Below are 62,197 nucleotides of genomic sequence, written 5' to 3' on the forward strand. Positions count from 1 at the left end.
AAGCTATGGTTCTTATGAATATACCGTCATGTCTTTCGGCCTTGTCAATGCTCCTCCAATGTTCTCTCGCGTGATGAATTTCATCTTCAACCCTTACACAAATGATTTCATCCTGGTGTATCTCGAAGATATATTGGTCTTCTCCAAGAATAAGGAGGATCATGCCAAGCATTTGAGATTGGTGCTCGACAAGCTCATAGAGCATCAATTCTATGCAAAGTTTTCCAAATGTGAGTTTTGGCTTGATGAAGTTCTTTACCTTGGTCATATCATCTCCGCCGAGGGCATCGCGGTTATTCCTGAGAAAGTGTCTACAATTGTGAACTAGGAACCTCCTCAGAATGTCAAGCAGCTCCGCAGTTTTCTTGGACTTGCAAGCTATTGCCGAAGATTCATTGAGAATTTCTCTAAGATTGCAAAGCCTCTTTCCAACCTCCTCCAGGAGCATGTAAAGTATGTCTGGACACCTGAGTGTGATGTTGCTTTCAACACCCTCAAAGAGAAACTCGTCACAGCTCATGTCTTGACTCCTCCTGATGAATCCAAGCCATTCAAAGTTTTCTGTGATGCCTCTTTGCAAGGTCTAGGCGTTGTGTTAATGCAAGAGAAGAAAGTTGTGGCCTATACCTCTCGTCAGTTGAAGCCCAATGAAAGGAACTACCCCACTCGCGATAAGATGATCCCTCACTAAAATTTCAAGGTATAAGTGTTCTCCCTGAGTATGCACCGTTGCGACAGTTCGTCGTGCCGAGACACCATGTGATGATCGGGTGTGATAAGCTCTACGTTCACATGCAACAGGTGCAAGAAAGTTTTGCACATGCAGAATACTCGGGTTAAACTTGACGAGCCTAGCATATGCAGATATGGCCTCGGAACACTGAGACCGAAAGTAAGAGCGTGAATCATATAGCAGATATGATCAACATAGTGATGTTCACCATTGAAACTACTCCATCTCACGTGATGATCGGACATGGTTTAGTTGATATGGATCACGTGATCACTTAGATGATTAGAGGGATATCTATCTAAGTGGGAGTTCTTAAGTAATATGATTAATTGAACTTTAATTTATCATGAACTTAGTCCTGATAGTATTTGCATATCTATGTTGTAGATCAATAGCTTGCGATGTAGCTCCCCATTTATTTTTTATATGTTCCTAGAGAAAAATAAGTTGGAAGATGTTAGTAGCAATGATGCAGACTAGCTCCGTGATCTGAGGGTTATCCTCATTGTTGCACAGAAGTATTATGTCCTTGATGCACTGCTAGGTGATGGACCTATTGCAGGAGCAGATACAGACGTTATGAATGTTTGAAAAAGCTCGGTATGATGACTACTTGATAGTTTAGTGCACCATGCTTTACGGCTTAGAACTGGGACGTCAAAAATGTTTTGAACTCCACGGAGCATATAAGATGTTCCAAGAGTTGAAATTGGTATTTCATACTCATGCCCGTGTCAAGAGGTATGAGACCTCTGATAGTACTTTGCCTACAAGATGGAGGACAATAGCTCAGCTAGTGAGCATGTGCTCAAAATGTCTAAGTACTACAATCACTTAAATCAAGTGGGAGTTAATCTTCCAGATAAGATAGTGATTAACAGAGTTCTCTAGTCACTATCACCAAGTTATTAGAACTTCGTGATGAACTATAATATGCAAGGGATAACGGAAACGATTCCCAAGCTCTTCATGATGCTGAAATCGACGAAGGTAGAAATCAAGAAAAGCATCAAGTGTTGATGGTTGACAAGACCACTAGTTTCAAGAAAAGGCCAAAGGGAAGAAAGGGAACTTCAAGAAGAACGGCAAGAAAGTTGCTGCTCAAGTGAAGAAGCCCAAGTCTGGACCTAAGCCTGAGACTAAGTGCTTCAACTGCAAAGGGACAGGTCACTAGAAGCAGAACTGCCCCAAGTATTTGGCGGATAAGAAGGATGGCAAAGTGAACAAAGGTATATTTGATATACATGTTATTAATGTGTACTTTACTAGTGTTTATAGCAACCCCTCAGTATTTGATACTAGTTCAGTTGCTAAGATTAGTAACTCGAAACGGGAGTTGCGGAATGAACAGAGACTAGTTAAGGGTGAAGTGATGATGTGTGTTGGAAGTGGTTCCAAGATTGATATGATCATCATCGCACACTCCCTATACTTTTGGGATTAGTGTTGAACCTAAATAAATGTTATTTGGTGTTTGCGTTAAGCATGAATACGATTTGATCACGTTTATTGCAATATGGTTATTCATTTAAGTTAGAGAATAATTGTTATTCTGTTTACATGAATAAAACCTTCTATGGTCATACACCCAATGAAAATGGTTTGTTGGATCTCGATAGTAGTGATACACATATTCATAATATTGAAGCCAAAAGATGCAAAGTTAATAATGATAGTGCAACTTATTTGTGGCACTGCCGTTTAGGTCATATTGGTGTAAAGTGCATGAAGAAACTCCATGCTGATGGGATTTTGGAATCACTTGATTAATGATCACTTGATGCTTGTGAACCATGCCTTATGGGCAAGATGACTAAGACTCCATTCTCCGGAACAATGGAGCGAGCAACTGACTTATTGGAAATAATACACACTGATGTATGCGATTCGATGAGTGTTGAGGCTCGAGGCGGGTATCGTTATTTTCTGACCTTCACAGATGATTTGAGCAGATATGGGTATATCTACTTGATGAAACATAAGTCTGAAACATTTGAAAAGTTCATATAATTTTAGAGTGAAGTGGAAAATCATCGTAACAAGAAAATAAAGTTTCTACGATCTGATTGTGGAGGAGAATATTTGAGTTACGAGTTTGGTCTTCATTTGAGACAATGCGGAATAGTTTCACAACTCACGCCACCTGGAACACCACAGCGTAATGGTGTGTATGAACATCGTAACCATACTTTATTAGATATGGTGCAATCTATGATGTCTCTTACTGATTTACCACTATCGTTTTGGGGTTATGCATTAGAGACAGCTGCATTCTTGTTATATTGGGCACCATCTAAATCCGTTGAGATGGCACCATATGAACTGTGGTTTGGCAAGAAACCAAAGTTGTCGTTTCTTAAAGTTTGGGGTTGCGATGCTTATGTGAAAAAGTTTCATCCTGATAAGCTCAAACCCAAATCAGAGAAATGTGTCTTCATAGGATACCCTAAGGAGACAGTTGGGTACACCTTCTATCACATATCCGAAGGCAAGACATTCGTTGCTAAGAATGGATACTTTCTAGAGAAGGAGTTTCTCTCGAAAGAAGTGAGTGGGAGGAAAGTAGAACTTGATGAGGTAATTGTACCTGCTCCCTTATTGAAAAGTAGTTCATCACAGAAATCTGTTCCTGTGACTCCTACACCAATTAGTGAGGAAGCTAATGATGATGATCATGTAACTTCAGATCAAGTTACTACCAAACCTCGTAGGTTAACCAGAGTGAGATCCGCACCTGAGTGGTACGGTAATCCTGTTCTGGATGTCATGTTACTTGACCATGACGAACCTACGTACTATGAGGAAGCGATGATGAGCCCAAATTCCGCGAAATGGCTTGAGGCCATGAAATCTGAGATGGGATCCATGTATGAGACAAAGTATGGACTTTGATTGACCTGCCCAATGATCGGTGAGTCATTAAGAATAAATGGATCTTCAAGAGAAAGACGGACGCTGATAGTAGTGTTACTGTCTACAAAGCTCGAATTGTCACAAAATGTTTTCGACAAGTTCAAGGTGTTGACTACGATGAGATTTTCTCACTCGTATCGATGCTTAAAAGTCCGTCCGAATCATGTTAGCAGTTGTCGCATTTTATAAAATCTGGCAAATGGATGTCAAAATTGTATTCCTTCATGGATTTCTTAAAAGAAGAGTTGTATATGATGCAACCAGAAGGTTTTGTCGATCCTAAAGGTGCTAACAAAGTGAGCAAGCTCCAGCGATCCATCTATGGACTGGCGCAAGCATCTCGGAGTTGGAATATATGCTTTGATAAAGTGATCAAAGCATATGGTCTTATACAGACTTGCGGTGAAGCCTGTATTTACAAAAAAGTGAGTGGGAGCACTATAGCATTTCTGATAAGTATATGTGAATGACATATTGTTGATCGGAAATAATGTAGAATTTTCTGGAAAGCATAAAGGAGTGTTTGAAAAGAGTTTTTCGAAGAAAGACCTCGATGAAGTTGCTTACACATTGAGCATCAAGATCTACAGAGATATATCAAGACGCTTGATAAGTTTTTTCAATGAGTACATACCTTGACAAGATTTCAATGTAGTTCAAAATGGAACAGTCAAAGAAGGAGTTCTTACCTATGTTGCAAGGTGTGAAGTTGAGTAAAGACTCAAAACCCGGCCACAGCAGAAAATAGAAAGAGAATGAAAAGTCATTCCCTATGCCTCAGTCATAGGTTCTATAAAGTATGTTATGTTGTTTACCAGTCCTATTGTATACCTTAGCATCTTTCTGGCAAGGGAGTACAATAGTGATCTAGGAGTAGATCACTGGACAGCATCAAAATTATCCTTAGAGGACTAAGGAAATATTTCTCGGTTATGGAGGTGATAAAAGAGTTCGTCATAAAGAGTTACGTCGATGCAAGCTTTTTACATCGATCTAGATGACCCTAAGTCTCGATCTGAATACATATTGGAAGTGGGAGCAATTAGCTAGAGTAGCTCCGTGCAGAGCATTGTAGACATAGAAATTTGCGAAATACATACGGATCTGAATGTTGCAGACCCGTAGGCTAAACTTCTTTCACAAGCAAAACATGATCACTCTTTGGGTGTAAATCACATAGCGACGTGAACTAGATTATTGACTCTAGTAAACCCTTTGGGTATTAGTCACATGGAGATGTGAACTAATCACATAAAGATGTGAACTAGATTATTGACTCTAGTGCAAGTGGGAGACTGAAGGAAATATGCCCTAGAGGCAATAATAAAGTTATTATTTATTTCCTTATATCATGATAAATGTTTATTATTCATGCTAGAATTGTATTAACCAGAAACTTAGTACATGTGTGAATACATAGACAAACAGAGTGTCACTAGTATGCCTCTACTTGACTAGCTCGTTGAATCAAAGATTGTTAAGTTTCCTAGCCATAGACATGAGTTGTCATTTGATTAACGGGATCACATCATTAGAGGATTATGTGATTGACTTGACCCATTCCGTTAGCTTAGCACGATGACCCATTCCGGTTAATACAATTCTAGCATGAATAATAAACATTTATCATGATCTAAGGAAATATAAATAACAACTTTACTATTGTCTCTAGGGCATATTTTCTTCAGTCTCCCACTTGCACTAGAGTCAATAATCTAGTTCACATCGCCATGTGATTTAACACCAATAGTTCACATCACCATGTGATTAACACCCATAGTTCACATCGCTATGTGACCAACACCTAAAGGGTTTACTGGAGTCAGTAATCTAGTTCACATCGCCATGTGATTAACACCCAAAGAGTACTAAGGCGTGATCATGTTTTGCTTCTGAGAGAGGTTTAGTCAACGGGTCTGCCACATTCAGATCCGTATGTATTTTGCAAATTTCTATGTCTACAATGCTCTGCACGGAGCTACTCTAGCTAATAGCTCCCACTTTAAATATATATCTAGATCGAGACTTAGAGTCATATGGATTAGTGTCAAAGCTTGCATCAACGTAACTCTTTATGATGAACTCTTTATGACCTCCATAACCGAGAAAATTTTCCTTAGTCCTCTTAGGTAACTAAGGATAACTTTGACCGATGTCCAGTGATCCGCTCCTAGGTCACTATTGTACCCCCTTGCCAAACTCTTGGTAAGGTACAAATAGGTCTGGTACACAGCATAGCATAATTTATAGAACCTATGGCTGAGGCATAGGGAATGACTTTCTTTCTCTCTATATATTCTGTCGTGGTCGGGTTTTGAGTCTTACTCAACTTCACACCTTGTAGCATAGGTAAGAACCCTTTCTTTGACTGGTCCATTTGAACTCCTTCAAATCTTGTCAAGGTATGTGCTTTGTGAAAGTCCTATCAAGCGTCTTGATCTATCTCTATAGATCTTGATGCCCAATATATAAGCAGCTTCACCGAGGTCGTTCATTGAAAAATTCTTATTCAAGTATCTTTTTATGCTATCCAGAAATTCTATATCATTTCCAATCAACAATATGTCATCCACATATAATATTAGAAATGCTATAGAGCTCCCACTCACTTTCTTGTAAATACTGGCTTCTCTGAAAGTCTGTATAAAACCATATGCTTTGATCACACTATCAAAGAGTATATTCCAACTCCGAGATGCTTGCACCAGTCCATAAATGGATCGCTGGAGCTTGCATACTTTGTTAGCACCTTTAGGATTGACAAAACCTTCTGGTTGCATCATATACAACTCTTCTTTGAGAAATCCATTAAGGAATGCAGTTTTGACGTCCATTTTACAGATTTCATAATCATAAAATGCGGCAATTGCTAACATGATTCAGACAGACTTAAGCATCCCTACGAGTGAGAAGGTCTCATCATAGTCAACTCCTTGAACTTGTGGAAAACCTTTCGCAACAAGTCGAGCTTTGTAGACAGTAACATTACCATCAGCGTTAGTCTTCTTCTTGAAGATCCATTTATTCTCTATGGCTTGCCGATCATCGAGCAAGTCAACCAAAGTCCGCACTGTGTTCTCATACATGGATCCCATCTCAGATTTCATGGCCTCAAGCCATTTCGTGGAATCTGGGCTCATCATCGCTTCCTCATAGTTCGTAGGTTCGTCATGGTCTAGTAACATGACTTCCAAAATGGGATTTCTGTACCACTCTGGTGCGGAACGTACTCTGGTTGACCTACAAGGTTCGGTAGTAACTTGATCTGAAGTTTCATGATCATCATCATTAGCTTCCTCACTAATTGGTGTAGGTATCACGGGAACAGTTTTCTGTGATGAACTACTTTCCAATTCAAGAGAAGGTACAATTAGCTCATCAAGTTCTACTTTCCTCCCACTCACTTCTTTCGAGACAAACTCCTTCTCTAGAAAGGATCCATTCTTAGCAACAAATATTTTGCCTTTGGATCTGTGACAGAATGTGTGCCCAACAGTTTCTTTCGGGTATCCTATGAACACGCACTTCTCCGATTTGGGTTCGAGCTTATCAGGCTGAAGCTTTTTCATATAAGCATCGCAACCCCAAACCTTAAGAAACGACAGCTTAGGTTTCTTGCCAAACCACAGTTCATATGGTGTCATCTCAATGGATTTAGATGGTGCCCTATTTAACGTGAATGCAGCTATCTCCAATGCATAACCCCAAAACGATAGTGGTAAATCGGTAAGAGACATCATAGATCGCACCATATCTAATAAAGTATAGTTACGACGTTCGGACACACCATTACGCTGTCGTGTTCCAGGTGGCGTGAGTTGCGAAACTATTCCACATTGTTTTAAATGAAGACCAAACTCGTAACTCAAATATTCACCTCCGCGATCTGATTGTAGAAACTTTATTTTCTTGTTACGATGATTTTGCACTTCATTCTGAAATTCTTTGAACTTTTCAAATGTTTTAGACTTGTGTTTCATCAAGTAGATATACCCATATCTGCTCAAATCATCTGTGAAGGTCAGAAAATAACGATACCCACCACGAGCCTCAACACTCATCGGACCGCATACATCGGTATGTATTACTTCCAATAAGTCAGTGGCTCGCTCCATTGTTCTGGAGAACGGAGTTTTAGTCATCTTTCCCATGAGGCATGGTTTGCAAGCATCAAATGATTCATAATCAAGTGATTCCACAATCCCATCTGCATTGAATTTCTTCATGTGTTTTACACCAATATGACCTAAACGGCAGTGCCACAAATATGTTGCACTATCATTATCAACTTTGCATGTTTTGGCATCAATATTATGAATATGTGTATCACTACGATCGAGATTCAATAAACCATTTATATTGAGTGTATGACCATAGAAGGTTTATTCATGTAAATAGAACAACAATTATTCTCTGACTTACATGAATAATCGTATCGCAATAAACATGATCCAAAAATATTCATGCTCAACGCAAACACCAAATAACATTTATTTAGGTCCAACACTAATCCCGAAGGTAGAGGGAGTGTGCGATGGTGATCTTATCAACCTTGGAATCACTTCCAACACACTTCGTCACCTCGCCCTTAACTAGTATCTGTTCATTTTGCAACTCTTGTTTCGAGTTACAAATCTTAGCAACTAAACCGGTATAAAATACCCAATGGCTACTATGAACACTAGTAAAGTACACATCAATAACATGTGTATCAAATATACCTTTGTTCACTTCGCCATCCTTCTTATTCGCCAAGTTTTTGGGGAAGTTCCACTTCCAGTGACCATTTCCTTTGCAGTAGAAGCACTCGGTTTCAGGTTTGGGTATAGCTTTGGGCTTCTTCACGGGAGTGGCAACTTGCTTACCATTCTTCCTGAAGTTCCCTTTCTATCCCTTGCCCTTTTTCTTGAAACTAGTGATCTTTTTAATCATCAACACTTGATGTTATTTCTTGATTTCTACCTTCACCGATCGCGAGGAGCTTGGGAATCATTTTCGTTACCCCTTGCATATTATAGTTCAGCACGAAGTTCTAGTAACTTGGTGATAGTGACTAGAGAACTCTAGCAATCACTATCTTATCTGGAAGATTAACTCCCACTTGATTCATGCGATTGTAGTACCCAGACATTCTGAGCACATGCTCATTAGCTGAGCTATTCTCCTCCATCTTGTAGGAAAATAATTGTCAGAGGTCTCATACCTCTCGACACGGGCATGAGTCTGAAATACCAATTTCAACTCTTGGAACATCTTATATGCTCTGTGGCGTTCAAACCATTTTTGAAGTCCTGGTTCTAAACCGTAAAGCATGGTGCACTAAATTATCAAGTAGTCATCATACCGAGCATGTCAAACGTTCATAACGTCTGCATCTGCTCCTGCAATAGGTCTGTCACCTAGCGGTGCATCAAGGACATAATTCTTTTGTGCAGCAACGAGGATAATCCTCAGATCACGGACCCAGTCCGCATCATTGCTACTATCATCTTTCAACTTAGTTTTCTCTAGGAACATATCAAAATTCAAAGGAACAGTAGCACGGGCCATTGATCTACAACATAGATATGCAAAAATATCAGGACTAAGTTCATGATACATTAAGTTCAATTAATCATATTGCTTAAGAACTCCCACTTAGATAGACATCCCTCGAGTCATCTAAATGATCACGTGATCCATATCAACTAAACCATGTCCGATCATCACGTGAGATGGAGTAGTTTTCAATGGTGAACATCTCTATGATTCACGTTCGAGCTTTCGGTCTCCAGTGTTTCGAGGCCATGTCTGTACATGCTAGGCTCATCAAGTTTAACCCGAGTATTCTGCATGTGCAAAACTTTCTTGCACCTGTTGTATGTGAACGTAGAGCTTATCACACCCGATCATCACATGGTGTCTCGGCACGACGAACTGTCGCAACGGTGCATATTCAGGGAGAACACTTATACCTTGAAATTTTAGTGAGGGATCATCTTATAATGCTACCGTCGTACTAAGAAAAATAAGATGCATAAAAGATAAACATCGCATGCAATCAAAATATGTGACATGATATGGCCATCATCATCTTGTGCCTTTGATCTCCATCTCTAAAGCACCGTCATGATCTCCATCATCACCAGCTTGACACCTTGATCTCCATCGTAGCGTCGTGGTCGTCTCGCCAACTATTCCTTCTACAACTATCACTAACGCATAGTGATAAAGTAAAGCAATTACATGGTGTTTGCATTTCATACAATAAAGCGACAACCATAAGGCTCCTGCCAGTTGCCGATAACTTTTACAAAACATGATCATCTCATACAATAACGTATATCACATCATGTCTTGACCATATCACATCACAACATGCCCTGCAAAACCAAATTAGACGTCCTCTACTTTGTTGTTGCAAGTTTTATATGGCTGCTACGGGCTTATAGCAAGAACCGTTCTTACCTACGTATTAAAACCACAATAGTGGTTTATCAAGTTTGTTGTTTTAACCTTCAACAAGGACTGGCTGCGGTCAAATTCAATTCAACTAAAGTTGGAGAAACAGACACCCGCCAGCCACCTTTCTGCAAAACTAGTTGCATGTCTGTCGGTGGAACCGGTCTCATGAACGTCGCCATGTAAGGTTGGTCTGGACCGCTTTATCCAACAATATCGTCGAATCAAAATAAGACATTGGTGGTAAGCAGTATGATGACCACCGCCCACAACTCTTTGTGTTCTACTCGTGCATATCATCTACGCATAGACCTGGCTCGGATGCCACTGTTGGGGAACATAGCATGAAATTTCAAAAAAAATCCTACTACCACGCAAGATCTATATAGGAGATGCATAGAAACGATAGGGGGAGAGTGTGTCCACGTACCCTCGTAGACCGAGAGCAAAAGCGTTAGCTTAACGCAGTTGATATAGTCGAACGTCTTCCCGATTCAACCGATCAAGCGCCGAACGTGCAGCACCTCTGAGTTCTGCACATGTTTAGCTTGATGACGTCCCTCGAACTCTTGATCTGGCAAAGTGTCGAGGGAGAGTTTCGTCAGCACGACGGCTTGGTGACGGTGATGGTGAAGTGATCGGCGCAGGGCTTCACCTAAGCACTACGACAATATCACTAGAGGAGTAAACTATGGAGGGGGGCACCGTACAGAGCTAACAATCTTTGTTGTTATGTTCTAGGCGCCCCCTCCCCACATATATATAGGTGGGAGGGGGACAACCATGGGGCGCCCCAAGTAGGAGGAATCCTACTTGGGGGCCTTGTCCAATTCGCCCCCCCCCCTTACCTTCTTTTCCGGAGAGGGAAGGAAAGGAGAGAGGGGGGGGATGGAAGGGGGACACCGAATTGCCTCCCCTTCATTATCTGTTCCCCGTTTCCTTTCCCCTTCCTATTCGGACTATATGGGAGTGCACCAGCCCACTAGGGGCTGGTCTGTCCCGCCCTTGGCCTAATAAGGCCCATATCTTTGTCGGGGGTGCCAAGAACCCCTTCCAGTGACCCGATACGTACCCGGTACCCCCGGAACACTTCCGGTGTCCGAATTCTATTGTCCTATATATGAATATTTACCTCTCAACCATTTTGAGACTCCTTGTCATGTTCGTGATCTCATCTGGGACAATGAACAACATTCGGTCACCAAATCACATAACTCATATAATACAAAATCGCCATCGAACGTTAAGCGTGCGCACCCTACGGGTTCGAGAACTATGTAGACATGACCGAGACACGTCTCCGGTCAATAACCAACAGCGGAACCTGGATGCTCATATTGGTTCCCACATATTGTACGAAGATCTTTATCGGTCGTACTGTAATGACAACATACGTTATTCCCTTTGTCATCGGTATGTTACTTGCCCGAGATTCGATCGTCGGTATCTTCATACCTAGTTCAATCTCGTTACCGGTAGGTCTCTTTACTCATTACGTAATGCATCATCCCGCAACTAACACATTAGTCACATTGCTTGCAAGTCTTATTATGATGTGCATTACCGAGAGGGCCCAAGGATACCTCTCCGATACTCGGGGTGACAAATTCTAATCTCGATCTATGCCAACCCAACAAACACCTTCGGAGATACCTATGGAGCATCTTTATAATCACCCAGTTATGTTGTGATGTTTGATAGCACACAAGGTATTCCTCCGGTATCCGGGAGTTGCGTAATCTCATAGTCAAAGGAATATGTATAAGTCATGAAGAAAGCAATAGCAATAAAACTTAACGATCATTATGCTAAGCTAATGGATGGATCTTGTCAATCACATCATTGTAGCGACCTGACCCAAATGGATCGAAGTCTCTGTGCTTAAGTGTCATCCCTGGATCGGTATGCTGACACACATAGTAATCGATGAATTGTAACAAAGTTCAATCACACACTTTATTACATCGAGGTCCTCAAAAGAGTATTTATTACAATGACATGGCCAAGGGCCATCTAAATAAAAATAACTTCGAACGCATCGAAGGTAGAGTCCATCAAACTCCACGACAAACTGAGTGTAGAACAACGACCTATCGCGCCTTTAATCCTCATCGGAAAAGTCTGCGACATGATATGTTGCAGTCGTGTAGGTCAGCACATGGAATATGCTCGCAATTTCACACCATAGAATAATAATGAAAAAGACTATCTCTATATGCAAATTTAGCTGGTGGAGGCTCTAAGTTTAATTTTTGCATAAAGCAAATTTTACCCTACAACAAAGGAATGCATTTTTTAATTACTATTAAATTAAAATGCCATTATTGAGAAGGTACCTCCAACTCAATCCCAAAATTCCCAAGTTATTAGCATCCCAATAATTTCATTAAAAAGAGTGATGAGATCAACCAATATACTCAAATTTGTCCATAACCGGGGACACGGCTAATCATGATTAGTTTGTACACTCTACAAAGGTTTGCGTACTTTTCCCCACAAGACTCGACCACCCCCATGATCGAAAGATCAAAACATAGCCTTTCAGAAGTGTTTCCCCTTAACCCTGGGTAGACCGGTATACCTACTTCCCCCTACATCAGCTAGTCTACCACGGAAAGAGGTCACACAACTTACTCAACTATGCCAGAGCCCGCAATGGCTTGTGGCTGCACATGGAAGTTTCTAGTCATGAAGTGTTGTATGATCCCTTTGAGCCTGGGTGGCAGACCTAGGGTAATCACACGGGTACTCCGGGATCCCCTTGGGAAAGCACTGGTTTCTCCAGGTGCCCCAAACAATCCACCTAGATGTGTATTAAAGTTGCCACCTTAAGTTGTCCCAAAATTATTATCTCTCGCAACTTGCATGGATGACACATACCAATCCCCGTCTACGAGCATGGCTAAGCAATATATGATATAACGAATAATCCTGGGGTGATCAGAAGTTATAGGTTCCTATCACATGGACTACATAGCATAACCACATCTTCTCAATACTATTCATGCAATCTTTGAGGGTGAAACTAACGCATAGTAAAAACTGGGTATTGAAAATTATGATCAAAGTGTGAACTTGCCTTGCTGACGTTCGTTGAACCCTAAAGATTCGTAGTAGCAAGCTTCGCACTCCGGATGATCTAGCGTAAGCAAACAATAACATACATAAGCATACAAGCAAAGATCCAAAAAGAGAACAAATAAAAGACTTCGAAAAACTTCAAAAACAACCAAATAAAGTTTCTGTACAGAATGTAATTTTTACAGCAACAAAAATAAATGGTTTTGATTTTAACAGAAAGTACATGTCACAAGCTTCGATTTGCAAAAAGAATCACCCAAAACGGAGTTGCGAAACTCAAGTTATGGCCTAACAAAGTTTGAATCCAGATCTGTTTGAATTCAAATTTTAAAACTTTCAAAAATATTTTCCGTTTGGTTCTCTAGATGGAGGATATTTCTATGAACTAGTAGGAAAAAGAATCAACTAAATCGGATCTATAGATTAAAAGATACGCTAAAATAAAAATTGGTATAGAATCTGATATTGGAAAAAGAGAAAAATTCCGCCAGATGCCAAGTGGCGCTCTCTGATTGGCTGGCTGGGTGCTCACCGGACTTGTCGCCGGCGACGAGAAAGAAGGCGGTTCGGGTGTGCTTCGGCGAAGGACGCGTGCGGGACGATGATGAGTAACGTGAGACGGATCCGAGGAACAGTGCCGCGGGGTCGGTATTGCCTCTTAGCGTGGTGGAGAAGCCGCCGGAATCCAGGAACTCCGCTGAGCAATTGGGGAAGATAGAGAGGAAGATAGCTTTTGCAAATAGGGGGCTTCGGACAAGGGGAACAGGGGCGATGTTCTAGCCTTTTATGGAGGGTTAGGGGAGTCAGAGGAGAGCGGGGCATCGTCAGATTTAATGGCGTTAATGGCAGCAGTTACCTGTGGTTCTAATGGCCATTAGAAGGGGAATTAGGGCGCAATAGTGAAGGAGAGGGGTCGAGGGAGGCAAGGGGAACCGGTTCTGGGGCTTAATGGGATGGGAGAGGGAGAGGAAGAGAAGGAAGAGGTGGAGGCGCCATGGATGAAAGTTCTGTCAGTGGTACATGGGAAGAGGTATGGGCCTTAGGCCTGGCCTGGGCGTGTAGCCGTTTTTTTTAAAGAACGGAAACACTATGGCACCGAAAATACAAATAAATATAAGTCTAAAAATGCCAGAAAAATTCACATAATATTATGGTCTTATATAGGACCTTGTGAACTTTTATCTGGCCTAAAATGCAAGTTCTTAAAAATAAACTTTTTGCTATGCTAATAAATTTGCATCAAAATAAATTGCAAATAAAACCCAATAAATATATTTAGATTTCAAATTCAGTTTTCAATATTTATTTTTTGTTTTTGAAGAAGTCCTTTTATCTTCTCTCTTTATTTTATTTTTGAAACAATGGAAATGAATTTTGCTGAAACCAAATTTGATCCAAATTCCCAACTTTGAAATTTTCAAAAATGGTATTAGGGGAACTTCCAACTCTCTCTTTTGGTCCTTGAGTTGCTCAAAAGTTCCTTGGATCAAAATTCAAATAAAACAAATGGGGCAAAAATGCATAAATCATGGATGCATATGAATGATCTATTTATAAACATCCAAATTGAAAATTGGGATGTTACAAACCTACCCCCTGAAGATGAATCTCGCCCTCGAGATTCGGGTTGGCTAGCAAAATGGTGTGGGTGGTCCTGTCGGTGATCCTCTTCTTGTTCCCAAGTGGCTTCTTCCTGAGTATGATGACTCCACTAAACCTTGCAAAACTTGATGACCTTGTCGCGGGTAACCCTGCTTGCAGTCTCGAGAATCTTGATGGGCTTCTCCTTATAGGTCAGATCACTCTCCAACTGAATTGCTTCTAGGGGCACTGTATCCCTTAGAGGAATATCGACCATCCCTGCATGGCACTTCTTCAACTGGGAGACGTGAAACACATCATGAACTCCTGACAAGGCTTCGGGTAATTCTAGCTGATATGCAACTTCTCTTCTGTGTTCCAAAACTCTGTATGGCCCCACTAATCGTGGTGCTAACTTTACTTTGACTCCAAATCATTTAACTCCTCGAAGTGGCGACACACGAAGATATGCTCTGTCTCCGACTTCATAGGTTACCTCCTTGCGTTTAGTATCGGCATAACTCTTCTGCCTGGATTGGGCTATTTTAAGTCTGTCATGGATCATCTTGACTTTCTCCTCTGAATCTCTAATTAAATCTGGTCCAAATAATTTAGGGAAAACTTTGTTTTTGCCACTCTACCTTTTGACCACTTTGCTTATGCCACTCTAGAATTTGACATTTCACTTTTGCCACTCTTAGTTTTTGTCAATACATCACAATTGCCATTCTGTGGCAAAAGCAATAATTTTAGAGTGGTAAGTGCGATACATTGTCAAAATCTAGAGTGGCAAAAGTGAAATGAAAAGTTATTACTTTTGCCACTAAATGGCATTTGTGATGTATTGTCAAAAACTAAGAGTGGCAAAAGTGATATATCAAAATCTAGAGTGGCATAAGCAAAGTAGGAAAAAGCTAGAGTGGCAAAAACAAAGTTTTCTCAATAATTTACGGTCTCCAACTACATCCCATATCAATGGTGTCCTGCACCTCCTTCTGTACAAGGCTTCAAAAGGGGCCATCTTCAAACTAGCTTGATAGCCGTTGTTATATGAGAACTCTGCGTAAGGCAAATTATCATCCCAACTAGATCCATAATCTAGTGCACAAGCTCTCAACATGTCCTCAAGAATCTGATTGACCCTCTCGGTCTGTCCATCTGTCTACGGATGAAAAGGTTATACTGAACTCTAGCCTGGTACCCAAAGTTTCATGTAATTGCCAAAACTTCGAGGTAAACTATGTTCCTCTATCTGATACAATGGTCCTCAGAACTCCATGCAGACATACGATCCTGGTCATGTATATCTTGGCCAACTTAGCACTTGTATATGTGGTTTTCACGGGGATGAAGTGCACTACCTTGGTCAAGCGATCAACTATAACCCAGATGGAATCATATCCTGAACGAGTCCTGGGTAATCCGGTGATAAAGTCCATGCCAAGCTTATCTCATTTCCAATCAGGTATCGGCAAGGGTTGAAGTAATCCTGCTGGTTTCTGGTGCTCTGCCTTAACTCTCTAACATACGTCGCATACTGCTACATACTCGGCAATATCCTTCTTCATACCTGTCTACCAGAAATTTTCCTTCAAGTCCAAATACATCTTGGTGTTTCCTGGGTGTATCGAGTAAGGCGAATCATGAGCCTCTTGAGGAATCAACTTCCTGATCTCTGTGTTATTTGGCACGTAAATACGCTGCTCAAACCATAAGGTTTCGTGTTCATCCTCACAAAATCCTTCTGCCTTTCCTTGGTCCATCCTTCCCTTTATCTCTGCAATACCTTTGTCTAACTTCTGGGCTTCTCAAATCTTTCCCAACAAAGTGGATTGAATTTCCATCGCAGCAACAAAACCTCGTGGTACTATCTCCAATCGGAGATCTCTGAGATCATCAATTAACTTCTGAGGTAATCCTCCTGCCGTGAGGGTATTAACATAGCTCTTGTGGCTCAATGCATCTGCCACAACATTGGCCTTTCCTAGGTGATAATGCAATCTCATGTCATAATCCTTTATGAGCTCCAACCATCTCCTCTGCCTGAGGTTCAACTCCTTCTGCGTGAAGATGTATTTCAAACTCATGTGATCCGTGTAAACATCACACCTATTTCCGATAAGAAAATATCTCCAAGTCTTCAGTGTGTGCACTATGGCTGCTAACTCCAAATCATGTGTTGCTTAGTTTAACTCATGAGGTCGAAGCTGACGTGAGGCATATCAAGCAACTCTTCCTTCTTGCATAATAACACCTCCAAGTCCCTGACGAGAAGCGTCATAATATATTTGGAAATCCTTGCATATATTTGGAAGGATTAGCACTAGGGTTGTAACCAAACGTTTCTTCAACTCCTGAAAACTAGCCTCACATTCCTCGGTCCAATTAAACTTGGTGTGTTTCTTCAATAAATCCGTAATGGGCTTCGCGATCTTGGAGAAATTCTCAATAAACTCTGATAATATCTTGCGAGTCCAAGAAAACTGCGTATCTCTCCGACTGTTGTGGGTGCCTTCCATTCAGTGACGGCTTCGACCTTGGAGGGGTCTACTGCTATTACTTCCCCTGATATAACATGTACGAGAAATCTGACTTCCTTCAACGAGAATTCGCACTTGCTGAACTTTGCATATAACTGATGTTCTCTGAGCTTCTCTAGAACCAAGCGCAAATGTTCCTTGTGTTCTTCTTCATTCTTCGAGTAAATCAATATGTCACCAATGAATACCACAAGAAAGTTATCCAAGAACTCCATTAATATCTTATTCATCATACTCATAAAATAGGCAGGGGCATTAGTCAAACCGAAAGACATGACCGTGTACTCATAAAGCCCATATCTCGTGGTAAAAGCTGTCTTGGGTATATCCTGTTCTCAAATCATCAGCTGATGATATCCTGATTGAAGATCGATCTTGGAGAAAACTTTTGCTCCTTGTAGCTGGTCAAACAAATCATTGATCATTGGCAGAGGGTACTTGTTGTTGATCGTCACCTTGTTCAGCGCATGATAATCTACAATCATTCTTAAAGATCCATCCTTCTTCGCAACTAGAAGCACTGGGGCTCCCCAAGGTGATGAACTCGGTCGAATATAAACTTTCTCCAATAATTCCTTAATCTGCTTCTTAATTTCCTCCAGATCATTTGCGGGCATCCGGTACGGTCTCTTGGATATTGGTCCGGTGCCTGGTAACAATTCGATCAAAAACTCTATGTCCTGATCCGGTGGCATGTCGGGCAATTCCTTGGGGAATACATCGGGATAGTCTTTCACAACTGGTACTTCCTCCTGAACAACTCCCGAAAGAGAATTCCCTTGAGTCCTTCTTGGTGTATGTCTCGACACATACTTGATCCGTATCCCCTCTAGGGTGGTGAGAAAAATCGACTTACTAGCACAATCAATATTCCCTTCATACTTGGATAGCCAGTCCATGCCTAGGATCACGTCCAATCCTTGGGATTCTAGGATAATTAGCTCGGTGGGGAAAACATGTCTCCCTATAGTCAATGGCAACTGAAAACATCCCCGACTAGCCATATACTCTACTCCTGGGGAACTCACTGACATTGGTGTTTTAAGGGCTATGGTCGGCAACTTAAACTTATCCACAAACCCCTTGATATGAATGAATGTGATGCACCAGTGTCAAAAAGAACAAGGGATGTAAATGAATTAATCAAGAACTTACCAACAACGATGTCAGGCTGGTCATAAACTTCCTCCACATCGACATGATTCACCTGACCTCTGGTGAAGGTATTGGGCTTCTTGCCTCCAGAGCTTCCATTGTTGTCCCCGTTCTTGGCCTCAGGGCAATCGGTGGCGTAGTGTTCGGTTTTACCGCACTTAAAGTAGGTATTGTGGCTCTGATATTTCTTTGCAGGTGTTGCGGGGCTGGAACAATTCTGATTGGTGTGTCATCCATTCCCATTGCCATTCTTATGGCCATTATGGTTGTGTCCATTCCCTCCATGATGTGAATATCCTCCATGGTTATGGTGAGTGTGTCCACCATACTTTCCGGATCCCGATCCTTTATTTCCCGAGTACGGGGTATAGCGGGGCTTTTGTTGAACTCCCGAGTTATACTTTCCCTGTTTGTACTTTCTCTTGCGATTCTCCACGTGTTGTTGCTTGCCTTCCAGAATGAGAGCCCTGTCGACCAACTCTTGATAATTGTTAAAGGTAGCCACGGTCAATTGAAGCCCCAAATCATCGTTTAGTACCTCCAGAAATTTCCCCTGCTTAGCGGCATCATCAGACACATCTCCGGGAGCATACCTAGATAACTTGCTGAATTCCTCCACATAATCACCAACAAAACGATTTCCCTAGGGTAAGTTGCAGAACTCACGCTTCTTCAGACTCATAGCTCTAGCAGAAACATGTGTGGTATGGAATGCCTACTGGAACTGATCCCAAGTCACATTGGCTATGGGGAATGTGGTGGTGTAATTCTCCCACCATGAAGCTGCGGGTCCATCCAGTTGATGTGCGGTAAAGTGCACCTTCTCAGTGTCAGTACATCCTGTGGTGGTCAGCTCCCCTCTGATCTTACTAATCCAGTCATCTGCGACGATCGGCTTCGTGCTGCTAGAGAATATGGGTGGGTTCAACCTTAGGAATCGGGTAAGGTTGTCGACCGGGGGTGGTAGCGGTGGATTGTTGTTGTTTTGGTTCTGATTCTAGATGAGCATCTGCATGAGGGCATTCTGGTTCTGGATCAACTGGCTAAGTTTCGGTGGGAATTCCGGGTCACGTCTCGGAGGCATCTGTTCGGTCTAGAGTGGATGAGAAATTAGAATAGAATAAGGGCCTAATGAGAGAAATCACTACCCATATGCTTATGATAGCAAGAAAACTTCAAATCAACCAATTCACACAGATCACACCACACAAGCAAAACCTACAGGTAAGGTCATATCCACAACAGATATGATCTCTTCATACTACCGCAAATCATTAGTTGGACTCAACTTGGTAGTGGTGGTCTGAACTAAATCTCCTCAAATCAATGTCAACTCTAGCTTCTTCTTCGTCAATGTTGTCTTCATAGGTCATGGTCTCATTGGGCTAAGCAACTTGGTGATGGGGTTCAGCAACTATTTATTGAAGTAACAAAGGGATAGAAATGAATAGAGAAGAGTACAGACCAACAGATATATAAGGAAGTCATAAAATAGAGTTTTGTTCATATGGTTTTCCATTTTCTAGTGGTCGCGTCCTACAGTCAGCGTGTGCTCTGATACCATCTTGTAGCAACCTGACCCAAATGGATCGAAGTCTCTGTGCTTAAGTGTCATCCCTGGATCCGTATGCTGACACACTAGTACTGAAGGGATTATAACAGAGTTTAATCACACACTTTACTACATTGAGGTCCTCAAAAGAGTATTTATTATAATAACATGCCCAAAGGCCATCTAAGTAAAAATAACTGCGGAAGCATCGAAGGTAGAGTACATCCAACTCCACGGCAAACTGAGTGCAGAACAACGACCTATCGCACCTTTATCCTCATCGAAAAAGTCTGCAACATGAGACGTTGCAGCCGTGTAGGTCAGCACATGGAATATGCTGGCAATTTCACACCATATAATAATAATGAAAAAGACTATCTCTATATGCAAATTTAGCTGGTGGAGGCTCTAAGTTTAATTTTTGCATAAAGCAAATTTTACCCTACAACAAAGGAATACATTTTTCATTACTACTAAATTAAAATGTCATTATTGAGAAGGTACATCCAACTCAATCCAAAATTCCCAAGTTATTAGCATCCCAATAATTTCATTAAAAGGAGTGATGAGATTAACCAATAATTCACTTCTAGATACTCAAATTTGTCCATAACCGGGGACACGGCTAATCATGATTAGTTTGTACACTCTGCACTCAGTTTACCGTGGAGTTGGATGGACTCATTTACCTTCGATGCTTCCGCAGTTATTTTTATTTAGATGGCCTTTGGACATGTTATTGTAATAAAAAAATGGAGGACCTCGATGTAATAAAGTGTGTGATTGAACTCTGTTATAAGTCCTCGAGTACTGTGTGTGTCAGCATACCAATCCAGGGATGACACTTAAGCACAGAGACTTCGATCCATTTGGTTCAGGTCACTACAATCATTCTCATAATTATGTGATCCCGTTAATCAAATGACAACATGTGTCTATGGTTAGGAAACTTAACCATCTTTGATCAACGAGCTAGTCTAGTAGAGGCTTACTAGGGACACGGTGTTTTGTCTATGTATCCACACATGTATCAAGTTTCCGGTTAATACAATTCTAGCATGAATAATAAACATTTATCATGATACAAGGAAATATAAATAACAACTTTACTATTGCCTCTAGGGCATTTTTCCTTCAGCCTAGAACACAGAGAAACAACTATTAGCCATGTGCGGCGCCCCCTTCCACAGTTTAATCCTTCGGTCATATTCTCGTAGTGCTTAGGCGAAGCCCTGCGCGGATCACTTCACCATCACCGTCACCACGTCGTTGTGCTGATGAAACTCTCCCTCGACACTTTGTTGGATCAAGAGTTCGAGGGACGTCATCGAGCTGACCATGTGCAGAACTCGGAGGTGTCGTACGTTCGGTGGTTGATCGGTCGGAATGAGAAGAAGTTCGACTACATCAACCGTGTTGTCAAACGCTTCCGCTTTCGGTCTACGAGGGTACGTGGACACACTCTTCCCCTCTCGTTGTTATGCATCTCCTATATAGATCTTGCGTGAGCATAGGAAAATTTTGAAATTGCATGCTACATTCCCCGACATGCACCCCCCCCCCACCTGAAGGTACACGTTTTTGCCTGGTGGCTCGTGACAAACTCCCTTGCAACATGGACGAACAAATTCTCCCGTCACTTGGGAACCACTATCATATGCCCATTATGTCGTATGGAATGCGAGGATGGCTTCCACACAATGTGTAGGTTCCCCTAGGTGGTGGAGCTTTGAAGGCTGATGGCAAAGGATTGGAGGATCCCGAATATAATGTTCATTGAGAATATAGGACCGAAGTGGCCCTTTGCTATCACAACAAAATAGACGATTTTTAGCAATGGCTCACTTATGTCACATAAAATAGTAGGGCGACTGTTTTCAACCGTCACCCCAACGTCAACAAAGCGCCGTCATGAAAAACAAAATCTTGATGGTACCACTTTTTCTGTCACCTAAGATCGTGTCTTAGGTGACGAACCCAACTTTGTCATAAATGGCTGTTTTTGGGGACGGACAAAACTGTCACCTTTGAAGGTCGTTTTGTCACCTACGATCTTTTTGGTGACGATTCGTTACTACTAATCGGTTCGTCGGTTTAACCGGTCAAACGTTCGGACAAATGGGCCCAGGAGATGTTGACGTGGTTGCTTCCATGTGAGTCCACTTGTGGTTTTATCACTGACGGTGTCCATTAATAATAAGTCGGTTGCCAGTTTTGACGGGTAAACAGTATTGACATATAGGCCCAGAAGATGCTGATGTTGTTGCTTAAATGTGGGTCCACACAGTGCAGATGTGGGTGCTTACAAGTGGGGTCCATACGCTAGTGACGGCTTGAATTTTCATCACAAGTACCGTCACCGATTCTAGATGGCACCAAATCGGTATGGTTTGAATTTGTAGTTGAATTTTAATTTTAATTACTAAAAAGTTGAAATGAAACATTGCCATCACAACTTTCATTAACAATGAGACTTCACAATTGTCACAACACTATACTGCATATTACAATGAGCATCCAGAGGACATACTATCAAACACGAGAAATAAAACACACAAGAAAGTATCATGACGAATGATAATGCACCATCAGTAATTGGCAGGTTGTGAGACAGTCTACTGGGAAGAATGCGACGACTTCCTTAAGACATGACTAAGAATTTCCTTGTTTCTTGTTGATTTTTTTGAAAGCAACGATTTTTCTTCATTGATCCATCTTGACAATTTCAATTTCTTGTTGTTCCTTCCTTTTGAGATCTTTAGTTTCTTGCAAATGTACAACAAGTATTGCATTCAAGTCTTCTTTGAACGTGTCATTAGCTACTCTTGTGTCCCACTCTTGTGCTGCAATCTTAACTTCTGGCACTTGGATTCATTGTTTAGAGGATGAATTCGGCGATGAGGTGCCGATGCTTGAAAGTAAATGAATGACGAGGTCTTTTCCTCAATAATATGCACGTCGGGTAGTAGCAGCACAACCTCTTGTGTGGCCTGGCCTCTTTGTGGTCCATATTTCATTATGCATCATGATTTAAAGTGTTTTTGTGCGCTATTAGTAAACTACAATATGATAGCTCGCACAGTCCATGTGAAGTCGAAACATTAAAAACTACTTACGGATGCTTCTTGTTCACTCGGTCTAATACTGGGATCCTTGTTTATGGTGTGGGCTTCTTCTGAAAACATAGTAGTGGATGCTTTCTTGTTGTTGTTTTTAGCCTTACGGAAGAAGGACACGCACATTAGTATTGCATAACATCAAATAATCACCAATATATAGGTTTTCTATTAAGTTAATTAAATTCTTATAACAAAGCTATGAGGGGGTAACCTATTTTGAACTATCAGTCTTATGTCTAACCTTGACAGCTTCTTTGTTTGCTTTCCCCTTGTCGGAAAGTTGCTATAATATGAAACTAAAATTTAGTATGACGAGGCATCCATAAGTTTGAAATCTCGAGAAAAAGTTGAAACATTATGTATGATTTTTCCCTTGTTCAAAAGTTTGGCCATATTGCTATATTTACATCGTTCAGCAGTTTTTTGCAATTACCAATGCAAAATTCTACAGTAAATTCATTCGCAAGTCAATACTGAGTTATCTCTGAAGAACCATGTGCCCATGAATGTTACAGTATATGAAGTGCAATGTTCAATGAATGTAATAGAGATGCATTTGAAATCAACAAAGAAAGTTTACCATGTAAATAGCTAGGGCACTCTATTCTTTGTTGCAACTGAAGATGAATATACATGTTCATCTATGTCAACATCATAGACATCGTTTGTGTTATTTTGGATCATCGCAAACAGTTCATCTGAGTAACATGTATACCGTTTATCGCACACGCCTTGATCTGGCTAACTATTTCTGTTGTTTTGGCTCCTCGCAAAGAGTTCATATGGATCAACTGTATGTCACGATTCACACATGCAACTCTAATCTGAATCGTGCTTGATTGATCAGTCATCACACATAGTTTGTTTTATTGGTTACAGTTTTATTACCATACCGTTTGCGATTCATACATCGCACACAGTTTGGTCAATTGGTCTCCTATACATGTGTCATGTTAGGACATTCCTGCAGTAGTGAGTGAAACGTCAATAAATAGCCGACATTTTGTAGTGTGGAGTTGCTCTAAGCTGTATAGTTTCCCAAAGGCTCATGAACGCGTGTGCACTTTCAGCTAATCTTGGCACTCTTTGGTTGTGGTCCAGAAATCCAGAGGCATGCTACACGCATGGGGATCTTTTATACAGAGTTGACCGAAGGTCACTGGTGGAGGTTTAGGATTGGAAAATAGGGGAAGAAGGGGTCAACCCGAAAAATTTAGGGGGAGGGGGATTTAGTTAGGAAAGATCTAAAAAATGCCTGTAAAACATGATGGATGTAGTATTATTGTCAAAATCCCTCATGTCTAGCCGAACGTCCGGAGCAATCACTGAAGTACATTAGAACATCTACAAACACAATTAGCTATCTTGCTGCCCTATACGCCCGCGGGCGCGTCCATGCGTGTCCTTGGCAGTGCCTGGATAAAAGCCAATTTGCTCCCTCCACAACCACAATCCTCAAAAGTCGGAACCTTACTATTCTTAAATAGTTCAACTCCACTACAAGTAATTCTCTCAACATGCAGCCTTCTGCCCATCAAGCGTGCAATGTCAGCAACCACCAGCATAATTTTTCAGCCATGCACCGCATTTATTACCTTTAATTATTATTTTAAAAAACATGCACTCTCTCGCCTCACCTAGTCATGCATGTCATACATGTCCAACGCATCATAATTATTCATGTAATTATCCACATCATACATCTTACACAAACTCATGTCATTAGTATGTCATCTTATTCATGTGGTATGAAAAAAATGATGGAACTGGCTGTAGATATTGATCGTTACGATGTATTAAAGAGTGAAAATATGAATTGAAGAAGGAAATACATGCATACAAGTATTTGTTGGTGTGTCTTCTATTCACAAATATAAAAGCATTTTTAAATGAAAAACTCTACAATGCTACAAGACTTTTCAGAGATGCATCTGTTGAAATGAAAAGGAAGGAATACCATATATTAACTTGATAGTCTAACTTGAGATATCTTTTATTAGAAAAATTAATTCAACTTATTTCGAAATTTCTCAAACACTTAAGTTGCTAAGTTACCAAAATAAATGTTAGAAAGCAGTAATAATATTTCGTGACTACATGTCTCTTAATATTTCCACATCAACACGCGGAGAATCATCTAGTTTCATGCAAACCCATGCATAATCATCTAGTTTCATACAAACCCATGCATGGTACGTAGATCATAGAGATAGCATAAAAGCTTAGTAATTCGGATACCGGGCATCACATTAGTCCATCCAAAAGGGCCAGCGAAGTCCAAATTCAACCTAAAACAAAAGTAAAACAACTAAAATATAAAGATAGCATTGGCGGGCGGCTGGAGTTCACCACTTCTTGGTCGGGCCCTTGCCCTTGTGGTCGGCAACGCGAGGGTCCATTTCCTGCATGTATGCATTCGCACGGGAGGATCCTCATTGTCGTCGCCCATGCTCGTGGTGCCACTCGCGTCAGGCTGCCTTCGCCTCCAACTCCGGTGTGCGCATCTGCATGGGAGCCGCATGCACGGGCACCTAGCAGGCGGTGCATGCGCTTGAGGGGAATGGGAGACGGCCGCCCTGCTCCGGATCTGGAGCGGTGCGGAGCGGGACTGGTGAGCGTGGGGTGGGCGACCGCGGCCCACATTGTTGCAGTGGGACCCGGAGGAGCAGGCGGCGGACGTGACGAAGCTCGAGCTCCCAACGGTGTCCAGCTGCGAGCTCCTCATCGTCCGGTGAGTCGCTGCCGAAGCCGGCTTCCTCCTTCACACCTCCTTCACAAGGCCGTCCCAGTCCATGGGATCAGTCTCGCTGCTGAAGTCGTGGCCGGACTTGGCCATGATGGAGGAGGCAAAGAGATTGCGAGAGAAGTGGAGAAGACGGAAGGGAGCGAAGAGGGCGAAAGGACTAAGAGTGCCTAGGGTTTGTCCCATCGGGTGGGGTTTTGTGGGACGGTAGTGAGGGCGGGGTGGGCCAGAGCGGGCCGGTCCGATATGGCCGTGGTGCCTGGACGCGTCTAGGCCTTCGATATTCACCCCAGATATGAGTCGGATATATGGGCACTGTTAGTCAAGGCGTTTGAGCTGGTTTAAAACATTGCGGTTGGATAGCCCGTCCGGTCATTTGGGCGGGTATGGTCCGGTTGTAGATGCTCTTAACAAGGCCGTACCGAAGCTTTATTTTTCTCGTGCATGGCGGTACGAATCGTAGGTGTCCCATGAATCCACACAGACACAGCTAGCATTAAATTGATTTATGACTCCCTAAACCACTACAAATACGTCTCCTCCTCCGAACCCTTCAAATCAAAAGTCATCACTTCACGTCCCAACTCCAAACACAGAACGTATAAAAGATCCAAGAAGAAGACCAGAAACCCGTGCAGAACAAGGGAGGAGGACTGAACCAAGACCGTCTCGCGCGGCCGCTATGCTCTTGGTTTACCTCCTCCTCTTCCTCCACCTCTCTTCCTCCGTCTGCGAGGCCAGCAGCCGGAACCACCGCCTCGTCCTCCCCACGGCCGGCCGCGTCCCCGCGGCCCCTGCATCATCGACTATGACGATGTACCGTCGCCTTCTCCGCGCCCCAATGGTAGGAACGAAAGTACATGCATGTGCATTCACTTCAATCTGGGCTGTATGCAATGCAGGCGTGCTCCTTCCTAGCACACTAATCTGTTCGTGCATTGCGTAATATACATGGCTGATGGCTTGATACAGCAGCAGCACTCGTCGGCGTCCTCCTACTCCCACGACCAAGAACACGTGCGAGGCACGATAGCGATGCAACAGCAGCAGGGGCCTTCTCCGTCGCCGCAGCCGGATGTGACGCTGGCCAGGGACGCCGTCCAGGAGGGCAGTGTGCCGCCGGCCGATCAGGACATGGTGATGCCGCCGCCACCAGGGGACGACAGCGGGGATCAGGAAGCTGCAGGAGGCGGCGATGCCGTCGGCAGTGAGGGAGGATCGTCGGATCTGATCACCGATGATCAGCCGGAGAGCGATGCGGTCGACATCGGCGTCGACTACGTGCCTCCGAAGACGCACCCTCCATCTCACAACTAGATGGTCTACGATGACGACGAAAAAGTTACATTAGCTACATACCAGTAAAACGCTCGTGCGTTGCTACAGGCTATATTGTATATAAATGAATCAGACAAATTATTAATATTGAATCTTATTTCTCTTTCATACACCAACCTCAAGTCGACGGCAGGTTCCGCGATCTAGTGTAGCATAAACATGGCCATATTGGAGGGCTATACTGTATATAATAAAAGGGATTTGTTTTCACTGTATGTATGATACACTGTATGAAAAATGTAACAATGTGACAGTCCAGGCTCCCACAAATCCAGACCATACTGAAGAGAAAAATGTCTAAACTATGAACCATGTTATCTCCAACACGCATACCAAACATAAAACGCCACCCCATGACACACCCTTATGTTTTCCTGTCGGACCCTTCCCTTTCGCTCGGTTTTCGCCGTAGTGAGACCTTTCTCGCTGGAGTCCTCTCCTTTAAAACGGAATGACGCCCACCTCATCTTCGCCATCGCGGCCTCTCTCCTTCACACCATACTTCCCCACGGAGGGATTGCATTTAGACGTCGAAAAAAATCGATGGTGAGGGAGTCATGGAGGAGGGGTAGAGAACGAACCGGTGAAAGCCAAAAAAACCTGCGTACAATGTTTGCTCCGCCTGGGTCATAGAGGAGTCCCCCTGGTAGAGGAGTTTGGGGAGAAGAGGATGACGACACGAGGACACGTCAGGAGGATCGCAAGGAAGGCACGCTAGTAGAGGAGATCAGGGAGAAGAGGACGGCAGCGCGAGGACGTCGGGATTATCATGAGGAGGGCAGGCGATGGGAGGATTGCGTTCACATACACGTTAATGGGCCAGCCCAATGCTATGATGTGATGATGTCAAAGGTGGGCGAAAGATAGGAGTGGTGGGATGAGGTGGAGTGAGGCGAGACTACCAACTAAAACATTAGTAGTAGAGATTATTGAGAGTTGGTATAACATACATAATCCTTATGGAAAATGTTAGGCTGAATCTTTGAGTAAGTGAATCTATCTTGTAAACTCCATTGTAGACCATGCATACACATTATTCTCCAGAAGAACTGGTGCAGATTATTTGAAGGAGCTTGATATCCCACAGACCATAGTCCTCGTGTAGTCTTGCATTGAAAGATATAGATATGTAAGACAGTTAGCTTGGAATGGAATAGATAATTAAATGGAAAAGAGAAGAACTGAAATGAGGTAGAACTTCTAGTAGGGTCACATTTCATTACTCAAACTAACCAAAAGTTTCAGAACCGAGTTCTTGGAGCTCTTTGTCTTTGAGGTCATCATTCTTTATAATCTAAAACATGAACATTTGGTTGGTAAAGAACATTACGTGTTAAATATGGCATGTTATAGCAAGCCTAATATCAGGACCACCTCTCATGGGCACAATCAACTCCCTAAAGCCTCTTTTTTTATCAGATGCATAATGCACATCACTTACCGAGGAAGATTTTAGCCTCTTCAACATAACAATCGGCATCCCTTGTCAAAGCTCACACCAAAATAACTGCACGTGTAATCATTCTACCATTTGATTGATAGACTGAAAATAAGTACACAAAAATAGGAGCTACTCACATTCAAACTTCTGCCAAAAGCTCGTTGATGGTCATGCTCCTTCAACATGTTCACACATAGTGCGTCAAAAAATAATATTCCTCCAACCAGCCCATACAGAATGCCTCAAATTGGCATGATAAAACAAATCCAGATTGCATTATTCATTGAAATGATAAAAAATAAAAACATCTCAAACCAATATGTATGTAGAACCTGAAATTATACCTTATGTATCAAAACCACTATACAGCCTTCCAAAAAGCGAAGGAGGACCATACATAATACAATACTCCTTTCCAGCGCTTTACGTCGCCCGCCTCCCAATGCATGCCTGGTCATCTCCATGGCCTACAGGAGGCGCTTCACCTACAGCAGAATTTCGAGATAGGAATCCCTTCTTCACCTACAGCAAAATTTCGAGATCCCAACACTATCAAGCTAATACAAAGATCCATGAGAAGTGTGAACGCACCAACGTCTCCTGGTATGCATGGACCGTACGGATAACTGATTTGGGAAACGTAGGCGGCGATGCTGGCATGGCCGACGGCACATGATGCATCTATAGTGAGACCGGCGGCGGCCAGCAGCACCGTGGCGGCCCAATTCGATAAGCCCGGCGGTCGAGTACCTGGAAGGCCAGTAGCCCACACCCACGACGTTGGCAAAGTAGCTCGGGATGGCAGCGGCGAATCGCTGGATCACCCGTGTCAGTGACCTCGAGGTGCTGTTGGCGCGAAGGGGAGCATGTTTCCACTTAGGGATGGCAATTTTATCCATGGATCTAGATACCCATGGATACCCGACCCGGTTGAGCAAGGGTATGGAGCACATTTCTGCCCATGGGTTCGTGGATATGGATACCCACGAACAGCCAAGTTGGGCATGGTTATAGTTTGTGCTCCATGGATATCCAATGGATACCCGTATGACATGTGGTGCCATATGCCAGTGATAGTAGAAAGAGCGAATCAATGGGAAATGGCAGGCAATATGCAACTTGTGCCATAAGCTGTATGCTGCAGGATCAACCTGTGGTATGTCACACTTAAGGACTAATCGTATTACTTGTTGCATACTTATGCATGTAGCTTATGTTGCCATTTGCGAGTGAATGATGATGAGTTAATTTGATCTCTGGGAAGGCTTTATGTTGACTTTTCTATGCCCATGGAGCTTCATGGGTATGTGGGTATCCAGCGGGTTTGGGCATGGGCACAAGTTGTGCCCATGGATAATTTGGGGGATGGGCAGAGGGTAGGAAGATGGCTCATGGGTTGGATTTGGACCAGCTCCACCCGCCCCAAACCCGACCCATTGCCATCCCTATTTCCACTGTCGCATATCTCCCATGCGACATCAATGGTCGACAGCATCAGTCTCTCTCGATGGACCGGATCTTCCCTGTCGCCGTATTCGGGGGAGAGGGGGTATGCAGTGCCAAACAGCGGAGGGAGAGGCTTGACCTGGCAGGTTCTTGAGCGGTTTGACAGTTCTTGTTTTTCAAGGATAGTTGAATGCCCTTGCGTTGCTATGGGACATCCAAGATATATATATTGATCAATAACCAGAAGGTTATTAATTCTACTTCACAAACTTCGACAATGCATGAACATTTAATTTTCGATCAAAAAACAAAGGTAACAAACTCCTATAACAGTGGATAAAATACAAGAAATCAGTCTAACTGAAAATACCATGTCTACCTTAGAACGTCTATAATATCAACTAAGAAGTCTGCTACAAAACTTACTAACAGGTGGAAAAGGGGCAGCTAATATCTCTCCAACAAACAAAATCATACCATACAAAATAGATTGCCTGCAGTCAATAAAACAATAGTAGGGCATCTGAACAAAAAAATACATAGGGAAAATGGAACATGTCGTTTCGAAGATTACACTAATCCTGTCAATGTTAACCACAATACTGAAGATAGGCCATAATGGCCACATGACCATCTGCACTGTACTGATAACGGAACTGCGTGTCTTCATTGCTATCATTATAGATTAACATATTTAATTGTTTCAGCACAAAGGTTCCATAATGTCAGGGTAAATTCAAGAATCTTCACACGCACTTAATAGACCATGTAATAGCATGTTGAAAACTACGCAGGAAAAGCATCGTTCCGAGATACTTAAGTCTTGAGGTCAGTCCAGTCTTACCACGAAAATGAAAAGACCATATGATGTTTGGTGCAGCTCCCTATTCATCAGTAGAGAATCCTTCGATTTATTTACATGAAGATTCTTATTGGGCATGGCAGCATCAATCCGAGTATATATATCTGGATCATTGATTCCACACATGTGGAGCAGATATTGGAGATTATTAAGATTCTAGCTTATTCCAAACTTTATTTATTTTTATCCCAATTCTAGACTTCTAATGTCTGTGAAAGAATAAAATCTTGACCGGAACACAAAATGGCAACAATAAGAAAAAGTTATCACCGGAGCAATGCAGTTAAGAGTTCAGGATACCTTTCAGAAAGAAGTGGCATATATTAGCATATTTTATCAAAACAATTCAATCTGCAAATTAGCAAACATGGACATTCCAGTGCATAGTAGTACGAAAAAAGGTGAAAACAAGTGAACTGTGACACAATGTACAATTTAACAGCTGAATCAACAAGGACATGTTAGAATGCGAACATATTGGAGATGAGAATTCCATTGACCTCTTGTTGGACTCTTCAAATCAGATCACTGATGGCGCTTCCAGTAGCAAGGCTTCCCCACGGCAAGGCATCTTTCTGGCTATTGTAGCTCTGGAGGATTATGCCATCAGTAGATAATCTACCAGGACCTAAGGCTTCTCCATCCGGCCACGGCTGCAGCCGCGTCCACATCGTCCTGGATGCTCCACCATATCCGCCTGGACGAGCGCAGGCTCTTCATCACCAACCTCTTGTTTAGCCACGATGCCACGGTGGCCACCAGGCGGCTTGAAACCACAAACGACATACTTGAGCACACATCGCGATGTTGGGGTCACACCCGACAGCGAAACCATGCAACGCGTCATGGCGGCGTTCATGGAGGCGTTGGCGCGATGCTAGCTCCCGGCATGGGCTGGCCTATGCAGGGCACTGCTCCTACCCCGTGCGGCGCCCACGCCACCATCGCACCTTATACCATGCAATCAAATTGGATGATAGAGTGCAAAATAATGGAACAAAATTGATAGAAAGATGAATAATGTGCAAGTAGCAACCTCAAAATATGAGGACTACTCGTTTTGAAGTTTCAGAAGAGTTGATCTCAGAAAACTTCAATTGAACGCAAGACCGAGTAGCAATGTACCCGGATCAGCAGCCTGATTTTTAGATGGTGTAGCTGGCAAATCTTCAAATCTAGTCCCCAATAAGGAATCAAGAGCAGATCATGAAGTTAATATACAGAGCTTCCAGAAATCACACATTCACCTACACCCAAAATGAAGCCTCCACCTGCCAAAATCACATGCCTAGTTCTTATAGTGTCCCAAAGACAGTATGTAAGGCAGCGGAATGGATGATCAAATCATGAAACACAATCTAGTATTTACCAGCGATTCAATATCCTGCACATCGGACTGGATCTCAGAGAGCCTCTGCTTCATCTTGTCTGCTTAGATCTCACCATGTAAGACGAAACCAACAACAGCGAATAGAAATAGGCACGGGAAGAGAGGGTGGCGATCTTGGCGAACACCTCGCAGATGCAGAGTCGCAGTATTAGCGTTCGTAGCCCTGGAACACCTCGCTGCTTATGATTGCTCCTCTTGATCGCCTTTCATGGCATGTATTAAAGATAAATGGTAGCTAACCAGACCTGGCCGCTGCCACCGCCGAGAGGAGGTTGAGTAGTCAGTCGTTTGCGTAGGTGAAAGCTGCTATGTACATCCCTGATCCATCGCCCGCCGTCCAGGATCGACCCATGCACTTGAGACAATATTGGGCGCGCATCGAAGGAGACTTCATGGCTATTCCCGGATCCACCGCCCCCTGTCCTGCTTGACCCATCCACAGGAATCGACACCGGACGCACCGACTCATCGTCGATGCCGACAAGCTGTTTCATTGCGAGGTCAAGGGGGACCGTGGAAGGGCCGCACTGGTGCATGTGCTACGCGCTACTCGCTAGCGGCGTCAACTGGGAAGGGGCGGCTAGGGTTTGAACAGGGAGGAGGAGACACGGCTTGCGTGGATTTTTCGTTGCTTGCTTGTGTGGGTATGATAGTTTTGCTGGTTCTTCCGCCGGATCGCATGGGGGTGGGACCACGTAATTAAGAAGAATGAATCACGTTTGGGGTGGAACGTACGCAGGGAAAACCAACAGCGCACGGGAGGGAGGCGCGACGAAGGGTTCGACGACGTAAGACGAGAAATGGAACGCTGCGTTTCTTTTAGGTATTATATTATATTATATATTATTATTATTATTATTATTATTATTATTATTATTATTATTATTATTATTATTATTATTAGAGAATTAGAGATTAGAGATTATTTGTTTCCTGAAAATCTATTATTTGTTTCCTAAAGCAAATTGCATTAATGAGAGAGATCCGTTGATATGGCTAAGATAGGAAAGAATCTATTATTTGTTTGCTAAAGCAAATTGCATTAATGGAAGAAATCTGTTGATTTGGCTAAGGTAGGAAAGAATCTATTATTTGTTTTCTAAAGCAAATTACATTAATGAGAGAGATTCTTTGATTTAGCTAAGGTAGGAAAGTTAGATCCGTGGTCTTTTGTCATTAGGAAAGTGTTGAAAATAAACCGGACCGGACTACCAACTCCTACATTAGGTTTTTTTCGCTGGTTAATTTTCGTAGATTTTTTTTCGCTCGATTGTCTTGGGTGCGATCGGAGGTTAGGCCCTCGAGTGCGTGGGGGCGGGTGGGGGCTTCGGTACGCGGTTTTTTCGGTTCATGGCGGCTTAGTGTGAGGTGGGACGAGGTGCCAAAAAAACCAAAAAAGGTGAGACAAAAAAAACCTGAAAGCGAGACTACCAACTGCTCCATTAGGAGTATATATATATATATATATATATATATATATATATATATACGGTTTAGAGAAAAACTAGCACAAATAATCGTGCGTTGTAACGAAAAAAATAATCTTATGAACCGGATCGAGGAACTATTTCACCGGACAACGGTGCATCATTTAAGGATCACGACGTGGAGCTTAGGACATGGGGTATCATTCAGAGTAAATACCTCGCGTTGTTGTGGGAATTGGATGCAAGTATTTCAGCGAAAATGATTTTAAGAAACATCAGTAGTTAAACAAACAATATGTAATTGAAATTAAAATACATATTTACTATATTTGATTTATTCTAAAGTCGTAGAATATTTCTTGATCCGAGTAGCCTGCATAATACTTGTTGATATATATGGGTATTTTTCTTTCAATGGTGGCATGATGGGGTGACTTAGTTGCATATTGAGATAATTGAAGTTAATGGATATTGAATATGAGTAGCATGCATAGTACTGTTTTCCCATGCATTGTGACATGATGAGATGCATAATTGCATGTTGAGAGAATTGGAGTTAGTGGGAATCAACTATTTAGGTATAGGATTGATCTAATTGGCAACATTCCTTTATGGAAAAATGTTTGATCTATTTATAACATCATTACAGTACAAAGAACATCAGGAGTATTAAAAATTAAAAAGCACATCAATGTCATGCATTGCAACGTAATAAAAATTCATCACACTCCGGCACTCCTAATTCAATTATTATAGTTTCTTAAAAGAAACAATAAGTATAGTCAAATATCCTTAACATGAAGAAGGTTATGCATTGTCTGACTTGTGGGTCGTGCTTCCCTAATGAGTAAACATCATAATGTTTTTACAAAAAAGGAGTAAACACCACAATTAGGGATAACCGGCTTATAGTAGAAAGAATTGATCAAAATGCAATGGTATTGATTAGGGGAGGTAAAGCTCCAGACATATATAGAGGCCTATAATCCCGTTTTAATTGAAGTCACCGTGTAATTCGCAATGTGCATGTTATAATCCAGCAAGGGTGCTCCCAACGTTGAGGTTAAATTCACAGGCATGGACTGCTTTCCTTATTTCCCTGTCTCAATTTCTTTCCAAATTAGCTTCCTTATTTCTTTGTCATGTTGAGGCAGGCGATGGACTACTTTCCTTATTATCCTGTCTCAATTCCTTCTCAAATCATTGTCTTCCTTGTTTCTCTCTCTGCCCGTCGGTTGCATGTTGCAACATCGGTTGAAATCATCTCTGGACCACTCGAACTCAGTTTTAACCCTTCACTCATTGATTTTCGAGATGGCTCCTTGATACTCGGAGACCTTAAAAGCCTATATAAATTAGGGGAATCGGATGTAAGGGGCGAGGTGGGACTAATTAATAGTTGAAACAACCTTTGCTTCTAAAGAAAAAACTCAGATAGCTCAGCTGGTAGCACAATAGTTTTTTTTCTTTTTTTGTGAAAAGGTAGCACAATAGTTACATGACAAGGAGGTCACGAGTTCAATTCCTTGCAAACATTCTTGTCTTTAGTAAGTATAGATATGTTCTGACGGTGTGTGTTTCGTTTGTATATCGTGTCAGGTTGTTGCTGAAAACAATATTGGTTCTGAAAGATAGTGGAGTTGTTTCATATGTGGTTGTTGGTGTCTTTACACGTTTCATACTCGGTGCCAGCCGGTGGTTGTTTAAACACTTAGCTAACTTTTTTTCGCTTGCCCCACTACTAGCTAGGAAAATTTGGCTATCATTTTTTATATTTAAAATTTTACTTGAACTAAAAGATGTTCAAGGATTTTAAAAGTTATTACGAATTTTAAAACCCATGACTTTAGAAAAGATTCATGGATTTAAAATATATTTATGGATTTCAAAAAATGTTTGCAAATATCAATGATAGTGCGCTTTAACAAATATCAATGAATCTACAAAAAATGAATTAAAAAATTGCAGGAAAATTATAAACTATTTTGTATTTTAATATACATAAATATTAGTAAGTGCTCGTGAATTAAAATGTGCAAGAAAAAGATAAAGAAATCTCTCCCTATAATAATAAAGCACAGATTGACTCTGTGGGTTCACCGTCATCTTCCTTTTTTTGTACTCTCGTACTAGGAAAAAAACGTGTTTATCCCCTCGATCTTGGTTTTTGTTTCAGGTACGTGCAAAGGAATCGAAAAACGAAACGTACCCGGTCGCGTTGGGCTCAAATAGCAGTTTTTGGAAACTGGCACCCTTCATTGGAAAGAAAAAAAAAAGACAAAATAGGTGTGATAATAAGAGACTCCAGATCAAAATCCCAATGAAATCAGATGTCTTGTGTTTCCATATATATACGAGACCAACAGGAGGATTCCTGACGAACAGTTTGCACATACGTGTTCAAAGTGGCTTTGATGGACCCTGCAATGTTGGTCGGGCCAAGCATGAAGCCGCGGCAATCAGCCATAGCCTGACAAACCTCGCTGCCCGCCTCGCCGCCGAAAACCTTCGCACTAATCGCCAATCAGCGAATCGAGTTCACAGTGAATCTGAAGGAGAGGGAGGGCGAGGGGCACTAGATGATCAAGCTCGATCTTCATGCAACTGCCTAACGGGCGAATAGGATGAGCGAAGCGCCGGTGCTGACGATGGATGCCCTCGAGGCCTCGACAAAAAGCGTTGGAATCCGCTATCTCCGTGTTGGGAGAATGACACTGAGGTGGAGGCATGCGTGGTGGCATCAAGGCCATCGTCTTCCTGCTCTTTGTCGGGCGACACATAGCCTGTCGGCCTACTTCTCTTCACGGCTGTATCGGCCACATCGACGATAGGTTGATCTGTCTACGTCGAGTCTGAGCATCAAAGCAGAGCAAGAGAGGAGCCCCGCACCACGCGTGCTTCCACCATCGACCGTGGTTCCAGAACCAACACTAGCCTCTGGCCAAGTGACCCGGCCTGCCCATCATGTCGATTGCCAAATCTCCCTCATGAACAAAAAGAAGGCAGCGATGGCGGCTGAAATTTTGGATCGGCCACGGCTCCTAAAGAACAGAACGGTGCATCGAGCTCTGCAAGTATGGTCCATCTTAATATCGGTACTTTAGGTGCAGCCCCGTGTAACGCCCTCGATGCGGCTATATCTCCCACGTGTCGAACACGACTTAGAGGCATAACCGCATTGAAAGCAATGTCGTAAGTGAGGTAATCTTCACACAACCCATGTAATACAATAGGGGAAAAAGATACATAGTTGGCTTACAATCGCCACTTCACACAATTACATGAATAAAGCATTATAACATCCAAATACAATCAAGGTCCGACTACGGAACCAAAATAAAAGAAGAACCCCAAATGCGACAAGGTCCCTGATCGACCCCAACTGGGTTTCACTACTGATCAACTAGAACAAAAACAACACAAAGGACAAGATCTTCATCGAGCTCCTCCTTGAGCTCGGTTGCGTCATCTGCACGGTTCAACGGCACCTGCAAGCTGGTTTTGGAAGTATCTGTTTGGAAGTATCTGTGAGTCACGGGGACTCAACAATCTTGCACCCTCGCGATCAAAACTATTTAAGCTTATGGGTAAGGTAAAGGTATGAGGTGGAGTTGTAGCAAGCGAATAGCATATATGGTGGCTAACCTGTTCGCAAAAGAGAGCGAGAAGAGAAGGCAAAGCACGAACGAAGAACTATGATCAAGAAGTGATCCTATAACAACCTACGTCAAGCATAACTCCAACACCGTGTTCACTTCCCGGACTCCGCCGAGAAGAGACCATCACGGTTACACACGCGGTTGATGTATTTTAAATAATGTCAACTTCAGGTTTTCTACAACCGGACGTTAACAAATTCCTATCTGCCCATAATCGCGGGCACGGCTTTCGAAAGTTCAAAACCCTGCAGGGGTGTCCCAACTTAGCCCATCACAAGCTCTCACGGTCAACGAAGGATATTCCTTCTAGCGGGAAGACCCGATCAGACTCGGAATCCCGGTTACAAGACATTTCGACAAGGTAAAACTAAACTAGCAACACTGCCCGAATGTGCCGACAAATCCCGATAGGAGCTGCACATATCTCTTTCTCAGGGCACACTCAGATTGTCTTAGGTACGGGTTGGCCAGCCCAGAGTTGCCCCTGGTGGCCACCGGCAGCTGACAGGTTGGACCAACACTCAGAGGAGCACTGGCCCGGGGGGGTTAAATAAAGATGACCCTCAGGAGCGCGACTCCCAAGGGAAAAGAAAAGGCTAGGTGGCAAATGATAAAACCAATGTTGGGCATTGCTGGAAGAGTTTTACTCAAGGCGAACTGTCAAGGGGTTCCTATAATAGCCCAACCGCGTAAAGAACGCAAAATCCGGGAACATAACACCGATATGACGGAAACTAGGGCGGCAAGAGTGGAAAAAACACCAGGCATAAGGCCGAGCCTTCCACCCTTTACCAAGTATATAGATGCATTAATTAAATAAGATATATAGTGATATCCCAACAAGTAAACATGTTCCAACAAGGAACAACATCTCCATGTTCCAACAAGGAACAAACTTCAATCTTCACCTGCAACTAACAACGCTATAAGAAGGGCTGAGCGAAGCGGTAACATAGCCAATCAACGGTTTGCTAGGACAAGGTGGGTTAGAGGCTTGGTTCAACCATATGGGAGGCATGATAAGCAAGTGGTAGGTATCGCAGCATAGGCATAGCAAAAGAGCGAGCAACTAGCAAGCAAAGATAGAAGTGATTTCGAGGGTATGGTCATCTTGCCTGAAATCCCGCAAGGAAGAAGAACGAGTCCATGAAGAAGACAACCGGACGTAGTCGAACGGATCCTCACAAACGCGACGTTATCGGAACCAACCCGAAGAAGCAACACCGGAAAGAAGCAAACAACATAGTAAATAACCAACACATCAACATGGCATGATGCACAATCGAGTATGATGCATGTCCGGTTTAATGAAGCATGGCATGGCAAAGTGCACAAACAATACTACAAATTAAGTGGAGCTCATTATGCAATGGAGTTACATATTGACGGAACACCACATTAATTATTTAGTTCTCTCTCGTTTAGGTACTCAACAATATTCAATGTTGTTTAGCATGGCAAGGGGTGAAGCAAAACAAAACTACCTATCTAGGCAAGTTTAAATGAGGCCGGAAACAACGAACAACAATTCCGCTAAATCCCCATATGCATATTTTAGATTTGGTGCTGTTCTGTCCTAAACCATATTTTAGAGTTGTTAAACATGCAAAGCAATGTCACCATGTTAAACTAGGCAAAATTCTACCCCATTTACATATAAAGTTTATTAAATTCGGAGTTACGGTTATTTAGTTATGAATTAAAGCATTTAAGCATGACATAGGAGCAAATTTAAACAAACAGCCTTTTAAACATTTTGAACATGGATGAAAGTTGGATATTATGAATCTAGACAAAATTCTAAGCAAGTTTCATATATAAAACATTTTAATCCGATGCACAGTTGTGAAGTTATTAAATGCATGAAGAATAGGGACTTTCCTGTAAAACAGTCATCTCTGGAATAATAGACAAATTCGCAGTGCACAGAAAAAAACAGCTATGGGCTGAATCTAAGAAGAACTGGGCTGCACACCGCGGGCCTTAGCAGGCCGGCTGGCCTAGTGGATCTGGTGCGGCTGCTAGGTCTGCGCGGATGGGCCAAGGGTAGGTTGGGCCTTGGTCAACGCGACCACGAAGCAGGGGATGCAGGGGATCGAACCGTTGTTCAGCTCGAGCCTGAGCAGGGCAATGGTGGTAGCGGCGGCTTGGCAAGGCGGGTCGCCGGGGGGTCGAGGAGGCAAGGAGGAGGCTGAGGCCGAGCTCCAGTGGCCGGATCTGGAGCTGACTCTCCGTTCCTGGCGTCAGCGGCAAACTCCGGCGGCACCATGGCATCCTGCAGAACGGGAGGGAGAGAGAGATGAGCTCGGTAGCCAGGGAGAAGAAGGACGGCGAGGTCGGGGCTCACCATGGCGGCGGTGGTCACCGGCGGGAGGCCAGGCGGCGGAGACGGCAGGAACACGAGGGAGGGGATCGGGGCTCTCCCGATCCGGATCGGAGGCGGCGGCGCGCATGCTGGAGCAGGCAAGGGATCCCGGGCGGTGGCGGCTCGGGCCCATCTCGGCCCGGGATGGGCTGCGGATGGGCCTGGCAGGGCCACAGCGGTGGGAGGAGGTGGTTGGGCGACGTGGCACCACGGGAGAGGTGGGGAGCGCCTGACCCACGGCGGCTGGCCAGTTGAGCGGCGCCAAGTGGCACTTGAGGGGTTGGCCGGCGCCGGAATTCGAGGAGAGGAGGTGGGAGGCGGCTGGAAGATGATTGGGGGCATAGAAATTTAGGAGGAGGGGCAGGTAGCTACCCAAAATGGAAGGGGAGAAGGTTTATATAGGGCAGGTTCTAGGGTTAGGGGGGTTTAGGGGGGTTTCGGACCCTCCGATCGCGATCAGATGGCTCCGGTCACGAGGATGGAGTAGGTGGGCTGCAGGATGAGTGGAAGTGGGCTGTGTAGACGGTCTCGAACTGAGAGAAGAGAAGAGAGGGAGGCCCGGCGACTGTTTCCGGAGACCGAAAACGTCCGACGTTAGACCGGCTACTATTGCCGCTATATTTATTCGTTAGGGCATCAAACGAACTCCGATTGCGATGAAACTTGGCAGGCGGTTTACCTACACTATAACAAGACCGCACGCCAACTCTCATCCCATTCCGAGAACATTTTTCAGCCACTTATAAAATAATATTTCGGACATGCCGCGGGCGCGTGCAAGTGTGTCTGGGCTCAGAACGGACGACGGACGAAACTGGGGAACCCGGACGGATGCAAGTTTTGAAAACATGATGATGCAATGCACATGATGACATGGCAAGATGCAACACAGCAACGACAACGAATAACTGGAAGACACCTGGCGCAACGGTCTCGGGGCGTCACACCCCGGCCGTCATTGTCTGACCAATGCGGAAGCATGATTCTCTGTAGGGAGGGCCATGCTGCCTCACGTGAAAGTGAAAGCCCAACCTGAACTGGCCTGGCGGACATGACGGGTAAGAACACTGATGGAGAGATTTAATTTTGTTTGGTTAGGTATTGTGTGTTCGTTGGATGATAGGGTGCCTTGATCATTCAAGTTGGATGGCACGAGATTGACTCGCATAGGATCGTAGTCAATGGTACGTACCGAAGTGCTACCAATCTGGCCCAAGTTGTTGCATCAAGGTGAGATGATCACCCTGTTTAGTGCTCCTGCTCACTTCACAATGTTTTGTCGTGAAAGCTCAGTCCTGGATAATTAAATCTTTTCATGTACATTCCTTCAGGCGGTGGATGGGGCACGCACCTCCTCGGACCATTACTTCCCCAGGTAATCCCGTGCGACGAGCACGTCTATACCCTCCAAGCGGCTACTGCCGCACCCTCTCCAGTGGAGGCGGCAAAGTTGTGAGCGTGTTCTATAGCTCAGGGCTGCACCATGGACAACTTGATCGTCGCTCTCACGGCCACCGCCGCAGACTTTGTGGTAGGCCTGCTTATCCTCGCCGAGCATTGTAGGTCGAGATGACACACATAATGGTATGCAAAATGTGTAGGCATAATTTAACAAGTTTGTTGAAACATGTACCACTTTCTTTAGTAAAAGTATTAGATGTCCTGAATAAGCTCTAATATGTCACCATGATTGTTCTCATTTGTTAAACAACGGGGAAAAGTTCTTTCAAATAATTTACTTATTTTCAGATTTTTCTCCTCATGCATTTTTGCTAGCACGCTGGTGATGTTGAGTGATCCTTTTCCATATGATTGTGCATAGTATGTAATTTTTTTCAGAAATATTCTTTCGAGGGATTTTATTGTGCCACGAGTAAATACAATCTCAGGTTCTCATGTACTGCCAAACTATCATTCACAAGAATTTATTATATTGTTATCAGCTATGATTTATGCTATTTTTTAACATTTCGTAAAATGCAAGACTGTATTATTATTTGTTGGTTAAATTTTCATATTATATATTTGCATATGTGCACCGTTACTCAGTTAACATGATATGTATAGGAGAATCAGGTGGGACTACATTATTAATAATCATTATAGGTCTTAGCTCGATTTATAGGTCTTAGCTCGATTTATAGGTCTTAGCTTGATTTAAAGGTTGTAATTTTGTTACTCTGATGCAAATGCACATGCCTTTTTGCTCACTGGAAGAGCAGGAAAAGGTGAAACTTGAGAAGGATCTGACACATGCATTGATTCATATTTTACCAATGACGCTTTAGTGTTTCTCTTGTCTAAGTACAAGGAGAGATCCCATTCTGCCAGCTTCAGTTGCTAATTCATCACTGTTTTGTAAATATTATTTGCAAATCTACATTCTCTAAGGGGTAGCAACGCATGGTTGGAATCTTCCATGTTGTGGAGTTTTAAAAATCACAATGGCAATGGTTTCAATAGAAATGAGTTGAACTTCCAGTGTGTTTGATTTGCCAAAGGCTAACAAATGCTATCAATCTAGCCCCACTTCAATAAGAAACGCTAAAGTTTGTATGTCCGGTAAGCACTATTTTTTTCCTAGTAAGCACTTTTTTTGTGGTTGATTTAAGGGTCCAAAAATCAGAATTATTTAAGAATCATGAAATTGGTGTTGTTGTGAATGAATTTCCCATGAATGAGTTATTGGTTTGCCATTTTAGTGTATGAACATGACTAGGATAGCGATATTTTGTCAACTCCATTATTTATAGCCATTTAATGTGTTTTTGTGTAATAATATATTAGTTGCAAGCATGTGTGATGTGAAGCAGGCATGATGGGACATGTGCAGAGCGAGTGAGAGTATGAGACACGGTGTATGAAGCATGTGCGAAGAGGGACCCACAGAGGGCGGCCATCATCTCCCGCTCGAGAGATAGGTTTAAACATCCCCTTTCCCTACCAGGGTTCAGCGACAAATATGTCGTGAGGTGGTCAAGATCATCCCTTGACATTGACAATGTCTAGACATGATGTGACTAGATGGACAACTCAGTCATGATCGGCGAAGGCCAGAAAAAGGATAGGCGGTGACACGTGTAGGATGCTTTGTTCAAATAGAGGTCATGGAATGAGAGCAGAGATGTGTCCTAAAGTCATGCCTATTAGACTAGGGCCTATACAATTTAGTTTTTCTCCCATTGCAACACACGGGCAGAAATAAAACTAAACAACACACAACCTAAGGGCGATAAGTGACCCCACAATCTCCGAAAACACTTATATAAATGGTTAGTTTAAATAAAAGATGTTCAAAGGATTTTAAAAATATTGCAAAATTAAAAAAACGTGAATTTTAGAAAATATTCCCAAATTTAAAATATATTTATGGATTTCAAAAATTATTTGCAGATTAAATAAATTTTAAAATTTAGAAAATGTAATCTTTTTCACGTGGTGTTTACCAGTTTCCATTAAATATTCCATGTCATAATCTCCCCCAACAACATGGAATATGTTCCATTATGTTGGTTTCAGTGCTAAGAGTGTCGCTCTAGTCCCTGGCTGATAGAAATCATTAATGTTGCAAGAACAAAAAACTCCATTGTCTTCAATGAACCCCCAGGAGTAAGGTTTTTCTAAAAATGTCCCGTGAAATATTTTTTGTAAGCTTCAAAAGTGTATTCTACAGTTTTCTTAGGAACAGGTTTGGTTAAAGTTTCAAGAGGACTATTTGGATGATAAAAAATCAATTTCCAAGTTACTAATAATTTGAATTTTCCACAATTTGACAACGTATATCACCCTTTCTCCACAAACATCGTTATAGAAGGATAGACTCTCACTGCTTGGTCGTCAAATACCATGCCAACCAATGACCTCATTCTCTCAGAAAAGCATCACATTTCAACACGCCAATTATGCTTTGAACACCCTTTCAAGATTCTGTAGATGCATCAAAAGCATCCGGCTATAATACTACAAGTACAAAACAGAACTCAAAATTGCTGTGCACGTCAAAATCAACTCAAACCCCAAGCGAATTCTGCTTCTTCGCGGTATTCATGTATGGCCGTAGCACAAACTCGTTCTGTGCTTCGCTTTGGTCCACAGTTCCTCGTTTGATCTGTCCCGGCAAAACAGCAAGCTTATGTCAGCACAAGACATACGAAAAGCATCGAACAGAGCGGCAATAGCCAGATACGGAGGCATTTCTTCACCTGATAGAGTCGCAACTCAAAACGGGGCCCAACCTCCTTCAGGTCAATGGATTTGGGGCCACCATGTTTTTCATAGATGTGATGCCTGCCATAATCAGAGAAACAAAAGGAAGATTACATCAGAACATCGAGTGACAGATGATGTGTTTTCATGGAAACAAAATCCAGACATGTTGAAAGACTATATTTTCTGGACTTTTGAGACAAAGACTCAATACAGCTAGCTTTGTTGTGTGAATATATTCTATGCGACTGCTGACATCAACAAAAACCAACAAGGATGATAAACAAAGTAAGATGGTAACCTGAAAGAGATATAGTCATCTCTATTGGCAAAAGTGATTAGACGCTTTGACTCCGGCTTCGGCACAGGAAAGAGATGCTTCATTATATTGGCAGTCCTTTCACCAGTCTGCAACAATTCAACCAAATCAAACAAAGATAAGTTTCATTTCCAAAATAAATAAAGCACAAACACAAAGATAGCAAAGAAAACTGTGCATTATAAAATTCCCATGAACTTTAACGAGAGCTTGTCTACTTGCAATACTCCCACTGTTTCTAAATATAAGACGTTTTGGCAGTTCAAGAGGTAGTAGTAACCACGGATGCATATCCAAGAATGCCAGTGGCCTAAATCTCTTTTAGAACCAAACAACCCGAGGAGAAAAGGTGGAAAATTTACAAGTGCCTAACCAAATACTCAAGCGAAACTCACAAAAATGAACTTCAAGCCAAATATGCAAAAGTAGAAGTGGAGGTGCTCAGTTTAATAATTTTGAATGGTTTGAGTTTGTCTTCACTAGTAAGCACATATATCAGGTTAACGAGAAAAACATCACCGCAGCCTCCAAATTTAGTAACAGACTAAGATAAAAACAGAAAACAAAATAATTCTTTTTCCCTAAGCAACAGTAGAAATGGTGGCGCTCAGTTTAATAGTATTGAATGGTTTGAGTTTGTCTTCATTAGTAAGCAAATCTCAGGTTAACGAGAAAAACATCACCGCTGCCACCAGATTTTGTAACAAATTTAGATTAGAAACAGGGAGGCAACAGAGCAAAAAGGTGATGTTAATGAGAAACACATCACCAAACTTTAGATCAGAAACAGGGTGAGGTCAAAAACAGAAAAGGGCCAGAGCAAAATAAAAAATTTCCCCTAAGCAACAGTAGAAATGGTGGCGTTCAGTTCAATAGTTATGAATGGTTTGAGTTTGTCTTCATTAGTAAGCAAATCTCAGTTTAACGAGAAAAACATCACCACAGCCACCAGATTTTGTAACAAACTTAGATCAGAAACAGGGAAGCAACAAAGCAAAAAGGTGAGGTCAACAAGAAACACATCACAACACCCTCTATATTTTGTTAAAAAAAATCAGAAACAGACAAGGAACATAGCAAAAAAGACTTCTTTTCTGAGTAGAAGTGGAGGCACTCAGTTTAATAATTTTGAATGGTTTAGTTCATCTTCATTAGTGAGAACATCTCAGGTTAACGAGAAAAACATCACTGTAGCCTCCAAATTCCATTACAAATTTAGATCAGAGACAGGAAAAGAACATGGGAAAAATAAGTTCTTTTCTAAGCAAGAGTTGTAAATGGAGGCGCTCAGTTTAATAGTTTTGAATGGTTTGAGTTTGTCTTCATTAGTAAGTACATCTCAGGTTAACGAGAAAAACATCATAGCAGCCTCCAAATTTCATACAAATTTCGATCTGAAACAGAAACAGAACAGAAAAAAAGATTCTAACCCTCATCCTATTACATACTATCAAGATAACCAAGGCTGCTGAGATGTATAATTTTGAATGGATAGAAATTATCGTCATGGTTGGTCTCAGGTTAACAAGAAGACCATCATTGCAGCCAGGCAACTAACCAGTGTAGGAAGCACAAAATTTGTTCGAGGTAAAATAAGCAAACAGGTACCAAAGCTGCTCAGTAAATAGTTTTGAATGGATATGTTATCCTCATAGTAGGTCTCAGGTTAACGAGAAGTCCATCATTGCAGCCATCAAGCCGGACAACAAACATTGTCTGAGGAAAATGAGCAAACAAACTACTAACTGAAGCGTGGAAAATTCTTAAAAATGATACCAAAGCTGCTCCATTTACATAGTTCTGAATGGACATATTATCCTCATAGTGTGTCTCAGGCTAACAAGAAAACCATCATTGCAGCCAACAAAGATAATAAGCAAAGCTATTTTTAGTGTGAACTTTTGTGCACACAACAAAACAACAGTAGCAACAAAGCACATGAGCATACAGCAGCCAAGACAACATATATTCTAGGCAGCATAAGAGCCACTGGAACTGGAGGTGCTCAGAATCAGATGAACAATCATGAAATCATCATCAATTTCATCATAATAAATAGCATATGTATGTGATAATATAAGCATTATCACAAATTTTGTTCTTGAACGTATGTATGTATCTATGCATGAGCAAACACACACACACACACACAGAGAGAGAGAGAGTCCTTGCTTAATTAGATAAGCCAGAATCATCACAGCAGGCTCAAGTTCCAGTGTGAGTATATATGCATGTGTGAATGGACTACTGATAAATGATAGGTCTAGAGAAACCAAGAAACCAAAAAATAAAAGCATTACGGAATACTGCGGGATGTTCATCCTAATTCTTTAACACAGATACCGAAATGCTAACACAAAACTATTTTACAAGCCACACAAGGTGGAACAATTACAATGAAAAACATAGATAAAGCATGAGTGACATTGTTAATTGTTGTCTGCATGCATGAAATGAACATGGAACATTTAACAGGTGAGACATATTAGAATAAAGTGACTCAGGATTCAAGTATGTAATACCTTGGTTGTGAAATTGTCCAGTATCAAATGAGGGTAAGCTTCTGACATTTTGCCCATGGCCTTCCTATCTTTGATATCATGCCGTGTTACCTGCCAAAGATGGAACCACGAGTTAACACCAAGAATGGTGTCCCATGTTGTACACTGCCCCAGCTCGTCATGAATAAAACAGATATTGGCACTTACCACATTGAGTAACCCAAAGTATGCAGTTGGACCTAATGGTAGATGACACACAATCAAACCATCAGGCTGACCACGATGCTCATGCACCAAAATAAGATCAGTTATCTCGTGTGATCGGCAGGACTCAACAATTTCTGATATCACCTACCGGGAAGAAAAAAATGGATCGATAAGAAACATTAGCCAAAACTCACAAATGATATGAGAGAAAAATTACAGTCCAAACAAACACTATCTAGCATGTTCACTTTTTAATCAATCAAATCTTATGTGAATGAAACCTAATCTGAAGTTGGTACACAAAGGATACACGAGATGGAATGCTTCCGTATCATACCTGACCACCACGGTTCATCCTCTGTGAGTTCGGAAATACAACTTTCAGCTCCTGGCAAAAGAACAAGATTGACCAGTCAGTAAGCACAGGATGCATCATTTTAACCTGTCAAAACACCTTCCAATTCACAGCACAAGCAAACCTTAACAAACTGAGTCAGGGGCGCACTCGGGTTACGAGATGTTGTCAAGAGAATCTTGGGCTCGCGCAGCGTGGCGCCGGCGTACTCGTCATCTATGATACTCCTCGGCACTGCCACCGACCAACCAACAAACCATGAAAAACGCAACAAAAAAAGTAAAGAAATGGGAAGGTGGGGGCGATGGATCCGACGAAACCTGCCCGGTCTTGGTCGTCGAGGTCGATCTCGCGGCGGAGGGCGAGCTCCTCGTTGCGAAGCTCGGTGGGGATAGGCTTGCCCTCCTCGAGCGCCTCCCGGACGCGGCGCTTCTTCTCGTAGTGCTGACGCTCCTTCCCCTCGAGGCTCTTCCGGTAGAGGTACTCCCGACGGAGCCGCGTGTTCCGACGCAGCATCTCGCCTCCCTCTCCCGACGGGACCAAGCAAAACCCTAGCTAGGCGCTTGATGAGTGGAAGCGATAAACCCTAGTAGCGACTTCAAAGCTTTGGCGGCGCAACGCGAGCTTGGACACGGAGTTGTGGAAGGAGAAGGGCTTGTTTTAAATAGCAACGCTTATGGGCTTCTATGGCCTCCCCAGACAGGCTTATGGGCTTCTATGGGCTTCTCCAGACCGATGATGATGATTATAGGGAGTACGTTTTTTTAGGGTGGAAAGGAGGAAGACCACAGATAATCTATCTACAAGAAGGTGCGCATAAATCTGTTTCCCTCTCGTTAGGGTTTTGCTTCTCCCGAAGGCGATCGCGCCGCCGTCGAGCACTTCACCTTCCCTCCTCCGGTTGCGGCCAGGCGGGCAGATTCGGGCTGATTAAGGGGTGATCTGGCATCACTTCTGAAAGGATCGATATGGTTGACTAGAGGGGGGGTGAATAGGCAACTAACAATTTTTAGCTTTTCTTTAACAATTTAAACTTTTCATCAAAGTAGGTTGTCTAGATATGCAACTAGGTAAGCAACCTATATGATGCAACAAGGATAGGAACACAAGCAAGCAAGATATATGAAACAAATAAGTTTGCACAAGTAAAGGCACGAGATAACCAAGAGTGAAGACGGTGGAGACGAGGATGTGTTGCCGAAGTTCCTTCCCTTTGAGAGGAAGTACGTCTCCGTTGGAGCGGTGTGGAGGCACAATGCTCCCCAAGAAGCCACTAGGGTCACCGTATTCTCCTCACGCCCTCACACAATGCGAGATGCCGTGATTCCATTATTGGTTCCCTTGGAGGCGGCGACCGAACCTTTACAAACTAGGTTGGGGCAATCTCCACAACTCAATTGGAGGCTCCCAACGACACCACGAAGCTTCACCACAATGGAATATGGCTTCGCGGTGACCTGAACCGTCTAGGATGCACAAACACTCAAGAGTAACAAGATCCGCAAGGGATTAGTGGGGGGAATCAAATATCTCTTGGTGGAAGTGTAGATCGAGGCCTTCTCAATCATTCCCGAGCAAACCAACAAGTTTGGTCGGCTAGGGAGTGAGATCGGGCGAAAATGGAGCTTAGAGCAATAATGGAGCTTAGGGGTGGAAGAGATAAGTCAACGGGGAAGAAGGGGACCCCTTATATAGTGTGGGACAAGAATCCAACCGTTACCCACCAACCAGCCCGCGGCCAGCGGTACTACCGCGCCTGGCCAGCGGTACTACCGCAAGGCCGCGCGGTACTACTACTTGCAACCAAGCGGTACTACCGCACGGCTGTGTGGTACTACCATACCGACCCACGGTACTGCCGCAACCCCAGCGACAGTAAAGATAAACAGACGCGCAGGAGTTGGGGCGGTACTTCCGCACACGCGGTACTACCGCGCCCCCCATGCGGTACTACCGCAAGGCAAAAAACCCCAGCCAGGGGGAAAGGAACTTCCGTGCCTACTTCCTCAAAGAAACGGAAGTAGCAAAAACCCGACACAGTAGTACAGCCAAGGGGCGGTACTACTGCCTGGCTGCATAGCGCGGTACTACCGCTCGGCGAAAACGGTACTACCGCGGTAGGTGCGGATGTAAAAAATTACATCCGCCCCTACTACCGCAAAGGGGCGGCACTAGCCTGGTGGGCAGCGGTAGTGCGGCTCCAGGGGAGCGGTACTACCGTGGGCACCTGCGGTACTACCGCGGATGCCTACGGTACTACCGTTTTCCTAGGAGTTGTACTACCGCGACCAACCACAGCAGCCAGACAAGGGAGGCAAGAAAACGGAGGAAGCTCCAAGGAAAAAGGAGGGGACAAGAAGGAGACGTGTACGTGATGATTCCATCCAAACCTTTCCAACGCGGACCCCCTCTTAATAGTATGGCTTTCCTACGACTCAAATCCACCAAAAAGAAACGTAGAAAAGACGCCGTCTTCATCAGTCTTCGAGGGGCACCCAACCGTCTTGTGCCTAGCAATGAAATGTCTGGAATACTCAAGGCACACGATTAGTCCGCACATGCATTGTCATCAATCACCAAAACACTTAAGGATAAATATGCCCTTACAATCTCCCCCCTTTTGGTGGATTGATGACAATACGGGATTTGCACAAGGAAAATAATATTAAGTAAATGCAAACCCCTCCTCTCTAGAATATAGACGGGCTCCCCCTAGATGTGTGCCACCTAGATGAGTGCTTTGGACTGCACGGCACACGAATACTAGGATCAAAGCTCCCCCTATATTATAGAGACAAGGCATATTTATCACTAGACAAGATAACACAAACATAAGTTAACTACGATAGATAAAGTGCATATGTCTTACACCATATGAGGAAAGGTCTCGAAAGCACAACCCAAATAAGAGCAAACAAGCACAAACGAGGTACAAAAGACAAAGCAAATAAACGCACCAAGCATGACACAATGCAAATCCCTACACTCTCTCCTCCTTTGGCATCGAGACGCCAAAAAAGCAGAGAGGACATCTACACACACAGGGTGGCTCAGGCAGAGAAGTCGTCCCACTGCTCCTCGTGCTCCTCGTCAGACTCAACGGCAGGGATAGTCTCCTCGAAGTCATCCTCTAAACTGGTCCACTTGTATCCCTGCTTTGACATCCAGACAGCCTCGGGTGTGATGACGTCCTCAGACCCGCCAGACACATCCTCTCCAAAGAGCCTCATAACCTTGTTGTCACGGCAGCGACTCTCTTTGTCTGCCATGTGAGCCCTGTACTGTCCCTTTGCCTGCATGCAGAAGAGAGTCTTCATCTTGTCCTTTAGCTTCTTGGCCCATGACGGCTCAGAGGAAGGAGTGGTGGACCTAGCAGCACGGTCCTCGGCAACATTCTCAGCAGCAGCCTCCTCCTCACCAGCAGCCCTCCTAGCAGAAGAGGTCTCAGCACGGGTAGTGGTGTTGGCCCAGTTGGACTTGACGCGGAGGTTGATGGACTCATGGCGAATCCAGTCTTGCGAGTGAACACCGCAAACCGAAGCTCACACCACATGATGTGTGAGATATCAAGTGGCTGAGTCTGAGAAGAACGTGCCTCTGCACACAGGAGCAACATATCCACTAGATATGCATGGACCTTGTCCTTGTCGCCAATGCATGGGAACAGAGTGTTGCGGAAGATGCGATGCATGATATCCAGAAAGGAGTTTAACACCCAAGTTGACTTGCCATTGGGGAGCACCTTCTCAACAAGGAAAGGCTGAAGCAGGTTCTTGTTGGCAGACTCAGAGTTGGCATGGGGGCGAACGCCAACGGGGGTGTGAAGCCCGTCATCAGGAATGTGCAGCAGATCCATGAACTCTTTCCATGTAGCAGACAGCTGACGACCGTTGGTCATCCAGGTCATCCTTCGCTCCTCCCCGGGATGAAAGTACATTGAGGCAAAGAACTGATAGATGAGCTCAGGGTCATAGTCAAGGTGAAAGGAGATCACCGGCTCAATAGCAAACTGCTCCACCAAGTCCAGAGCCTCTCCAAAATAGTCACAAAACTTGTCCTTCCACATGTGATGCATGTCTATCCACTTGACATCCATGAAGGTATTCTGCTTGCTCTTGATCACATCCAGATAGATGAGAACCTGTTGCTTGTTCCAGAACATCTCGGTGCCTCTGAGCACAGCCCGAGGAGTCACATAGGGATTGATCCTCCGGCGTTCGACATACTCAGAGACAGAAATCTCGTCCATGCCCTTAGCAGGTTCCTTTTGCTTGCTGGCAGTGGTCTTGACATTGCGCTTGGGGGCATTGGAGCCCTCTGGGGCTTCATCTTGGGGGTTGTGCAGACGCTTGGAGCCAGTGTCACGACTGGGATTGGAACGACGAGAGCCACCACCTGAGACACAAAAACGCAAAACACCCACAACAACCAAGAGGGATTAATGCAAAGACCACAACCAAGCAAGAGAAACAAGCAGAAAGCACACATGATAAATGCCTAGAGAGAGATTTGATCCCTACGGTAGTACTGCCAAGTGATGTGAAGCTAAGATAGTAGTACTGCTCTCAGACGCGGTAGTACCGTGCAAGGTCACGGTAGTACCGGGTCTAGGAGCGGTAGTACGACCTTAGCGCCTCAGCTAGTGCGGTAGTACTGTGTCTGCTGAGCGGTAGTACCGCACAAGCTAGCACGGTAGTACCACATCTGTCAGGCGGTAGTACGGCAAGAGCGGTAGTACCGCAGATCAGACACGGTAGTACCGCACCGCGTCAGATTTGAACGAGTTCAAATCTGAGAAAAGCCCGCGAAACCGCGGCGGTACTACGGTTGGACAAAGCTACCACAAGACAGCATGTCAAGTATGATTCCTACGCATCACGACTCTCCTACATCCTACTCTTGCATAGATTTGGCCTAAAATCTCAAGAACAACAAGTTTCTCCCCAAAAACCTAGAAGTAAGAGAACAACCAAGAAAAAGAGGGATTTGGGGAAAAACCTTGGTCCATGGCAAAAGGAAGTGGTGGGGAACGATCCCACCGGTCGAAATCCGAGGAGAGTGGCCGGAGACGGAGATCTGGCGAGGGCCTCCGGCGTCGTTCTTGAGCGAGCGAGAGAGAGAGAGAGAGAGAGAGAGAGAGACGTGGGGAGAGAGACAAATGAATGGGTATGGGGAGTTGAAACTCCCCAGCCCGAGTCATAACCCCCATGCTCCCTCGACGGCGCGGTAGTACCATGCCCCAACGCGGTAGTACCGCCTGGCGCAGTACTTCCGAAGTACCGCACCTGAGCGGTAGTACCGTGTTGTGGCGCGGTAGTATCGTGCCTCCCAAAGCGGTAGTACCGCGGTCAGCCGCAGTAGTACCGTGGGCTCAAGAAGATGCACGTTTCGAGCACACGAAAACCTGGGTCTTTACACAAACACTCCAAGTCAACACGACACCACAAGACCACGCAACACACAAAGCCAGAAAGGCACACGCCAAACGAAACAACCACGAGACACCACCTCTCCAAAGAGAGGGCGGTGGCCGTAGCCATCTATGTTTGAGTCAATTGGTATGGCACCGCGAAGAATTATCCTTGGGTCCATGACCAAAACTCGTCTTTGAAGCACAAGTACCATCAAACATGGCTAATGTGAAAGACTTGATCGATTTATGCATAATGGGGGGAGGGAGAGTTCATTGAGAGAACATCACTCCCCCTATGTCCATGCCTACATCTAAACAGGACAACACATTGAGTATGGTGGGGTGTGCAAGGGTTCAAGCAACATTGCTCGAATCAATGATATTTAGCTCATGCCTTAACTCGCGAAATCTTGCTTCATCCAGGGGCTTCGTGAAGATATCTGCAAGGTTATCATGAGTGTTGACATAGTTGAGGTTGATCTCTCCTCGCCTAATGTGATCCCGAATGAAGTGATACCGGATCTCAATATGCTTCATCTTGAAGTGTTGCACCGGGTTGAGAGAGATCTTGATGGCACTTTCATTGTCACACCAAAGAGGCACTTTGTCACAAATGACACCGTAATCCTTTAAAGTTTGCCTCATCCATAAGAGTTGTGCACAACAACTACCGGCCGCCACATACTCCGCTTCGGTGGACGAGAGAGACACACAACTTTGCTTTTTGGAAGACCAACTTACCAAAGAGCAACCAAGAAATTGGCACCCTCCGGAAGTGGACTTCATATCCACTTTGTCTCCCGTCCAATCGGAATCCGAATACCCTACAAGCTTGAAGTTTGCTCCTCTTGGGTACCATAGGCCAAAGTTTGGGGTATGAGCCAAATATCGAAAGATTCGTTTGACCGCCACATAGTGACTTTCCTTAGGTGCGGCTTGAAAACGTGCACAAATTCCCACACTCAACATGATATCCGGTCTAGATGCACAAAGGTAAAGCAAGGAACCTATCATGGAGCGATATACCTTTTGATCCACCGCTTTACCATTGGGATCTATGTCAAGTTGGCACTTGGTGGGCATGGGAGTGGAAGCCGGCTTGACATCACTTAGCTTGAATCTTTTGAGCATGTCTTGAGTATATTTGGCTTGATTGATGAAGGTTCCTTCTCTTCTTTGCTTCACTTTGAACCCTAGAAAGAACTTCAACTCTCCCATGGAAAACATCTCGAACTTTGAGGTCATGAGAGTGGCAAATTCCTCATTGAAAGCTTTGTTAGGGGAACCAAAGATAATATCATCAACATATAAGTGGCACACAAACAACTCCCCTTTGACCTTCTTAGTAAAAAGAGTGGCGTCGATTAGCCCAACTTCAAAACCACGGTCTTGTAACAACTTGGTAAGGTGGTCATACCACGCACGTGGGGCTTGTTTAATGCCATAGAGTGCCTTATCGAGTTGATACACATGATCGGGAAAGTAGGGATTCTCGAACCCGGGGGGTTTCTTGACATAAACCAATTCATTAATGGGACCATTAAGAAAAGCGCTCTTGACATCCATTTGTTGTAACTTAAAGTTATGATGAGAAGCATAGGCAATCAACATGCGAATAGATTCAAGACGAGCAATGGGAGCAAATGTTTCACCGTAGTCGATACCCTCGACTTGGGAGTAGCCTTGTGCTACCAAACGAGCCTTGTTGCGAATGATAATCCCATGGGCATCTTGCTTGTTCTTAAATATCCACTTGGTTCCGATGACACTGTGGTTCCCCGTCGGTCTTGGCACCAATCTCCACACTTTGTTGCGCTCGAAGTTATTGAGTTCTTCATGCATGGCATTGAGCCAATCCGGATCTTCTAGCACCTCATAGACCTTGTGGGGTTCCACACAAGAGACAAACGCGTGATGCTCACAATAGTTTGCTAATTGTCTACGAGTTCTTACCCCCTTTCGTAAGCTTCCAAGCACATTCATCATGAGACGATCCTTGGTGGAGAGCTTGGAAGCAACCTTGGCGGCACGACGCTCTAATTCCTCCTCGGGGGTGAGACGAGGAGTGGTCACTTGATCATCTTGAGCGTCGCCTTGAGCTTGTTCTTGTTCTTGAACTTGCTCGGAGGAGAGAACTTGACCTTGGGCATCACTTGATGTGTCAACACCGTCTTGAGCGTGATCTTGCCCTTGGTCATGTTCTTGAGGATGAGGGCCATCATGTTGTTCTTCGGAAGCGTGTGGGCCTTGGGTTGGTGATGGCTCCGCTTGAGTGGAGCTTTGTCCTTCTCCTTCGGCCACAAGGTGTTCCTCAATGGGTAGGATAAAGCCAACACCCATTCTTCTTATGGCTTGGGGAGGAATTTCATCACCTACATCACAAGTGCCACTTTGCTCCACTTGGGAGCCGTTATTCTCATCAAACTCCACGTTACACGTCTCCTCAATAAGTCCAGTGGATTTATTGAGGACACGGTAAGCATGAGAGTTTGTAGCATAACCAACAAATATGCCCTCATAAGCTCTAGCCTCAAATTTAGACAACCGAACACCTTTCTTGAGAATGAAACACTTACACCCGAACACCCGGAAGTACTTGAGGTTGGGCTTGTTACCGGTGAGTATCTCATATGGAGTCTTGTTCAAGCCCTTGCGGAGGTAGAGCCGATTGGATGCATGACACGCGGTGTTGATGGCTTCGGCCCAAAAGTTGTACGGAGACTTGAACTCCGTCATCATGGTCCTTGCCGCATCCATCAACGTCCGGTTCTTCCTCTCCACAACACCATTTTGTTGAGGGGTGTAAGGTGCGGAATATTGATGCTTGATCCCCTCATCACTAAGAAACTCATCCAAGGTGTAGTTCTTGAACTCGGTGCCATTGTCACTTCTTATTGTCAAGATCTTTGCATTGTGTTGACGTTGTGCTTCATTTGCAAAGTCAATGACGGTTTGTTGGGTCTCGCTCTTCCTCTTGAAGAAATACACCCAAGTGTATCTTGAGTAGTCATCCACAATCACCAAGCAATACTTCCTACCCCCAAGACTACCGAAGGATGGAGGCCCAAAGAGATCCATGTGAAGGAGCTCCAAAGGCCTCTTTGATTAAATGATAGTCGTGGGAGGGTGAGCCTTCTCATGTAGCTTTCCTTCGATACAAGCACTGCAAGCACAATCTTTAGCAAAACTAACATTCTTTAGTCCACGGACATGGTCCCCCTTGAGGAGACTTTGCAAAGATCTCATATTGACATGGGCTAAACGGCGATGCCAAAGCCATGCCACATCAACTTTAGCCATTAGGCATGTCGCGGTCTTAGTGGGTCGCTCCGAAAAGTTAATCACATATAGACCGTTCTCGACATGCCCAACAAAGGCTACTTTAAGAGTCTTGCTCCATAAGAGGGCCACGGTATCGATATCAAAGAAAGTGGCAAAGCCCATGATTGCAAGTTGACGAACGGAAAGTAAATTGTATGCAAGGGACTCAAAAAGCATGACCTTCTAGATCATGAGATCATGAGAGATGACCACCTTGCCAAGTCCCAATACCTTGGAGGATGAGGCGTCACCCCACTCGACATTGGTGGGCATAGATGGAATCTTGTGCACGTCCACCACCAAGTCCTTGCTTCTGGTCATATGATTCGTAGCTCCGCTATCGAGCAAACATGATCCCCCACCGGAAGCAAACACCTACAAGAGATTAATGCTTGGTTTTAGGTACCCATTTTGTAATGGGTCCTTTCATGTTAGTAACAAGGGTCTTTGGAACCCAAATAGACCATTCAATATATTCATGAAGAGAACCAACGAATTTGGCATAGACATGCCCATCACTAGCACGGCATAACACATAAGAAGGATTAAAGTCGCCGGCTTTGATGCGAGGAGTGACATTGTCCCTTTTGACAACGCCACCCTTCGCGTTGTTCTTCTTCTTCTCCTCGGAGGCACTTTCTCCCTCCTTCACAAAGGTTTGCATGAGAGGAAGAGGTCGTTTGGTCTTGTCATTCTTCTTCTTGTTCTTGGAGTCGGGCACGTACCCAACCCCTTCCTTGGCTACAACTCCCTTTTGGTTGATCAAAAGATCATTGAGGTTCTTCTTGCCTTGTATGCAAGTCGCAAGACCTCTCTCAAGTTGCCCCTTTAGCTTAGCGTTCTCCTCAATGAGATGCACACGCTCACAACACGGGTTAGTAGCATTTGCATTATCAATTAACATCATACAAGGAAAAGTGGCTTTTTCCTTGGTTAGCTTTACTTGAAGTTGATCATGAGACTCTTTGAGGCTAGCATGAGCACCCTTCAAGACCTTGTGAGCCTCCTCTTTGAGTTTAGCAAGATCAACCTCAAGTTCGGCCTTCTCGGAGTTTAGCCCATGAGAAACAATGAGGACATGATCATAATCTTTCTTTAACTTAGCATGATTAACGTTGTGTGACTCCTCAAGAGCCAAACGAAGACCACGCTCTTCCTCAAGAGCATTGGAAAGATCCGAAATCTCATCGGCATAGTCGCGACTATGCCCTTCCATCCTAGTGATGGTGTCTTCGTGTGCCTCGATCATGTCATTGGCTTCACCAAGTTGTTCCAAGAGAGCAACAAAGTGCTTCTTGGATTTTCCCTTGAGTTTTCCCATAAAGGCCTCAAACTCATTTGCCTCCACATTAGCTCCCTCAAGTTCATTAATGCTATCCGTTGGAGAAGGATAATTAATGATGGTAGTTTTGATGTTGGGGGTTACCTTGTTGGTGGCTTTAGCCATGAGGCACTTGGCGGTGATGCTCTCATTAGGTGAGTCAAAGAGAGACACCCGTGGAGTCGTCGCAATGGCAACGGAGGCCATGGCAACCGACTCGTCACCTTCATCATCGTCATCATCCTCATTGTACTCTTCTTGTACCACCAATGCCTTGGGAGGAGTCTTCTTGGTGAAGGTGCTCTTGTTAGGGAATGATTTGGCCTTGTCCTTTCGGATGAGCTTGCCACCATTGTCTTCCCTCTTCTCATACGGGCACTCCGCAACAAAATGACCCACGTTGCCACAATTGTCGCAAGTCCTTACACGTTGCTTGCTCTTCGTGTCACTTGAGTTGTTTTTGCTAAAGTTTGGCCTCGAGTTTTTCTTGCTCCAAAATTTCCTTGAAGCAAGTGCCATGTGTTCATGATATGCATAATTCGTATCTTCGGGGTTGCTCTCCTCTTCTTCCTCTTCTTCTTCTTCAACGGTGAGCTTGGCCTTCAATGCAAGGTTAGGCTTATTTGCCCTTTGAGAACGAAGCACCACATTGTCGGCGGTCTTGTCCAAAATGTTCATGGCCACAAACTCATCCAACACTTCGCTTGAGGTCAAAGTGTGGAAGTCCGGTCTTTGACGAATGACGGAGGACATGGCCTTGTGGTAGGGCATCATTGCCTTGAGGAATTTGCGTTTGATCCAATTGTCATCCGTGTCCTTGCTCTCGTGATCTCATAGTAAGACCGCGAGTTTGGTTACTCTCCGATAAATCTCACGAGGTTCTTCATCTTCTTTCATTGCAAACTCATCGGCCTCATCTTGCACCACTTCATAGTTGGAGCGTTGAATGCTTGCGCTTCCCCGGTAGATAGAGACAACACAAAGCCATGCATCTTTGGCCAAGGCGAAGGGACGAAGATGAGGTAGGTCTTCGGGTGGAATTGCATCTTGAATGATGAAGAGAGCATTCTCATTGAATTGATTATCTGCGGCTTCTCGAGGAGTGAAGTTGCTTGGATCATGCGGATAGAAACCTTCTTAAATGATTCTCCAAAGGTTAGTGTTCACATGATTTAAATGATGCTTAAAGTGGTAAACCCAAGAATCAAAGTCCTCATTTTTCACAATCTTAGGGGGAGGACCGGCATGATTCAAATGAGTGGAAGGAACCGGTCCACCATAAACAAGTGGTGGTTCCACATGAGCAAAGATGCCGGTGCCATTTTTACCACTAGAAGAAGGAGCCTTTTCACTACTAGCTTCCCCCTTATCGGAGATAGCATCCGTCACCTTGTGGGTGGGATCACTCACTTTCAACGGTGCGGTGGATAGTTTAAGCCCCTCAAGGAATTTAGTAAACATGCTTTCAACCTCGGTAGTCATGCAGGTTTTCAATGTCTCCAAGGCCACATTGAACTCCTCATGAGAGACCGAGGTTCCCCCATCACCCGTAGACGAGGTCAGATTCGCACCGGAGTGTTCCTCCACACCGTCTACGGTATCAACCATACTCTTCGGACGATAAAGTCCTTAATAAAGAGACGAGGCTCTGATACCAATTGAAAGGATAGATATGGTTGACTAGAGGGGGGTGAATAGGCAACTAACAATTTTTAGCTTTTCTTTAACAATTTAAACTTTGCATCAAATTAGCTTGTCTAGATATGCAACTAGGTGAGCAACCTATATGATGCAACAATGATAGGAACACAAGCAAGCAAGATATATGAAACAAATAAGCTTGCACAAGTAAAGGCACGAGATAACCAAGAGTGGAGACGGTGGAGACGAGGATGTGTTACCGAAGTTCCTTCCCTTTGAGAGGAAGTACGTCTCCGTTGGAGCGGTGTGGAGGCACAATGCTCCCCAAGAAGCCACTAGGGCCACCGTATTCTCCTCACGCCCTCACACAATGCGAGATGCCGTGATTCCACTATTGGTGCCCTTGGAGGCGGCGACCGAACCTTTACAAACTAGGTTGGGGCAATCTCCACAACTCAATTGGAGGCTCCCAACGACACCACGAAGCTTCACCACAATGGACTATGGCTTCGCGGTGACCTCAACCGTCTAGGATGCTCAAACACCCAAGAGTAACAAGATCCGCAAGGGATTAGTGGGGGGAATCAAATATCTCTTGGTGGAAGTGTAGATCGAGGCCTTCTCAACCACTCCCGAGCAAATCAACAAGTTTGGTTGGCTAGGGAGTGAGATCGGGCGAAAATGGAGCTTAAAGCAATAATGGAGCTTAGGGGTGGAAGATGTAAGTCAACGGGGAAGAAGGGGACCCCTTATATAGTGTGGGACAAGGATCCAACCGTTACCCACCAACCAGCCCGCGGCCAGCGGTACTACCGCAAGGCCGTGCGGTACTACTCCTTGCAACCAAGCGGTACTACCGCACGGCTGTGCGGTACTACCGTACCGACCCACGGTACTGCCGCAACCCCAGCGACAGTAAAGATAAATAGACGCGCAGGAGCTGGGGGCGGTACTTCCACACGCGCGGTACTACCGCGCCCCCCATGCGGTACTACCGCAAGGCAAAAAACCCCAGCCAGGGGGAAGGGAACTTCCGTGCCTACTTCCGCAAAGAAACGGAAGTAGCAAAAACCCGCCACAGTAGTACCGCCGAGGGGCGGTACTACTGCCTGGCTGCATAGCGCGGTACTACCGCTCGGTGAAAACGGTACTACCGCGGTAGGTGCGGATGTAAAAAATTACATGTGCCCCTACTACCCCAAAGGGGCGACACTAGCCTGGTGGGCAGCGGTAGTGCGGCTCCAGGGGAGCGGTACTACCGTGGGCACCTGCGGTACTACCGCGCCACCACGCGGTACTACCGCGGATGCCTACGGTACTACCGTTTTCCTGGGAGCTGTACTACCGCGACCAACCACAACAGCCAAACAAGGGAGGCAAGAAAATGGAGGAAGCTCCAAGGAAAAAGGAGGGGACAAGAAGGAGACGTGTATGGATGATTCCACCCAAACCTTTCCAACACGGACCCCCTCTTAATAGTACGGCTTTCCTACGACTCAAATCCACCAAAAAGAAACGTAGAAAAGACGCCGTCTTCATCAGTCTTCGAGGGGCACCCAACCGTCTTGTGCCTAGCAATGAAGTGTCTGGAATACTCAAGGCACACGATTAGTCCGCAAATGCATTGTCATCAATCACCAAAACACTTAGGGATAAATATGCCCTTACAACTTCCCGGCCTTGATCTCTCCCGTGAAGGTGCGCTGGAGAGCTAGGGTTTGCTTCAAAGTCCGATCGATCTCTTTTCTTGGGCTAGGGTTCAGGTTTTTCAGCGGCTATGGGATCGAAGGCCAACGAGGCGTCGGGTTCCAGCTCCGTGACAGATGTGGAGAAGATGATGGCTGAGTTGGGTCTCTGTGAGGAGGATCTCGACGATGTCGTCTTTGACAAGAAGGAAGCACCATCAGATGCAACGAAGTGGATGGCTATAGCGAGGGTGCATATCGACAACCGTATAGCCAGTTCTGGTTCTTCAAGAACATGTGGGCAGCGTGGATTTTGCGCATGAGGTGAAGTTCCGTCCCCTGTAAGATAATCTGTACACGCTGCAATTTTTCTGCCTAGGGGATTGGGAACGAGTTATGCAGGAGGGGCCATGGAATTTCAGAGGGAATGTTGTAATCATCACCCCATATGATGGAATCACCAAGCCCACAGAGGTCAATCTGGACACACTGGATATATGGATTCAGATCCATGATGTTCTTGATCTATATGCACACCTAGTTACACTGTTGGCTGCTAAGGTGGGTGAGGTTCTTTTCACAGAGAACATGACGCAAGATTTTGCAGGGAACTTTTACCGCGTGTGGGTCAAGATCAATGTTCGTAAGCCCCTGAAGAACGGGGTGTCGATGATCTAGGATGGTAAGTGTCATATCTATAGGGTGAAGTACGAGCGCTTGCCGGATTGGTGCGCTGTATGCGGGCATCTAGGGCATGTATACAAGGAGCATGGTGTTGGGAACGCAGTAATTTCAAAAAAAATCCTATGCAGACGCAAGATCTATCATGGTGATGCATAGGAACGAGAGGGGAAGAGTGTTGTCCACGTACCCTCGTAGACCGTAAGCGGAAGCGTTATGACAATGCGGTTGATGTAGTCGTACGTCTTCATGATCCGACCGATCCTAGTACCGAAAGTACGACACCTGCGTGATCTGGACACGTTCGGCTCGGTGACGTCCCATGAACTCCCGATCCAGTTGAGTGTCGAGGGAGAGCTTCGTCAACACGATGGCGTGATGATGGTGATGATGAATCTACCGGCGCAGGGCTTCGCCTAAGCACTACGACGATATGGCCGAGGTGGATTATGGTGGAGGGGGCACCACACACGGCTGGAAACAATCAACTTGTGAGTTCTAGGGTGCCCCCTGCCCCCGTATATAAAGGAGCAAGGGGGGAGGCCGGCCGGTCCTAGGGCGTGCCAAGGAGGGGAGGAGTCCTCCTAGTAGGAGTAGGACTCCCCCTTTCCTAGTCCAACTAGGAGGGGAAGGGGAAGGAAGAAAGGGAGAGGAAGAGGAGAAGGAAAGGGGGGAGCGCCCCCTCCCTAGTCCAATTCAGACTCCCTATAGGGAGGAGGCGCGACTGCCCCTTGTGGGCTGCCTCCCCTCTTCCCTATGGC

The 62,197-nt window shown here is 44.1% G+C and overlaps 3 protein-coding genes across 3 annotated transcripts; 1 reads left to right on the plus strand and 2 right to left on the minus strand.

Annotated features, from left to right (window-relative positions):
• Positions 1-26,451: 26,451 nt before the first annotated feature.
• Positions 26,452-27,349, plus strand: LOC123147694 (uncharacterized). Its single transcript, XM_044566964.1, has 2 exons — positions 26,452-26,702; positions 26,831-27,349. The coding sequence occupies exons 1-2, from the start codon at positions 26,541-26,543 to the stop codon at positions 27,173-27,175; spliced, it is 507 nt and encodes a 168-aa protein (XP_044422899.1). The 5' UTR covers positions 26,452-26,540; the 3' UTR covers positions 27,176-27,349.
• An 11,818-nt stretch (positions 27,350-39,167) lies between these two features.
• On the minus strand, positions 39,168-40,142 carry LOC123152483 (extensin-like). Its single transcript, XM_044572012.1, has 2 exons — positions 39,769-40,142; positions 39,168-39,696 (listed from the first exon to the last, which is right to left on the minus strand). Exons 1-2 carry the CDS (start codon positions 40,126-40,128, stop codon positions 39,529-39,531), a joined length of 528 nt encoding a protein of 175 aa, XP_044427947.1. The 5' UTR covers positions 40,129-40,142; the 3' UTR covers positions 39,168-39,528.
• Positions 40,143-43,628: 3,486 nt separating this feature from the next.
• Positions 43,629-48,015, minus strand: LOC123147344 (U3 small nucleolar ribonucleoprotein protein IMP4). Its single transcript, XM_044566576.1, has 8 exons — positions 47,695-48,015; positions 47,499-47,608; positions 47,357-47,407; positions 47,020-47,163; positions 46,834-46,923; positions 44,294-44,400; positions 43,989-44,073; positions 43,629-43,894 (listed from the first exon to the last, which is right to left on the minus strand). The coding sequence occupies exons 1-8, from the start codon at positions 47,888-47,890 to the stop codon at positions 43,796-43,798; spliced, it is 882 nt and encodes a 293-aa protein (XP_044422511.1). The 5' UTR covers positions 47,891-48,015; the 3' UTR covers positions 43,629-43,795.
• Positions 48,016-62,197: the final 14,182 nt, after the last annotated feature.

This window comes from Triticum aestivum, chromosome 7A, assembly GCF_018294505.1.
Source record: "Triticum aestivum cultivar Chinese Spring chromosome 7A, IWGSC CS RefSeq v2.1, whole genome shotgun sequence".
NCBI classification, from domain to species: domain Eukaryota; kingdom Viridiplantae; phylum Streptophyta; class Magnoliopsida; order Poales; family Poaceae; genus Triticum; species Triticum aestivum.

What these genes read in the sequence shown, in the direction of transcription:
- LOC123147694 (XM_044566964.1), top strand. Translation starts at nt 26,541, where the DNA reads ATGCTCTTGGTTTACCTCCTCCTCTTCCTCCACCTCTCTTCCTCCGTC. An exon ending in GCCTTCTCCGCGCCCCAATG is followed by an intron (nt 26,703 to 26,830) that starts GTAGGAACGAAA and finishes GGCTTGATACAG; the next exon opens with CAGCAGCACTCGTCGGCGTC.
- LOC123152483 (XM_044572012.1), bottom strand. Translation starts at nt 40,128, where the DNA reads ATGCCCCCAATCATCTTCCAGCCGCCTCCCACCTCCTCTCCTCGAATT. An exon ending in CGGTGACCACCGCCGCCATG is followed by an intron (nt 39,697 to 39,768) that starts GTGAGCCCCGAC and finishes CCCGTTCTGCAG; the next exon opens with GATGCCATGGTGCCGCCGGA.
- LOC123147344 (XM_044566576.1), bottom strand. Translation starts at nt 47,890, where the DNA reads ATGCTGCGTCGGAACACGCGGCTCCGTCGGGAGTACCTCTACCGGAAG. An exon ending in CGACGACCAAGACCGGGCAG is followed by an intron (nt 47,609 to 47,694) that starts GTTTCGTCGGAT and finishes GGTCGGTGGCAG; the next exon opens with TGCCGAGGAGTATCATAGAT. An exon ending in GATGACTATATCTCTTTCAG is followed by an intron (nt 44,074 to 44,293) that starts GTTACCATCTTA and finishes TGATTATGGCAG; the next exon opens with GCATCACATCTATGAAAAAC.